The sequence below is a fragment of the Sciurus vulgaris genome, assembly GCF_902686455.1.
Source record: "Sciurus vulgaris genome assembly, chromosome: 11".
In the NCBI taxonomy this organism is placed as follows: Eukaryota; Metazoa; Chordata; class Mammalia; order Rodentia; family Sciuridae; genus Sciurus; species Sciurus vulgaris.
The window spans coordinates 8,721,960-8,787,926 of record NC_136472.1 but is presented as its reverse complement, the minus strand read 5'-3'; the positions used below and the strand labels follow the sequence as shown (position 1 = coordinate 8,787,926).

The following is a 65,967-nucleotide window of genomic DNA, read 5'->3' as shown; positions in this document are numbered from 1 at the left end:
TTATATGTGGTGCTGAGACTCCAACCATAGTGCCTCGCACGTGGCTAGGCAAGTGCTGTACCACTGAGCTACAAATCAACTGTTGACCCTGGGGGAGTCAAGAGGTTATAGAGAGAGGGGGAAGGGATAGGCGAATAAAGGGGAATGGGCTGAGAATTTCTGGGAATTCAGGTGCCACCTATTTTCAACTCCTCCCATGGTTCTTTCTAGCTGTAGCCTGTGCAGTTGTCCATTGTCCAATGCACAGACGGGTGTCCATTTAGCAGGCCCCTGGGATGATAATGTGGTTGTTGCTGGGGCAGCCATCTTGGATCCAACTGGTTCCAGCCAGCCCATCTGAAGAGGAACTTCTGGCCTACAGAAACAGTGCCTCAAAAATAAACAAAATTAGTACCCTGTAGAAATTCAGCTGGGTCATCCTAGGCAGTAGAAGATCAAGGCAGGGTAATATTTTCACAGTTTAAGTGGGGGGTGTTACCGTTTAGTGAGAGGCCACTGGATCTTGGGAGGGCACCTGGGGCTGGTGGTGTAGCTTAAGTTGGTAGAGCACTTGCCTAGTTTGTGCAAGGCCCTAGGTTTGATCCCCTGCACTACAAAATTAATTAATTAATTATAAAAGAGGGCATCTGCCATCCAGTTTCCCACTGAAGGAAAGCCTGGGGCAGGTGGCCCTTGTTCTTGTCAGATCTGACTTTTTAAGAGCTGCTGGAGGTGTAATTTTCATAGGAAATTTCCCAGTTTTAAAATGTTGGCAACTCCTGGAAAAGTGAGTGCACCTTGTGCCCTGAAGCTAATGCAGCTGTGGGCATGTGTAGCTCCTGGGCCTGACCTCGCCCGGCACAGAGTAAAAAGTTGCCCAAGTTGATAGGACTGGGGTTTCAGCACCGTGGCAGACTTCCAGCCGCTGTTGGTGATGTTCCCCTTGTATTCATCATGCCTGGGTGGGGTGGAGGCAACGCTGGGCGAGGGACTCGGGCTTCTGTGCCTGTGGGCTCACTTGCAATTGGGAGAAATGGGGAGCCTGGTGGTGCATTTTCGGAATGCAGTGTTTAGCACTTGAACGTCAGATTACTCGGGATGTAAGAAAAGCAGCAGCAGGAGAGACCCCAGAGTGGGAAGTCCAAGACGTTAACACCAGAGTGTGGGAATTCACCAGCCCTTGACAAACAGGAGTGACGGGGAAGGGGCTGGCCTGGCCCTCACCCCAAACGGCCTCCCCAACCACAGGAGAACAAAGGGAGGGTGCGACAACTGAGGGTACATTTCTTTAAGTAACCCTATAGGAGAGCAGCAAAGCCCCCCTTAGCACTCAGCAGCTGAGGAACCCGGGGAAGTGAAGCCGAGAATTGGGGACAGGTAATTAGTGTAGAAATAGGGGTTTGGGCCAAATCGAAGGAATGGAGGCCATGAAAGCCATCTGCCTCTGGAAGTTGGAGATGCCCTGGGAGAATAGAATGGCAAGGATCTCCAGAGCCCATTGGTTACCAAATTTACCTGCCCTTGTCAGGGACTACAGGCAGGGAGCTGCCTGTAGAGATGCCTCCTGGGCCCTTACCTGCCTGAATCACTTTGGGCCCTCCCCCTGCCATCTGCTGCTCACCTTTTTGCTGTGTCACCAGCAACTCCTGGGCCCAGTCACGTAGGCAGGAAGGAGAGACCATAAGAGGGGAGAGAACTGGAGAAACAAAAGAGACCCTGACCTATAAAAGTTGTAGGGCGTGCTCACTTTCTTAGGATTCTAGAACATCAGCCATGGCCCCCCTCTCCCTCCCAATAAAACCTGCTTAATATGTTGCCTTGGCATGCTTCTCTGATGTTATACTTCAACACCTGAGGAAGCAGAGCTCGTCACTGGTAAAAACGGCGGTAATCAGAAGAACCTTGCACACTGGGGAATAAAAATGCTGATTGTCGCTGCTCTGGGGGTGCCTGCTCACCCGGACATCCAATCTTTGCAAGACCATCATTAAAAGCCTCGTTTTTTTCTGGACCTTTCATCTCTCCATTCCATTCTTGGGATTGGACAGGTGAGCCTGTTTCTCACAGTCTGCCTACCTGGATGCCACTTGTGCCTCAGAGTATGAGGGGGAAAGACCGTGAGTCTTAAATAGCCACCTGTGTGATGCATATAACTTCTGTGGAGAAGTGGCCCCTGGCAGAAATGACCAGTGCTAACACCAACAGCCTTCAGTCTCACCAGCCTGGAGGGAACATAAACAGACGGGATTCTAACCAGAGAGCATTATTACAACCCAGAAGACCAAAATCCTTCTTTCTATCATCTACAAACTATGTGGTCTCAAGTGACGGAAAAGAAACACATCAACACTTAGATTGGAGCAAGATTGAACCAAAGTGCCTCCTAGCAGACACACACCCATACACCCTGCAGTCCAGCATGACGGCTGCACCCATGAGCCATGGCATCTTTTCAGTCCATGTGCCTTCCGCCATTTCTGTCCTGCTTGAGTGAGCCAGTCCCCAGCTGGCTTACCAGCCTTTGTCATGAGGCCCCAGTCCTGCTTCACTGGGGCTCTGGCTGAGGGCAATAACAGGGTTGCCACTAGAGGGAGGAATTCTCTCAGAAACAAAGGCACTCCGTGGGCCAGAGGAAGGGCCCAGGCAATACCTGAGCAGGAATATCTGGCTGGAGTCCCAGGTAGGGAATAAGAGCAAGTGAGAGGATTAAAGAAGGGAAGGGCTGAAGTGAATATTTAAGAGACTAGATTTCTGCAGTTTGGAGCCAGAGAGAGAAAGGGATAAACAGTACTTATTCCATCAACAGATATTTACTGAGTAACTACTACTTACATAGGCCCTGGGATACCATGGTGAGCAAGACAAAATCAACTGCCACCAAGAAGATGGACGTTGAGGTCAGACTGCGTGGGGAGTTTGGTGGTGTGCTCTGCCCTGTGATACTGCCTGGGCCATCAGCCAGACGTCGAACTTGATTTGTGGGCAACTCAGGAAGGGTATAAGGACTGGCTGACCCTGCTTAAGACTGGAGGTGGGACAGACGCTGGCCAACACAGACAGGACAGCGGAAGGGGCATCACTTCTGGCTCAGGGACTTGACTTGTCCCTTGGGATTCTTTTTTCTATAAACTAGCAGTAAATTTTTAAAATTTTATATACAGAAACAGGGTGGGGATGTAGCAGGGCACAGGGTTAGCATGCATGAGCCCTTGAGTTCAGTCCCCAGCAACACACACGCCACAGTGACATTCAGAAAAGTGCGCTGTTTCTGGTGTAATTTCTATGATTTTAAACATGCCAAATTTTGGCATATCCTATTCCAGGATGCATAAAGATAGAGGGCAGCTCCTCCCTCCAGGAAGTTCCTCAAGCTGTCTGTTTGCAGTCAAACACTCCTGCATCCTGGCACCCTGCAGATATCAATAGTCCATGCCTTTTTGTGGTACTCTGGTTCATGGCTATTCACCATTTGGTTGTCTATTTGCATATTTATAGACATTTGGGGTGTTTTCTGTTTTTGGCAATTTTGAATACAACTTCTCTCCACATACACTTACAGCTGAGTGTGATGGCACACACCTGTAATCCTAGTGACTCAGGCTGGGGCAGGAGGATCACAAATTTGAGACCAACCTCAGCAACTTAATGAGACACTATCAAAAATAAATACGGGCTGGGGTTGTGACTCAGTGGTAGTGTACTTGGCCTAGCACGTGTGAGGCACTGGGTTCAATTCTGAGCACCACATAAAATATAAAGATATTGAAATAAATGGGCTGAGGATGTAGCTCAGTGGCAAAGGCTTGGGGTTCAATCCCCATTACCCCGCCTCACACACAGACACAAGCACTTACAGATTGTTTGTGTGGACTTCTGTCTACATTTCTAGAGTAGAGCCTAGAAATGGGACACTGGATTAGGTGGCGAGTGTATGTTTCAGCTTTTTCCAGAGCAGCTGCAATCGTTCTGCAGTGGGCACCAGCGGAGTGCAAGGTTTCAGTCGCCCTGCATCCTGGATGGCGCTTGCTGTTTTCCATTGCCACTGTTATTATTTGCTGTTCTCGTGGATGTGTAATGCTATCCAGGGGTAGATTTCATTTGCGTTTCCCTACAGACTCACGACTTTGAGCATCTTTTCACATACCCTTGGGATTCCTGAAAATTAACAAATGGATACCCCAACTCAGAACAACTTACAGTACCGAAGAGACTTCCGGGGAGTCCAACCTAGCCCGACCCTGGAGCATTTTAACGGCCACACTCAGCAGATGACAACTCAGTGGAAAGCACCCTGCCAGATCTGGAGGGCTAGCAACCGGGCAAGAGGCTCCGCTGCCACCTCGGTTTCAGGTTTCACTTGGAGGAAAGCATTTGGTCCTCTGCCCACCATAACCGCCTATGTAAACATCCTCCCTTCTATTTTATTTTATTTTCGAGACAGGGTCTCACTAAGTTGCCGAGGCTGGCCTTGAACTTGTGATCCTACTGCCCCGGCCTTCTGAGTGACCGAGAAGACGGCGTGGGCTACGGAGCCCAGCTATTTTTTATTTCATTTTACGAGACAGGTCTCAGGCTGGTCTTGAGTCCCTGGACTCAGGCTCTCCTGAGTACTGGCACTACAGCACAGCACGTGGCCTGGCTTAATTCTTTGCTTGCTTGTTTCTGCACAGTGAGGGTTAGACCAGGCCTGCTCACCAGGCAAGTGCTCTCTCACTGCGCTCTGCCGGAGCCCTGAAGCAGGTTGGAAAATTCAGTGCATAAGGGCACAGAGGCACCTGTGCTCCGGGCCTTGGGGACCTTGAGGATGATACTTAGCCAGCCAGGAGGAGTCATCAGGCCTCCCTGGAAGAGAAAATGCCCACACTGGGTCCTGAGATGGGCAAGAGGCACGGGGAGGGTGGTCTAGGCAGGAGGGACGGCAGGAGCCCAGACCTTCTGCCTCTGTCTAGAATAAGCGCAGAACCTAAGAAGGAAGGGCTGAGGGTGTGGCTCAGTGGGAGAGCACTCACCTCGACTCACCCTGAGTTGCACCCCAGCACCACAAACAAAAGACTGAAGATGCAGGAAATGGGGCTCATGAGGGAGGCTGGGGCTACTTATGCTGAGGCACTTCAATTTATCCCCAAAGCAATCAAATGCTTTTAAATTTAGACTTTGGGGCTAGGGATATAGCTCGGTGGTAGGATTTTTGCTCAGCACATGCAAGGTCCTGAGGTCCATCCCCAGTGCTACACACACACACACACAAATAATAAATTAGCCAGGCACAGTGGCAAACGCCTGTAATCCCAGTGGCTTGGGAGGCAGGAGGGTCACGAGTTCAAAGTTAGCCTCAGCAAAAGTGAGCAACTCAGTGAGACCCTGTATCAAAATAAAATACAAAGTAGGGCTGGGGATGTGGCTCAGTGGTCGTGTGCCCCTGAGTTCAATCCCTACAACCCCAAAATTAATTAATTAAAGGAAGGAAGGAAGGAAGACTTAGAACAATATTCCTTCCTGGAACCTTCCTCCAGTCGGCCTTTATTTTTGGAGGTACTGGAGATTGAACCCAGGGGCGCTCTGCCACTGAGCTATACCCTCCATTCTTTTAATTTTTGTATTTTGGGGGTCAGGGACTCACTAAGTTACTGAGGCTGGTCTCAAATGTATGATCCTCCTGCTTCAGCCTCCTCATATCCACATAGGTGGAGTAGCAGGCACGTGCCACCACACCTGACTTCTTTCTTTCTTTCCTGCTTTTTGTCTTGGTTCTGGGGATTGAACCAAGAGCCCCCTTCATGTTCCCAGGGCTTTCCTCGCCTTGCCTGTACTCACTGATCAGTCTGCCCAGAGGGGTACTATATTTCACCCCGCTCTGGGCTTTTGTCTTGCCAGAGGGTCTAGCACATAGAAGGTGCTGATAAATGTTTGAAAATATAAATGAATATGCAATGGATGACGTTTACTGGGCAGCCCAGCTCTAGAGTCCTGTCAGACTATCCCAGTGGTTCTCGAACTTGAGGGTGCATCAGAAACACCTAGAGGTTGCTGGGCGCTGTTCAGTGTGATGTCGCCTGTATGGCAGTAATTCCATCAACTCGGGAGGCTAAGGCAGGAGGATTGCAAGTTCAAGACCAACCTGGACAATTTAGTGAGGCCCTGTCTCAAAATAACAAATAGGACTGGGGGTGTAGCTCAGTGGTAGAGCACCCCTGAGTTCAATCCCCAGTACCAAAACAAATCATCTAGAAAGCTTGCAGGTTGCTGGACTCAGCCCCAAGGTTCTGATCCAGGAGGTGGTGGGGTTGCTGAAAATGCTCCTGTTGAACGGGTGAGTTCCCAGGTCACCTTTGGGTGACCATTTTTGATGCATGCACGTGATTACAGGTCAGGGTACTTTCAGAGCCAAGGTCCTGGACTGGGGACTGTCTCTGGGCCCTCACTGGGTGTTAACTCTTTCTTGGGATCCCTTTCCCTCAGGACTCCCAGGAGGGTTCCCCATAAGTAAACTGGCTTTCCCTCCTGCTGAACAGTGTAGCCTGGGAACCCCACAGACAGGACAAATCCTGGCTGTGAAGCAGTGCTGCTTCGAGGGTCCCCTTTGCCCCGGCTCTTGGGACAGACGGCCTGGCCGAGTCCGTGATCTCTTCTGGGAGAGTCGGAACAGGTCATGTATGTCTCCTTTAAGAGCCAGGGCTCCCTGTCTCCAGGGCTGAGGGAAGGAGCCACTTAATCACCAGCTCCCCTTCCTGCAGCACCTGGGGCTCCCCTCCCTCCATCCCCCACCGCCTTCCCTTGGGCTTCCCAGGCCAATTACTGCTAGGCAACAGCCCTCAGCTCAGGAAACTGACAGGTCAGAGACTGGCCTGGCAGGGCCACAGGGAGTAGAGCTGACCCAGCTTGGAGACAGCCCGGGGCAGGGGGTCCCCAAGGGTGGCGACTGCGTTCAGTTGGTCTATTCATCCTCTCTCTATGTGTCTGGGTCACAGTGAGGCTGGAAAACCTGGTGGCCACTGGGTGTGAGTTGCAGCTTAGGAAGGAGATAGAGTGGGAGGGTTGCTCAGAGAGGTCTCCAAACCACTCCAGGCTCAGCCCAGACCTCGGAGGCCTTTGCACCTTGTTTAGCAATGGGAGCTGACTCCTTCAGACCGGGGGGCCTGCAGGGAACCCCAGGAAGGAGGCGGAGTTTCCAGGAGGGAGGTGCACCACTGACCCCGGAACCCCCTTCCCCTGGGGAGACCCCTTTTGAAGAGCACTCCTTGGAGAACTAACTCGGACCAAGTCTGTTGAGGCGCAGATGTATCCAGAAATCCTCCAGGAACCTTGGGTCCAGGCCCCTCCACCCCCAGTCCAAACAGAGGTCTGGGCAGGACCAAGAGAAGATCTCTGCTTTGTTCCCCATCATCAGGGGAACACAAGCCCGAGACAAACAGGGACAAGAGCCTGCAGGGGCCAGGCGAGCTGTTAGATATGCTGGATCCAGGGCGAGCATCCCTAGGGAGACTTGGCATTCACTGACTTAGAAAAACAAGAGACTGTAGACCCTTTAAAATGGAATGAAATTCCGCATGAATGCACGCTGAGACACCCACATTCCCTAAGGAATAGTCTCCAAGGCACTGAACCACTAATCCAAGAGGAAAGGTTTCGGATTCTCTCCTGCTCTGTCCCCTGAATGAGACCTGAAATCTCTTCCTCTCCCTCCAGCCGTCCTGTCCCGAGCACAGGCTCTGATCTTTCCATGGCTCTGATTGATAATGGATTCCACTTGGGGGCAAGGACTAGAGTTTCCCATTCATTTTTGTTTTAAAATATCTTTAGCTGTAGATGGACACAATACCTTTATTTTATTTATTTTTACTTGGTGCTGAGGACCAAACCCAGTGCCTCACCTTGCTAAGCAAGTGTCCTACCACTGAGCCTCAACCCCAGCCTCTCCCGTTCATTCTTAACAACTAACATTTATTGAGCACTTACTATGTGCCAGGGACTGTGACATACTCCTGACATGCAGCCCCTTTTACTGATGTACATCAGACACAGCAGAAAAGAGCACAGATCATCAATGTATAACTCAAGGAATTTTCAAACAGTGAATACTTTCACGTGACCACCACAAAGACTAAGAAGCAGAACGTTGTCAGCACCCTCAGTGCCCCCTGTACCTTATCAGAGACTGTCAGCCGTGACCCATCTTGACACCACAGATTAGTCTTTGTTTTTTATTTTGAGTTCTATACAAATAGATCATGCAAGCCATCTCCTCTTTTGTGTCTGACTTCTACAGTCCAACATCATGTTTTTGAGGTTGGTTCCTGTTGTTCCAAACTGTTCAGTTGTTTGTCTGCTTGCTTTGGTACTGGGGAATGAGTGAGTTCCCTCTACCACAGAGCCATATGCCTGGCCCTTTTTATTTTTCATTTTGACACAGGGTCTCACTAAGTTGCTGAGACTGGGGTCCTCCTTTCTCTTTCTCCTCATTGACCGAGTTCTGGGCTCCTTTCTATTTCTCAAACACACCTAGTTTTTTTCCAACCCTGGGGTCTTTGCACATGCTCTGTGCTCTGTCTGGGATGTTCTTACCCTACGTCTTTGCATGGCTGGCACCCTCTGATCATTCAGTTTTAGCCCTGCATGATGCCTCTCCAGAGGTCCCTTCTCTTAATTCTCTGGAGAAGCAGCCCCTCTCCCAGTCAATCCCTGTCAACTTTCCTGCCTTTATGTTCTGATAGCATTCTCTGAATTTCTGTGTGTGTGTGTGTGTTGCTGGGAATGGAACTCAGTGCCTCAAGTGCTCAGCAATGCCACTGCCCAGTCCTCTCCAGGTTTTTTATTTGTGGTTTATTATCTGTCTTTACTGGTTTGGTTTTCAGAACCTGAAGAGCAGGAATATTGACAGTCTTGTTCACACTGTGTCCCAGCACCTGCGAGCGCTTGGTATTCACTAGGTTCAGAAGGTATTCATGGCTCCGGAGGTCAGAGTCTGAAATCAAGGGGTTGGCAGGGGTAGGCCACCGCCAAAAGCCCTGGGGAAGAAGGCTTCCTTACCTCTTCCAGCCTCTGGCTCGAGGTGTTCCTTGTCTTGGGGCTGCAGCTCTGATCTCTGCCTCCATCTTTGCGTGGTCCTCTCCTTCTCTTATGTCTGACCCCCCCTCTTATTAAACATTGGATTTAGGGTCCACCAGGTATCCAGGATGATTTCTCGAAATCCTAAGTTTGAGCTGCAAAGATCCTTTTTCCAAATAAGGTCACATTCTTAGGTACATATCTTTTTAGGAGCCACCATCGAACCCATCACTAAGGTAAGTGACAGAAAAAGAATTCGCTTAGTTTCAATCGGGTTTCAACTTTAGTCCTCAATGAGCGACTGCTTTTCAAAGCATAAAGATCCACTTCTGGGAATGCAGCCATGTGTCACTTAAAGACGGGGACACATTCTGAAGAACACATTGTTAACGCAATCTTGTCACTGTGTGAACCTCAGAGTATTTACACACACTAAGACGGTCATGATGTTACCAGGTGGTGTGATCTTAGGGGACCACCACCAGGTCTGTCACCACCACTGACTAAATTGTCAAACTCGTAGAAGCAGAGATTACCATAGCAACTGGCAGGGGCCTGGGGGAAGGGAAATGGGAAGTTCAGTGGGTATAAAGTCCCAGTTACGCAAGATGAGTAAGATCTAGAGATCTGTTGTACAATACAGCTCCTATAATTAACCACAGGATTGAAGAGTGTAGATCTCATATAAAGTGTCCCTACCACACCACGAAAGGACTCAGGAAATGCTGGGAGATGTCAGATATGTCTGTTACCCTGATCATGGTTATGGTGTCACAGTTTCATATGTCCAAAGTCATCAGATTGAGCACATTAAACATGTGCAGTTTTTTTTTGTTTTTTTTTTTGTTTTTTTTTTTTTGGTACTGGGGATTGAACCCAGGGGTGCTTAACCACCAGCCCTTTCTTTATGAATTTTTTTAGATGTTGATAGACCTTTATTTCATTCATTTATTTATATGTGAGAATTGAACCCAGTGCCCACACATGCTAGGCAAGCCTCTACCACTGAGTTGCAACCCCAGCCCCCCAGCCCTTTTTATATTTTATTTAGAGATAAGATCTCACTGAGGACTTAAGGCCTCGCTAAGTTGCTGAGGCTGGCTCTGGACTTTTGATCCTCCTATCTGAGCCTCCTGAGCCACTGGGATTACAGATGTGCACCACTGCATCCAGCTAATGTGCAGTTTTTTTATGTGTCAATTATTCCTCAGTGAAGACTCGTGGAGCCAGGAGCAGTAACACAAGCCTGTAATCTCAGTGTCCCAGGCAGCTGAGGCAGGAGGATTGCAAGCTCAAGGCCAGCCTGAGAAACTTAGTTAGGCCCTGTCTCAAAATAGAATAAAAAGGGCTGAGGGGTATAGCTCAGTGATAGTGACCCTGGGTCCAATCCCCAGAATCACAGTAAATAAATAAGTAAATAAGTAAATACCCTCAGCCTGCAAGTACTTAAAATTCCGGTGCCTGTCGTCTAGCGTCCAGTATCACTTCAAAGGGTGTCTGAGGAAGGAGCACCAACACCGTCCTCATATTAGCTGCCAGGCTAATATGAGAGTCTGTGTCCAGTCCCGTGCCGGGCTGTATCCTAAAACCCCCGGTTCTCTTCTGCTCACTGCTGAGGTCTTGGCACCATTGTAAAGGGATCCAAACTGTCCCCTTCTGAAAAATGACCTCTCCAAAGAAAGTCATCAGCTTTTTCTGGTGATGGAAGGAAAAAGTAGGAATCCAAGAGAGGGCTGCTGCTTCCCCAGGGCGACGTCAGCTTCCAGGACCCCTCGCTGAGCCTGACTCCAGTTCTTATACCTTCCCTGGTGGCCTGTACCTGAGACTGATAGAATATGGCAAAAATGACAGATGGCCTTTGGGGTTTTTTGTTGTCTTTTTTTTTTTTCTTTTGGTCTGGAGATTGAACCCCACCTTTTTTTATATTTTATTTGGAGACAGGTTCTCACTGAGTTGATTAGGGTCTCGCTAAGTTGCCGAGGCTGGCTTTGAACTCTCAATCCTCCTGCCTCAGCCTCCTGAGCCCCTGGGATCACAGGCATGCACCACCCGCCCCGGCTCAAGGATGACCTTTCTGAAACTGCAGGAAGACCATCCTTGAGCTGGGAACGCAGCTAAGGATAGGACTCCTGCAGGCACCAGGCCCTGGGCTCCATCCTTAGCAGTGCTACAATGACATTAATTAATTCAGAAGACTGTGCCTTCCACATTCCCCCTGTTGCTCATCTTTTCTCGCTCTCTCACATGCTTGTCTGAGGGAAAGCAGCTGCCAGGTTGAGGTATCCTACGAAGATGCCAGCATGGTGAGGTACTGATATCTCCAACCAACGACCTGTAGCCATCAATGAATGACAAGCCTGGAGGTGGGCTGTTAGCCAGCTGTCTTGCTGCTGTGACTAAAAGGCCTTAGCTGAACAACTGTAATGGAGGAAAGGTTTATGTGGGGGCTCACAGTTTCAGAGGTATCAGTCCTTATGAGGCTGGCTCCATTCCTCTGGGCTCAAGGTGAGGCAGGACATCATGGCAGAAGAATGTCATGGGGGAAGCAGTTCACATGAGGATCAGGCAGCAAAGAGGGCTCCACTTGCCAAATACAAATATACACCCAGAGCAATGCCCCATGCCCCGCCTCCTCCAGCCACCCCTCACCCACCTCCAGTTGCCACTCAGTGAATCCCATCAGGGTTGACTCCACTGGTTGGGTTAAGGCCCTCACAACCCAATCATCTCTCCTCTGAACTTTCTCGCATCGCTTGATGAGCTTCTGAGGGACACCTCACACCCAAACCACGACGCAGGCCTTCCAGGTTCTGTGGAACCACCCGGGCAGCTCAGAAGCAGACCGTTCCCACATGGAGCCTCGAGGTAACTGTTGAAGCCCCTTGTGAGACCCTGAGCCAGTAGCACAGGCTGTGCCATGCCCGCCTCCTGACCCACGGAAACTGCCAAAATGAAGGCTGCTTACGCCACCAGGTTTGGGAGTGATTTGTTATGCAGCAACCCATCACCAGCACACCCCGACAGAGTTGTAGGGCATAGCCTCGCCGCTTCTGTGCTCCTGCGCTCTGTGTTTACAGATTTGGGAATTCACAGATACAGCACTTATCGCTCTCAAAAGTCTACAACATCTCCTCCCACTCCTTTTATTCTGTTTGTGTTTGGGAGTGAGCATAACATCAAACTATAGTGACAGTTCTATTCCTGTATTCCATTTTTCCTGCGTAATATGTTGCATTTGCTCATCTCAAATAATCTTTTGAGGATTCTTTATTCTGGGCAGCTCTGGGTAGTCCCCTGATGAGCATACTAACATTAGTTAAACCACTCCCCTCTTCTGTTTTGAGTTACAATTGGGTTTTGCCCCCTGGACCACACACTTGAGCATGTGCTGGCCCCTCTGTTGAGGATCTACAACAAAGTACACGGAAGACCCAACGTGGTGGTGCATGCCTGTAATCCCAGCGACTTGGGAGGCTGAGGCAGGAGGATCTCAGTTCAAAGCCAGCCTCAGCAACATAGGGAGGTCCTAAGCAACTTAGTGAGACCCCGTCTCTAAATAAAAAGTAAAAAGGACTGGAATGTGGCTCAGTGGTTAAGCATCCCTGGGTTCAATCCCTGGTACAAAAAAATAAAAAATAAAAAAGGAAGGTCAAAGCAAGATCTCCTGAGGCTAACTGCTCCTGATCATTGAGCCAAATCATACCATTTCCTAGCTGTGTGTTCTTGGTCTTATTACTTAACTCTCCTAAGCCTCAGTTTACCTTTCTGAACTGCAGAGATGTTAGCCACATTTTCTTCACAGAGTAATTAAAGGCACCATGAGTTAGCACAAGTAAAACATAGCACACTGCCTGACACATTTCAGGGTGTTTAGACACCAGCCAGGCCCCCGTACCCTCACCCCATCAAGTCCTGGTCCACAGTGCCTAATACTGTTCCTTGTCCCAGAGGCAAGCCCACCTCCAATCAACAGCATTTTGGCTTCCCTCCTGCCCATTTGTCCTCCCTGAACCTGCTCTGCTAACCCCAGCTCAGCTCCCTCCACCACTCTGCTACCCGCCTTTGCTATGTGACCCTGGTGTGATAATTAATTTTGTATCATCTTGGTTGGGCCATGGTGTCCAGAAATGTGCTCAAATATTATTCTATGCATTTCTATTGAGTGTGTGTTTGGATGAGATTGACATTATTTTCAGTAAAGCAGATTACCTCCTTGATGTGGACGGGCCTCAATCAGTCAAAGACCTGAATAGAACAAAATGACTGACTGTCCAAACGAGTGAATTCTGTAGCATATGACCCTTGAACTTGAACCACAACACCAGCTCTTTCTTGTGTCTCCAGCCTGTTAGCCCACCCTGCAGATTTGAATACCCCCCCCCCCCACATACATATGTACATGTACAGCCTGCCTGTTCTGTTCTGCTCCAAAACACCAACACGCTTGAGCAAGTCCATCTCATCTCTGGGCTTGTGCTTCCTCACCTGCAGTATGAGAGTGAGGTCAGACCGCGTGGTTCACGAGGGATTTCCCACCTCTAAGACTCCAGACCATTCATTCCCTTTGCTTCCAAAGACCCTTTAACTTCGAAAGTGTAGACCACAAGAGCCTTAAACAACCAGCCCAAGCGAAAAGGAGTGGACAACACTTTATTTGCCATCACATGTGCTGGTGCCCAGCACCGGAGTGTGAGTCTGACAGGTGTCTCAGCTGCATCCGAGAGTGTCTGGGTGAAGAGCACCTTGGGGCGCTCATCCTGGAGCGTGATGGCGCCGTCACTTGATCTAACCTCCCCTCTGAGGGCAGACACGCCCCCGAGCCCCGCTGGGTCCCAGGCCCTGTTCTTCAGCCCCACCAGCCCCTGCCCAAGAGCCAGGAGGGAGCTGCTTCAGGGGCTCTGAGGTAATGGGGGCCTGGGGAGGTGCAGGGTGCTGGTGCTGCCAGAGAGGACGCTGGCACCGGTACCTCCTCGGTCTCTCCTCCTGCCTTTGGTGTGTGGGATGAATGGATGCCGAGGTCCACCGGCCAGGCCTTGAGGAAGGGGAGGCGGGAGCTACCTGGGACTAGCCAGGAGGGCTGATCCTGCAGAATCTGCCCCAGGCCTTGGAATGGTTATGGGTACCAGCCTCGAAGTCCAAGAGGGGCCTGCCCAGGCCTCCTTGACTCCGACTCAGTGGTTTCTCGGCACTGGACACACTACTGGGGAAAAGCAAGTCTTCTCCTGGGCTTCTGCCTGGCTTCTCCTCACCCAGTATGAACTTTGGATTGTCCCCAGCCAGGGCAGTATTTCTGGGACAGCCAGACTCTTGCCCTGGGAATCAGAAAACAGAGGGGAGAGCCCTCTCTGCTCCCAGCAGTAAACCCTCCTTATACCACGCCTCAGTTTTGAGGACTTCAGACCCTCGGCCCAGGGCCCTGGGCCAGGATTTCGCTAGGATAGCAGGTGCTAGTATTTCGAGTCCCAAGAAAGGCTGTGTAAAAAACAAAAAAAAAAAAAAAAAAAAAATTAAGGCTGTGTGATATTCAACATGTCACTTGATTTCTCTGAGTCTCTGTTTCCTTATTTGAAAAAGTGGAATGGTAAATTCTGATTCATAGGGTGACTGTGGGGTTGGAGTAAGATATTGGTGGTGACGGGCTGCCACAATGGTGGGCACTCAGCAATGGCTTCCTTTTCCCCAGGGAAATCCTGGCCCCACTGGTCAGCTGACAAGGACAGCCTCCAGCAGCAGCAGAGGAGGCGCCTGGTTGCTGAGGCTGCTTCCTGAGCCAAGGAAGGGGCAGCTGTGCTCTGGGAGCAGGTTAGAAGTGGACTTGAGCAGAGGACAGCAGTGGGAAGGCCAGGAGAGGGTGAGGGCTGGGCTCCACAGCGGGCGCCGGCCAGTCTGCTGCCCAGTGAACAGGCTTCTGCTCCCTCCTCTGCAGAAACGCAGGCCCTGGAGCAGCTGAAGCGTTGTGGGAAGAGGACCCCAGGTCCCCCCTGGTGGGGTGCTCCAGCCCAAGGGGCTGTGGAGGGGCAGGTTGGGCTGGAGGGCTGGGCAGGATGGCACTGAGCTTGGAGGAAGTCTCCAGCAGGCCAGAGCCAGTGGGCGAGGCAGAGAGGTCAGGCCTGGGGGACGGCTGGGCAGGAGGTATGGTCACCACAGCAGGGCCAACGGGCAGCACAGGCAGAAGGGGTGGGAGAAGGCCCCGGGAATCCTGAGGGTGTGGACCTGGAGTGAGCGTATGAGCTGGGGGAGAGGCGGCGGGGCTCTGGAGCAGGCCCTGCTGCTTCCGGCAGTCATGTTGTCCGTGGGCCGCAGGCTGTCCGGGGGTCTGCGCAGCTTGGCCCCAGCAGCCAGCAGGCCTCGGCGCTGGGTGGGAGGCACAGTCCAGGCGGCACAGGCGCTGGTGCAGCTGCAGGGTCCGAGTCCACCACTCTAGCTCAGCCTGCAGGGCCTGGATCTCCTTCTGCAGGGTGCGGTTGTGTTTCTCCAGGGACTCGTGCTGCTAGGGGAGAAGCAGGTGGGCCGGGAGGGGATGTCAGCCTGGTCCCCCTCCAGGCTCCTCATGCCAAAGGAGGCTACCATGTTCTGCACACCAGGCTGGAGCCAGCCCTCCACCACCACCCACCAAGCCCCCGAGCTACGCCCTGCTCTCTGCCCCCTGCAAGTCCCCTGAGCAGGCGCCCTCTTACCTGGCCCTCCACTGGCTTCCTAATTGGTGTGCCCCCCAAACTACCCAATTCCCTTGGCTCCAAGGAGGCCCTGTCATTAACTAGGCCGAAACCCTCCGCAGGCCCGAGACTCCCAGGATCCAAACGCCAGTGCTGGGCCTAGACACCAGCGTGGCAGCCCCAGCTCAGACCACCAGCTCCGTCTGTCCTGCCTTCTCTCCTGCCCATCCAGTGGAATTTACTTCCTCAACATGTTTCCTGTCTCCTCCGCATGGATGCTCCTCGGCACCCCACCCTGTGTGAATCCTGATGTGGCCTTCAGGTGGCACCTTCCCTGTCGTTGTGTCCTAGGCAGCTCAGGTGACTTGAAGTCACCGCCAGGCCTTCCTGGGGCCCACAGCTTGCCAACTGAGGTGTTGTAGGATTCGGGGTGCCGTTTTACAGGCCGACAGCACAGGGGTGCTCTGCTGGACATCTCCAAATCGGCATCAGTTCTGCTCTGCCAGACCCTGGGCCCTGGGCCTCCATGGGACAACCATCCACTCCCACTTCTAAATGGCCACTCATGATGACGACGACAGCAGAAATGCTGGAAGGATTTTATTTCCAGGTTTCATAAGGCTGAATGACGTGAATGGCTTCCTTCAGTCCCCTTTTGGGGACACTTTCAAAGGGGAAGTTGTAAGGTTATTTTGCATAAAAACGTGCCTTAGGCCCCAGAGTCAGAGTTTCCAAAGACCTCAAAAACACCAGTGGCCCGCTCCCAGGCGGGTTCCTATACGAGGAATGGACATTTCTAGAACACATCACCAGGTCACCTAAGCTCTCCGAAGCCTTCACCTGACCTCCAGGAATTGAGCCACTCATTCATTTATTCATTTGCCATCTTCGGCCTGTTCTGGGGGTCCCCCTCGTTACTCTCCTTCACTCACTGCCCCTCCCTTCCATCTTATTTTTCCTCTTTCGACTTATCACCATCTGACATCTCCAATGCTCTATGGACCATCTACTATCCCCTGGCCTCTGCCTGAGAACAGAAGCTCCTTGGGGTTGGGGGAGGGGCTTGGTCTGCGGGGCTTATATCTGCACTCCAGAGTGTGGACTGCACGGGAGACACACAGTAGGTGTCTCCACAAGTAACACAAGAGGCGCGCATCTTGCATGCAGCATCCTGTGCACGGTGCTCACAGGTGCTGCAGGGGGCCTCGCCCCACCCTGGCCAGCACTGCTGCATCTGCCCCTGGCACGTATTCCACTGGGAAGCTCCTATGGACCCTCAGGTCTGGCTCATACTTCATCTCCTCGTTACACCCCATGTGCTGTGGACTGAATGGCATCCCTCCAAAATTAGGATGAGGTCAAAACACCCAGTGTGACTGTAGTTAGAGAGGGCTTTTAGGTGGCACACACCTGTAATCCCAGCAGCTCGGGGGGCTGAGGCAGGAGGATGGAAAGTTCAAAGCCAGCCTCAGCAACTTAGCAGAGTGAGACCCTGTCTCTAAATAAAATACAAAAAAGGGCTGGGGATGTGGCTCAGTGTTTTAGCAACCCTGGGTTCAATCCCTGGTACCCACTAAAAAAAAAAGAGATAGGTAATTTAGATTAAGTAAGGTCATAAGGGAGCTTGCAGGATTGGTGGCCTTATAAGAAGAGGAAGAAGAGCTGGGAATATGGCCCAGTGGGAGAGTGTTTCCCTGGCATGCGAGAGGTCTGGGGTGTGAATCCCAGCACCACCAAAAAAAAAAAAAGAGGAAGGGAGAGTGATAACTCCTCTCACACCCATGGACGAAGGGCCGCAAGCACCCAGGAAGAGAGCCCTCAGCAGAGAGCAACTCAACACGCACCTTGGTCTTGGACTTGGAAATAAATCTCAGCCGCGTAAACCTGCTGTTCTCTGGCAGCCCCGCAGATGGAGAAGTCGCCCTACCCATGCGTCCCCATCATTTGCTGTGGTGCCCTGAACCCAGGGCCTCTCACCTGCTAGGCAGGTTCTCTACCAGCTGAGCTGTGTCCTGTTCTAGGTGACGGGAAGGGGCACTGAGGACAGGGACAAGTCCCGCGGTGGGGATGTGGAGCAGAGGCCACTGCAAGGTGGAGTAATTAACTAGTGCGTCATAGGTTATGGTGAGAGCGGTTTTGCTATAAAAGTGAGCTGTCTCACTCTGCTCCACCTTGCTCTGGGATGCCCCTCGCCATGCCATGCTTGACCCAGACATAAACTGGAGCCATGCTCTTAGGTGTCCCAGACTCTAGAAGAATGCACTAAACCAACCTTTTTTTTTTTTTTTTCCAGTTCTGGGGATTGAACCCAGAGGCACTCTCCCGCTGAACTACATCCCCAGCCTGTCCCTCCCTCCTTCCTTCCTTCCTTCCCTCCCTCCTCTTCTCTTGAGACAGGGTTTGCCTGGCCTTAAACTTGCAGTCCTCCTGCTGTAGCCTTCCAGATTGCTGGGATTCCTGGTGTGCACCACCATGCACAGCACAAACTTCTTTTCTTTATAAATGACCCAGTCTGTGGTATTCACTTATAGTAATGAAAAGTTGTCTAAGATGGAGGGTGTCCCCACCTGGTGCAGGGCATCTGCCTTGTGTGTGTGCTTCTGCCGGCTGCGTTGGGCAGCCACCCGGTTTTTCTGTTTCTTCTTCAGCTGCTTCTGACAATCTGGTGGGTCCTGCTGGGAATGAGACAGAGGGCTCAGGGGTTCCAGCAAGGGCTGTGCCCTCTGCCCTGGCCAGCCATTTGTAAGGCCAAGTTGTTCCCTTGGGGACTTGACCTGTTCTCCTAGAAGCCCCTCTTGCTCTCTCGGCACCCATGCCTCCTTGCAGGCCCTGCACACCTGCTCACAGAATACTTTGGGGAGGGCAAGCAGAAGGCGGCGGCCTGGGGCTGAAACGCAGACAGAACCAACTTTGAGTGGCGCATTCTCACAAGCCAGGTCTCTCTGGGCTGGTCACTCACTCCTCTGAGCCCAGTCACCTCCTCTGCCCAAGGGAGGCATTTTGGTACCTTCCTCAGAGGCCACTGCAAGGTGTGGAGACAAGTCCACAGAGCAGGCAGCCCAGAGCCAGGCCAGGAGAGGTCAGCCCTGTTTCCTCCACGGGGAAGGTGTCACCGTTCCTAGGAAGCTCCCCAAGGCCAGGGCCAGGGCTGATTTGGTTCCATTTGTCCATGTCCTGCTCACATGCAAAGCTGATATCTACTCCACAAATAGTTATCAACTATCTACTGTGTGCTGGTCACTCAGCTAGGAGGACGCAGTGGTGAACGACACAGGAAACTCCCTGCCGTCACGTCCAGCCGAGAGTCGTCTAGAACCAATGAATGGAGAGTCCCTGTGACAGAACGATGGACCCCAGGTTGTCAGCCGTGACCACCTCCAACCCTGGGCACCTTGGAACTTAGATGGAATAGTGAATCCAAGTGTCCAGAGCTCTGGCAGGGCAGGGCAGGGCAAGAGGGGCTGTTGGAGACCCCGCGGCCCAAAGGCCCCCGTCATCTTTCGGGGTGCGTTTTGTGGGAAAGGACCTCAGGCGAGACCCTGGCCACCTGGCCGAGGACGCGACAGCCCCGCCCAGGCCACAGCCTCCTGTGCCTTCAGGGCCCGGGCTGCGGTCATTCCAGAGCCTAGAGCCAGGCAAGGACCCAGTGAGAGCAGGGCGAGGCCTCAAGGGAATCCACGGCTGCAGGGGTCCTGGGAGGGGAGAGGAAGCTTCTGGGGGCAACGGAGATGCAGGTGGGTCCAGAGAGAGCAGGAGTGTGAAGGCCAGGCCTCCCCGAGGCTAGGGATGCAACACGAGAACTGGGGCGGCCACATTCCAGATGCCCCTGTTCAGGGGAGGAGATTCGGACCCAGAGAGGGGCTGCAAGGAGCCTGCCAGGGTGCCACCGCCCAGGAGCACAGCGCTGGCACTAGGGCATCCCTCATGGCCTGGGCCTGGGACCCTCGTTGCCGTCATCCCAGCCTGGGGTCCTGTACTCACCGGCCTGGTCAGCAGCGCATCTCCCCGGCAGAGGTGCATGGCATAGGCAGGGAGCAGAGGCTCACAGAGATCCTGGAAGTCCCTCAGCGGCTGTGACCTCCCAGTGCCCTCTGAGGGCCCAAGGAAGTGGCGGCTTTTTAAATCTCTAGTGACCACTCCGCCCCCAGAGAGCCCAGTTTCAGTTTCTCCTAAAGCCACCGGCTGCTCAGAATCCCTGGCTCAGGGCTGCTCACGTGGCTGGAAGTTCCTGACGTGAACTGGCCTTCCGGTTGGGCCCCTTTTCTGGGAGGAGGCCTGTAGAGGGTGGAGATGTGGGAGAAGGAAGGCCAGGTGTGGGGAGGGTGTCCTGAGGAGGAAGGGCAGGCTGCCAGGGACAGAGCCAAGGAAGAAGCCAGTGGGGTCCCAGAACCAGGGAGGACCAGAGAGTCCCTGTGCTCACAGGAGAGCTGTGAACTGGGAGCAGCTGAGTCTCCCTCTCTGAGCCTCAGTTTCCTCATCTGTGAAGGGTGTGGGTGGGATGATACAAAGTCCTAGACCTGATGTAGGAACTATGGGGGAGTCTGACTCAGCCGCACCCTCTCAGGTGGATGTCTGTAAAATCAAGCGATGGCCCTTACTGTTTCCACAGAACAGAGCAGGCAGAGAGAGAGCCGTCTAGGGCTGAGGAGGCCAGGGTCCCAGCTATGTTGGCAAACCTGTAAAGTGAGGATGACGATTTTGTTGTGAAGATTGAATGAGTTAAGGCAGGTAAGTTGCCTGAACCCACGCGTGGTGCAGACAGGGTAAGGTTACATTTGCATTCATGAGACCCTGGGAGATTCGGAACTGTGTTGACCACCAGACCTAAAATCCAAGGCATCCAGTTCTGGGAAAATAGCAAACCACCACAGGATCAGAACAGTGGGATGAAACCGCTATAAGGGTCAACAATACGGATACGTAAACAGGTCACAAAAGTATAAAATAAGCACCAGAATGAGAAACAAAAATCAGAGTGGTGGCAGGGGAGAGGAGAGAGGACAGAAGAGGACAGGGGACTTCAGTTGTCTGAGGTGTTTAATTGCTAGTTTAGTGGGAGCACAGTTGAGGGTGGATTATCATCTATATTTGGGGGAATATTTTAAATGTTTCCTAAGGAAAACCTCTTTGGAAGGCCCAGGCACACCTGCATGGTGGTGTCTCCCTGAGAGAGCCTGTGCTTGGGTGGGTCATGTGTTAGGGGCACAGAGGAGCCAAGCAACCCCTGTTCAGAACAGCACACAGCTGTAGGGTTGGATGGTTGGGAAGCTAGCATCTTGGGGTGTCTGAGTCATGAGGGCTCCAGGCCGATGATGGGGGACCACGGGGGTGGGAAGCACTGCAGACAGCATCTTCTGAGGGGAGAGGGGGTGTTGGGTGAGAATCCACAGCTGCTGTGAGCTCATTAGAAGAGAACACTCCCCTTGATTAGCCATGTGCCATGCTGTGATTGATTCGTGATGTCTGTCACCACGGCCATCCTCTGCCTTCCCTGGACCAGGCCTAAACCTGCCTGGGCTCTGGAGCTGGAGGAACTCAGCCTGGCCCTCTCTGCTCACAGCGTTACTGCCTGGAGCCTCAGTCTTCTCATATATAAGCTTGGGATAGCAAAGAAGTCACACCCGTGTCACAGCATTGTGAAGAGGGAGAGAATGACAGGAAGGCTCTTCGCGTACTGTAAGGTAGGATCCAGGTAGGATGGATTCCCCTGCTGAGATCTGTGGTGACACATTCTGGATTGTGGCTCATAATTAGGACCTGCTGGGTGGGAGGGCTGGTGCATCACAGCTGGGCCTTGCCTCCTGGCTTCTGAGGGCCGGAGGCAGAGGCTGAGGTGGGACACCCCCGCACAATGAGGCTGCCGGGTTTCTCAGAATTATTTTTGTTTCCCAGACACTGGGAGAGCTGGGATTCCTGCCTGAGGCGGGCACCTGAGGGGCTCATTAAACCAGCCCGGAGCTCCGCAGGGAGCGATCTGCAGGAGGCTGTGCATGATGTAACCCAAAACAGCTGTGGGGGAGGGCTCAGGCCAAGAGCCCCCTCCCCCAAACCTGGACCCCAGGCCCAGGCTTCAGGTAGGAGGGCAGGTGTCCTCAGCCCTGGAGGGGCAGCAAAGCAGGCAGGGTTTATGGCTTCTTCTCCCCAGAAGGTGGCTGGGAGGAAGGGCTGGTTAATATTTAACCTCAAATGGCCTTGTGAGGCTTCTGCCAGAGGTGGACTCCCCTGCTGGCTGGCAGGGCCCTCCAGTCCCAGCCGTCACTCGGGTGGCATCTGGTCTGCTCTGGATGCCCTAACACCACCATAGGCAGGTGGCTTCAACAACGAACACTTATTTCTCAGTTCTGGAGGCTGGGAAGGGCAAGATCAAGGTGTGGGCAGATTTGGTTCCTGGCAATGGCCTCTGGCTAGCAGATGGCTGCCTTCTTGCTGTGTCCTCACATGGTAGAAAAAGTTCTCGTCACTCTTTGTCATCTTACAGGGACATGAATCCCACCCTCATGACCCCATCTGGACCTCATCACCTCCTACAGGCCCTGCACCCTGCCTCCAAACACTGTCACATTGAAGACTGAGGGCTGCACTTGAACATGTGAATTTGGGCGAACAAAAACATTCAGTCCACAAAAGAGTGAGAGGAAACTAAAACTCAGAGTCAATGTCGCACCACAGGGCACCAGAGCTGGAGGGAGAACACCTTTGTCTAAGCCCTCAGTTCCTCTCCATGTCCTGCTTGGAGAAGCCTGTCCATGAGTCCAGCAGCCCTGGCTGGAGGCCAGGAGGCTTAGAGGCCTCCTGAATACCAGAACTACACAGTGAGCTCCAGGTGGCAGGATCTTTGCCTGCTTTGCTCTCTGAAGTGTTCCCCGTGCCTCAAACACTCCCTTCACATAGTAGTTGCTCAGTTAGTGAATAAAGGAATTAAAGCCCAGGCAGCTTGTCATACTGGGACCTCAAAACCTTCCTGAGTAAAGACACCTCTGCTTTACTCATTCCCAGAGGATCTGCCTTGGGTGCCTGGGGGATTCTCCCTCGCCCAGCTCCTCATTTTACCAACAAGGAAACTGAGGCAGGAGGGGACCAATTGGCAGAAGCTACAATACATAGAAGGCCTTGTCGCAAGTCCTTCCCATACCTCCTGGGGTTGGTTAGAAGCTTGGCCAGTCTCCAGATGCCCAGGGATGAGGACCTCTGTGTGGGTCCTCCCACCCCATGCATCCCTAGTTTTAGGCCTGGCCTCCTCAGGGCACCTGAAGGAGCTACAGATGATGAATAAGAGATAAAGGACTTAGGTAGCTGCTGGTGGGCTGAGGCTGGCACCGACTTTCCATCCAGAACTGTGAATGAGCCTCCTGGGAGGTAAGTCTCAGCAGGGTGTGGAACATACCTGGAGGGGAGGTCACTTCCTTTTGAGGAGGTCACTTCCTGTCAGGGGAGCTCAAAGAGTTTCCAGAGGTGTGGCTCTTTGGGAGGGACATTGAAAGATAGGAGGGCTCTATCACAGGGCCCTCCCTGTGTTCTGGAGCAAGTGACTTAACCTCTTTGAGCTTCCTCTGTATAATGGGGATAATAATACAAGGATTCGATGAAGTAATAAATGTAAAAGGCTTAGAACAATAAGTCACATAAATTTGTGTTGAACTTTTAACAAGGTTAATCAGTAGATATCTGATGAATTTTTTGTTCACATAGCACAAGCCTGTATTGTGTTTCATTATTAAGAAGAAAAATTGTGGGGTGCAAGAACAGAAATGAGATTAGGGGTCCCAGAGAAATGCTTTAATGGAAGAAAACTCCAAAGCACCTGGGATCTGGCTACAGCCTCCGGCTGGCTCATGGTGGGATGGCCCCTAAGAGGTCAGCTTAGCTTAACAGGAGAGGGGCATCCCTCCCCTCCCGCCACGCCCCTAGTAGTTCCCACAAAGGTCCCAGGCCTGGCTGTCCTTGGTGTGACTTGGGTCTTGTGTCTATTCCTGACACCAGTCCCTGTGGTCACAGGAAAAGAGGAGATCGGCAGACCTGGGGTCCCAGGCTCCTGCTGCAGTGGGGATGGGGTCAGCCCCATCCAGGCCGGGGGTGGGAAGGGGCACCTTCCTAAGGGCATGGGGTGCCAGGCGGATGCCCCTGGGGCTCAGATTCATGAGGAGCTTAACCCTCAGCAGGACACTTGGTCCTGAGGCGCGTTCCCGGTTGAGATGGGCCCTCATCCCCACGTGACAAGCCTGGTCAAGGACTTCAGGCAGGAAAGCACTGGCTTGCCGAGGGGATGATCCAGAGGACCTGAATGCTGGGCTGGGACCGAGGCGGCCACATCCTGGCCACTCCTCTAGGAACGGCGCAGGCAGACTGCCTTTCGCTTTCAGCACAGCGCTTGGTGGGCGCCCTGTAGAGCTGGAGTCTGCAAAGAGATGGGTCTCCCAGGAACTGGGCCGCTTGGCCTGGGGTTCTCCGAAGTCACCGCCGTCTTCCCCAGCCGAGCGGAAAGGGGAGCTGGCACCCACCCCAAGGCTCAGTGCCACCCCCGCCCCGCACGCCCTGCCCGCCTTCAAAGCGCCGCCTGCCCCTGGCAGCTCTTCAGCACGTGCATCTCCCCGGGAAACATGCCGCTGCTGGAGATGCGCGAGAGCGTAGGTATCAACAGCTGCGCTCTGAAGAGCCAGGGCCACCCTGGGTGTGTGCCATGTGGCAGCCGTGACCACAGCTCCTGCAGTTTCCCAGGAGTCCAGTCCCAGAGAGACCTGGGGTCAACCCCTGTGCCACCTCTGCTAACTGTGTGACCTTGGCCAAGGCCTTGTTCTCTAGGCCCCAGTTTCCCTGTGCAAATGATAATACCCTTGCTTTTTCAAGGCCGTCATGAACCGAGAGTCACACATGGAAAGTGGTCCCTAATGGTCACTAACGAGCTTGGAAAGGGTGAGTCCCCCCTCTTGTTCCAGTGACCTTTAGTGACAGGAGGACCTCATGCGGAGGCTGGTGTGAGGGACTGGCCAGGCAGGGTCATGGAGCAAGGACCGGCAGGGGGGCTAAGTTGCAGCAAGGTGAAGAAAGCCCTGCCCAGCGTGGCCAGTGACTCGCAAGACTGGGACGTGACAGTGCTGCTGTTAAGCAGAGTCTTCTCTTCTACATTTTTTTTTTTTTCTCTTGGTTCCAGAATAAAAATTCTTGTTATCTTTCCATATGATTATAAAGGTGATAGATGGAGTAAAACAGTAGACTAAAGTGATAAAACCTTTTAAATTACTTATTTATATTTCTTTTTTCTTTAACTTTTTTTATTTTATTGTAAACAAATGGGATACATGTTGTTTCTCTGTACATGGCGTAAAGGCATACCATTTGTGTATTCATAAATTTACATAATGTTGTTTGATTCATTCTGTTATTTTTTCCCTTCCCCCACCCCTCCCACCCCTCTTTTCCCTCTATACAGTGCTTCCTTCCTCCATACTTGCCCCCCTCCCTAACCCTAACTCTAACCCTAATACTAACCCTTCCCTCCCCCCATTATGTGTCATCATTCACTTATTAGCGATATCATTCGTCCTTTGGCTTTTTGAGATTGGCTTATCTCACTTAGCATGATATTCTCCAATTTCATCCATTTGCCTGCAAATGCCATAATTTTATCATTCTTTATGGCTGAGTAATATTCCATTGTATATATATACCACAGTTTCTTTATCCATTCATCAATTGAAGGGCATCTAGGTTGATTCCACAGTCTGGCTATGGTGAATTGAGCAGCTATGAACATTGATGTGGCTGTATCTCTGTAGTATGCTGATTTTAAGTCCTTTGGGTATAGGCCAAGGAGTGGGATAGCTGGGTCAAATGGAGGGTCCATTCCAAGTTTTCTAAGGAATCTCCACACTGCTTTCCAGAGTGGCTGCACTAATTTGCAGCCCCACCAGCAATGTATGAGTGTACCTTTCTCCCCACATCCTCGCCAATACCTTTTGTTGCTCGTATTCTTGATAATCGCCATTCTAATTGGGGTGAGATGGAATCTTAGGGTAGTTTTGATTTGCATTTCTCTTATTACTAGAGATGTTGAACATTTTTCCATACGTTTGTTGATTGCTTGTAGATCTTCTTCTGTGAAGTGTCTATTCATTTCCTTAGCCCATTTGTCGACTGGATTATTTGTATTCTTGGAGTAGAGTTTTTTGAGTTCTTTATAGATTCTGGAGATTAGTGCTCTATCTGAAGTATGATTGGCAAAGATCTTCTCCCACTCTGTAGGCTCTTTCTTCGCATTGCTGATAGTTTCCTTTGCTGAGAGAAAGCTTTTTAGTTTGAATCTATCCCAGTTATTGATTCTTGCCTTTATTTCTTGTGCTATGGGAGTCCTGTTAAGGAAGTCTTGTCCTAAGCCGACATGTTGAAGATCTGGACCTACTTTTTCTTCTATAATCTGCAGGGTCTCTGGTCTGATTCTGAGGTCCTTAATCCATTTTGAGTTTAGTTTCGTGCATGGTGAGAGATATGGGTTTAGTTTCATTCTGTTGCATATGGATTTCCAATTCTCCCAGCACCATTTGTTGAAGAGGCTATCTTTTCTCCATTGCATATTTTTGGCACCTTTTTCTAGTATGAGAAAATTGTATTTATTTGGGTTTGTGTCCGTGTCCTCTATTCTGTACCATTGATCTACCTTTCTATTTTGGTACCAATACCATGCCGTTTTGGTTACTATTGCTTTGTAATAGAGTTGAAGATCTGGTATTGCAATACCCCTGTTTCACTCTTCCTGCTAAGGATTGCTTTAGCTATTCTGGGTTTCTTATTCTTCCAGATGAATTTCATAATTGCTTACTCTATTTCTGTAAGGTACATCATTGGGATTACTTATTTATATTTCTGAAACAGAGTCTTGCTATGTTGCCTAGGCTGACCTCGACCTCCTGGCCTCAAGTGATCCTCTTGCTTCAGCCTCCTGAGTAGGTGAGACCACAAGTAGAGGCCACTGTGCCCAATAAAATTAAAACTATAATGCCACATAGTTTACATTGGGTGAATATGCCTCTTCACAGGGCATCTTGAACTCTACCAAGTTTCAATCCACTAGGTCCTAAGAAGTCCTCCCTTCAAAAGCAGGGTTCAAGGGAGGCTGAGGGGGGAGGATCACAAATTCAAGGCTAACCTGGGCAACTTTGAGAGACTCTGTCTCAAAATAAAAAATAGAAAGGATTGGGGATGTAACTCTGAGGTAGAGCACTTGCCTAGCAGGTGCCAGGCCAAGATTCAATCCCCAGTTGCTGGGATTGTTGGTGGCAGTGGGGGTGGGGGGAATGGCACACCCTGTAATCCCAGAGACTCAGGAGGCTGAGGCAGGAGGATCTCAAGCCCAAGGCTACTTCAGCAATTTAGCAAGACCCTAAAAATTAAAAATAAAAAAGGTTTGTCATTGTAGCTCAGTGGTCAAGGGCCCTTGGGTTCCCCAGCATGGGGTTGGGGGGTGTGGGAAACAGGGTCCACAGCTCTCAGGATTTGAGCATTTTAATTTCATGGTCATTCTTGTGGGGAAGATAATTATATTTTTTCTCCCCCGTCCCCAAACTGGCAATCGAGCCTAAGGGAATCTCGCACTGAGCTACATTCTCATCCTTTGTATTTTAAACTTTGAAATAATCTCACTAAATTGCCACAGGCTGGCCTCAAACTTGAGGTCCGCCTGCCTCAGCCTCCAGCTAAACTGGGATTACAGGTATTTTGGGGTGGTTACATATAACTACAGCTCTACCTCTTCTTCCCAGTTCTCTTCTAAAGGTATTTCCCAGGGGCTTTGAACGCTCTCTTTCTTTCCACAAGGCAAATAAAAATAGCCTGAATAGGCCCCTGCCCTTATCTGAAAGCCCCTCACCCCCCTCAGTTTCTGGCTCAGGAAATTATTCAAAAGTTAAACAGAGTTGCTCCCTGGTCACCTCCTCTTCAAAGATGCGAGGTGGTTTGTTTGGCTGACATTAATCGAAATCCTACCATTTGGCCCCTAGGAAGTGGGACAGCTTGGAAAGGAAGGACTTGCGAGCATGACATTTAAGTAAGTATTTCAATGCAAGGGCAGTAGGAAAGTAGAACAATCCAGAAGTATTGAAGGTGGTAAATTTAAGTTCCCCAGAACGTAGTCCTAGAGTTAAGAGTTGAATTGCAGGGGTTTTTAGTACACACATCTAAATGGCTCTCTGCTCTACCCAGATCTACCCAGCACTATCCCGATGAAGGAGTTTTCTCTTCTGCTCCTTGTGTTTCATTGCTGTTAACGCTGCTAGTGTGAACTGCGTGAAACAGATATCTTTGTAGTCAAAATGGTCAGGAATGGCAATTCGAACGATTCAGTCCATTCGTGACACTAATTTCACAATCCACTTTACGGGCTGCATCCCTTTCTTTAAAAACAGTTTAACTGAGAATATCCAACAATGGTAATGATATAGAGCAAAGTGGGCACGCACCCTACCCCAACTTGACCTTACCCGCTTGCTCCTATTAGGAATGTAAACCAGAAAAGCATTTTGGACAGTAATTCAGCAGATCTGTCAAAGTTTTTAATGTGTATTCATTTGACACAGTACTCTCATGTCAAAGAATCTATCCTTCAGATTTATTTGTATGTTTGCAAAGATCTAAGATATTACTAATGCAAAACTCACAGTAATATTATGAAACATATATTTTGTCTTCATTGTCTGAGGTTCTGTCTTCCAAGTGGTCTAGTCTTTTGGTGATGCTTTCCATCGAGTTTTTTATTTGGTTTATTGTTTCCTTTATTTCAAGGATTTCCATTTGTTTTTTGTTTTATTTATTTATTTATTTATTTTTATTTTTTTTTTTTTGAGAATCTCTATCTCTTTGTTGAAATGATCTTTTGCTTCCTGCAGGTGCTCTTTCAGCTTATTGGTATTATCATTCATTGCCTGCATTTGCTCTCTTATCTCATCCTTTGCTTCGCAAATCACCTTAATCATGTATAATCTGAAGTCCTTTTCTGACATTTCTTCTAACATACTGTCACTGGATTCTATTAATATAGAATCTAGATTTGTTTGGATCATTTTCTTCCCTTGTTTTTTCATGTTGTTCATGTATCTTCCCCTCTAGCAGTGCAGATCTGGGATATTGCAGATTTCCCTCTATAGGCTTATAGTGGCCCTATAGGTTTCCAAAACCCTTTCTTTAAGGGGAGATCAATATTAGCAGTGCCCAATTCAGACACTATGCAACCCTAGACCAAATAGCCCCTATAAGGACAATAACAAAATTGTCATAATAAACAGAGTGAGTTCAAATATTATCTTCAGTAAAACAGATTTTCAATAAGGTCTGCAGTTTCTAATAGAGGACAAAGAGGATGCAGAGGGATGTAGTTTGTGGCTGTTAATGGGATAAGAAAAGAATATACAGAAGTTCTAGATAATAGTAAGGGTGAGAGTGTAATTAAAAGAAATTGGATGTTAGCATGCAAAAAAGGGAGAGACTCTGAGAGAACAGGTAAACAAAAGGAAAAGAGAGCAAGAAAAGTAAAGAAATAAAAACTTACAATTTTTCAATAAGAAGAAAAAAGAAAATCTACAGTATAACAGTCATGTACTAATGAAACCTCCCAGTGTTCAGTAGCCTGATGCATGAGAGGTACCTGACAATGAGCTTCAAGTCTCCAGCAGGCATATCAGGATGGAATTTGCCCCACCTAAAGATCGGAGCTATGGTTTCCAGGATTATCCAAGGTGGCCATTCTGGCTTCAAAATGTGTTGGCAAATGGGGAGCTGCAGCTCAGGGTGTGGACGTGGCCAACTGGAGGCGGGGTGCGGTTGGTCAGGCAGGGGTCCTGGAGGTCGGGTGTGTTTGGTATGGTTGTGGGATCCTGGAGGCCGGGTGCAATCAGTTGGTCTGGGATCCCGGTGATAGGGCACAGTCAGTTGGACTGGGGGTCCTGGCGGCAAGGAGCAGTAAGTTGATGTGAGGGTCCCAGGGGCAGGGAGTGATCGGTTGGGCTGAGGGTTCCTGGAGACGGGGCTCAGTCAGTCTGACCAGGGGTCCTATGGGGCCTGGCTGTTGTCTCAAAATGGCGGCAGCCACGTGTAATCAAACCTGCAGGTACTGTAACAGTGAACTTCCAGGCAACAGCAGGCAGCTGGTGCTCCACTGGCAGTGGGCAATCAGTTTCCTGACGGTGAACCTTGTGCGTTGGGTGATGGATAGGTGTAAGGCAGGCGATGGACAGGCGAGAGGCAGGCAAATGGTGGATGGTAGGCGCCTGACAGTGAGCAATCTGCACTCAAAAAAGGCGCTGATATGCTGGCAGACTGCAGGTGATCTCAGTAGACAAATGGGGTAAACAGCAGGGGATCGATAAGCAGCAAAAACTGCCTCACCAAGAAACAGATATCCTCTGCTTGAAACCGGAGTTACGGAGCGACAAGGAACGCAGCCTCCCTCTAGTCCACCATCTTGGATCTCAACAAAACATATCAGAAAAATTGTTATGTCCATATTATGAAATATGAAGTCCTTAGAAGAATAAGATTTATACATATTTACCCAGAAAGATGTTTAAGATAAACAGTATTTATAGTGCACTGAAGAACAATAAAAAAAATTGTTCAGTGGTATGCTTCCAGGTGTGTTATTTCTAAAATCAACATGGATTGAAGTTCACCTTTTCACTTGTTGTAGCATGGCACCCGTCCACACTGCTATTACAGCTCCGCCTCACTCTTCTTAAGGATTTGATGGAATCTATCACAGGCACGTGCCCCGGTCTAGTTAACTTGCCCTTACTGAGGGCACTTAGGCTTTTTCCAGTTTCTTTCTTTTTTGGGACAGTGCTTGGGATTGAACCCAGGGCCTCAGCAAGCTAGGCAAACACTCTACCCACTGAGCTTCACCCCCAGCCCTCAAGTTTCTTGTTGTTCCAAACCATAATATAATGAATTTCCAGGACACTGATGTTCACAAACAGGGCTAGAATTTCTGTAGACGATTCCTTGAGGCACTATGGCAGGCTCCTCTGGTCTGGGCATTTCCCATTTTGGTCTTAGTTGTGTGTCAAAGCCTTTGAGTAGGAGTTATGCTCGTTTTCTTCTCTGTGTGTGCTTGACAGAGGGTAACTAGTGTCCACCCGAAGGGCTCATTCAGGCACCCTGTCTGTCCAGCTCTCCCTTCCCACAGCCTTCTTCTGCAAGATGGGAAACTCCAGCTCCTTCCAGTACCTCTTTAGGCAAACTCCGGGGAAGCACCTGGGAAGACTGTTGGCCAGACCTGAGTTTGAATCTTACCCAAGCTCCTTAAACGATCTAGACTCATTATCACATCCACAAAAAGCAAAGAAACTTCTCAGGGTCAGAGGGCAATGAAGGAGAACCACCAGAGTGGGTTGTAAATGGTCACCCAGGAATTAGCCATTATCTTCAGCAGCTGCTGACATTCTTTCACAAGCATTAGACAGGGGCTACTCCATATTAATTACTCACATTTACCTTCTCATGGGCTGGCGAAAAGGTTAAAAATAAGACAAGGCTCTCACTTCTGAGTTTACAACCTGCTTGGTCCCTAGTCTCAGTTTCCTTACTTTCTCTGAACCTGTTGGGCACTAAGGTAGAGAACGAAACATTAGGCCCGGCGCTGTGGTGCAAGCCTGTAATCCCAGAGGCTGGGGAGGCTGAGGCAGGAGGATCACAAGTTCAAAGCCAGCCTCTCCAACTTAGAGAGGCCCTACGCAACTTAGTGAGACCCTGTCTCCCCTGTCTCCCGTCTCAAAATAAAATATTGCGGGGGGGGGGGGGCGGGGAAGGGCTGGGGATGTGGCTCAGTGGTTGAGCATACCTGGGTTTGATCCCCGGTACAAAGAAAAGAAAAAAGGAAAGAAACTCTAAACAAAGCCATTCTTTCAACAACAAACATTTATTGAGCACCTACTACATACTGGTCACTGTGCTAAGTAGCATATGGGCCTCAGTTTTCTCAACACGAAGCATCTTAGGTGAGACAATTCTTTGTAAGGATCTGTTCCCCGCATTGCGGAGCGCTTACTCCTCTAAACGACAGGAACTCTACCGTCATTGGAACAACTCCAAGATGCCCTTGTACACTTCGAAATGGCCCCTAGGGGGCAGTACAGCCCTCGATTGAGAAACCCCGGCCCACTTCCTACAGGAGCCTGGGACGGGGAGGCCCATTCCCTACTGGCACTAGCAAATTCAAGATGATGCCAAGGCCCAAGACGAGCAGGATGTGGCCCCCGTATCCGGGGAGCAGGGTCACACACTAGCTCCCGGATGAGCTCGTCATCAGCCTTCGGGCTCTTGGTTCTGACTCCCGGGTCAGGACCTCTTCGCAAGTACTCCCTACTGTGTCAAGATACAACTCAGCAACGTCACGATCCGTTCCCGGGCGAGTGCTCGGGTCCTGGGGAGAAAGGAATGGGGTTTTGCTCCTGTCCCCAAATGCGCAGTCTTCGGGAGGTGCAGGGTTAATGCAGGGAGCCGCGCAGACGCCTAAGCGCCACTAGAGGGACCACTGCAGCTGCTCAGGCGGGCAACCTCGCGGTCACGTGGTGCGAGGGCCGGACCAAACAAGGGGCCTGGCCAATAGGCGGTGCTGTCGGTGGGCGTGACAGCCAATAGGAACAGGGAGCGGGGTCCCGGACTAGAAGAAACGGCGACTGGGAGGGGGCTAGGGGACCATGGGGCTTCTGACCATTCTGAAGAAGATGAAGCAGAAGGAGCGGGAGCTGCGGCTGCTCATGCTGTATCCTCCCGGACGCCGCGGCCGCGAGGGTAGCGGGGGCCCCGCCGGGTGGGCGCTGCCAGGCGCCCCCTGCCGGGCGCGGGTGCGCGGCCGTCGGCGCCAACAGCTGCCCATTGTGCGTCACGCACGTGGGCCCTACCAATCGCCGGCGGCGGGGGCCGGGTGGAGGCCGTACCACCGGCTCGGGCCGGGGGGGGGCAGCTCCGTTTCAACGCCGAAGGTGTGGGCCTAGCGGCGCAGCGCGGGGCCGAGTGTCCGTATTGTAAGGAGGAGGTGGCGCTTGGAGGTGACTCGGACGTCACCGTCCGTCTCCGGCTGGCCTGAGCGTGGGCCCGTCCTCTCCGGCCCTGACCTCCTCCCCCGTGTCCAAGGGTGCCGGGTCCTGGCCCCGCCCCCGAGGCCGGAATCCCGGGGGCGCGTGGGATCCTGGGCTCTGCGCCCGCGGGTGTGGACTCCCTGGACCGCGGTCCAACCGTCACCGCTCCTGCCACACCGCGCGTCAGTGTCCCCGCGGCCGGCGGCTTGTAGGTCCGAGGGCCCAGCCGGCCTTCCGAGCCCCGTTAGCGGGCGTTTGCACTCTCGGCCCTGCCTGCCGGGCCGTGGGGAATCGGCCGTCCCGAGCTAGGCCCGGCAGGGGAGTACTTTGAGCTTGTAGCTCAGTGAGATTCACGTCGCATTTCATTTAAGGAGCTCTGAGACGGGCACAGGGAACCCACGCATTCAATAAATATTTATTGAGCGCCTACTATGTGCTAGGTACTGGCCTAGGGGCTGGGGTAAAACAACCAAACAAAATCCTGCCCTCACGAAAATTCTGTAACGGGGGAGAGAAATACGAGACAGCCAATAAGTGAAATATGTAGTATGAATGGAGAAGAAAGTAGTTCAGGGAGGCCAAGGAAGGCCACAGCAAAAAAGTGACCGCTGGATAGACATGGAGATGAGGAATGAGCCATATCTGGGGGGAAGCAGCTTAAAGCAGAGGAGCAGCCAGCCAGTGCAAAGCCCTGACACACAATTGGTGTGTTCAAGGGATGCTGAGGAGGGTGGCTGGCTGGAGAGGGTGAGGACATGCAGCACAGCACTTAGGATCTTAAGTTCTTGGCTCTGCCTTTAAGTGAGTACCAGACGCGAGGCCATGAACTGAGCCCAGTTAGGCAGCCTTACTAATGCAGGTGATATAGAATGGTGGCTTGGACTAGGATGGAAGTAGTGAGGTCACGGAAGTAAGGGGAAACTGTGACAGTAGGGCCAGCGAAAATTAAGCCTGACACCTGGGTTTCTGGACTGAGCCATTAGAAGAGAGAAGAGCCACTGGCTGAAATGGGGAAGACCAGACTAGGGGAGGAGCAGGTTCCCAGGGAGATGAGCTCTGAGCTCTGTTGGCCACATGTGCCTCTGAGATGCCTTGGAGTGCCAGGTAGGTTGGTGGATACAGGGATTACTAGAGGGCCCTGGGTGGGGGGCATCAGCATAGAGATGGTATTTGAAGCCATGACCCTGGAGGGACTCACCTAGGGAACATGTGTGCACAGAGAATTGAGCTGTATAAATACAGATAAGGGATGAGGGAGAGTAAGCCAAGGAGGAGGAGATGCAGGTGAGCTGGTTGCCAGGTGCTGCAGATGAGGCCACTGTACACTAGAGAGCAGTGGGAGAGGCCTTGAGGACCACCAACCTTAGCAAGAGCAGGTCTGGGAAGCAGTGGGAACCACAGCCTGCTGGGCAGTGTTTAAGAAAGAGCAGTGCAACAGAAATAGGCTTGGTGAGAGTGAACAACTGCTTTGAGGAGGCATGCTGTAAAAGGAAAGGTAGGAATGAATCACTGGGCAGGCCAGAGGTATCCAGGGGGGTTTGTTTGCTACATCTGAGGGGGAGAAACAATAGCGAATTTGTCAGCTGGCAGGGATGATGTCAGGGAGAAGATGGATGATAGCATTAGGGGGATGGGGAGAATCTGCAGCCAGTTTTTTGGGGCCAAGGCCTGGAGGTATTCTTGCCCCCGTTTTACAGGTTGAAGTCACTGGGTCCAGGTCCTTTAAGCAGAAAGGACTTCCCTACCCCCCAACTCCACCCCAGCTGTAAGTGCCTTAAGTGTTGTTAGAAGAGGCTGGTTCTCTCCTACTGGTGAGCTCACCCATTCGGCTTTCTGCACCAGAGGTTGTGGAACATCCAGAAACAGAGATGGAGGTTTCTAACTCTAAATATTTGTTCTTCCTTAAGCCTTTCAAAAAAGCTGACTCCCTATATTTCAGGCGTCTGCTCAAGATGCCTCTGGGAGCCTTCCCTGGCACAGGAGCTGAAAGGCCTCCTCTGACAGGGGCCCCTCAAGGAGTCTCCCCGGGGCTTGCCACACTCGTTTGTTTGCACTTTATCACAGTCTCCCCACTGAGTGTAAGCTTCATAAGGGCAGAGACTTTGTCCCTTAGCACCCAGAGAGGGCCTGGCACATAGTAGGTGTTCAACCAATATTTATTGTAAGAATTAAGGAGCTTTTGGTTGGCAGAGATGATAAAATTATACCTTTTTGTTTTTGTTTTTTGGTACTGAGAAATGAACCCAGGGTGCTTAACCACTGAGCCACATACCCAACCCTTTCAATTTTTTATTTTAAGACTAAGTTGCCTACAGCCTCACTAAGTTGCAGAGGCTGGCCTCAAAATTGTGATCCTCCTGCCCTTGGAGTTGCTGCGTCCAGCTAAAATTATATCTTGATAGTTCCTTGTTTTTCCCGGGCCAGTGATGGGCCAGGCATGTGCTCAATTCTTTTTGATACATGATGGGAAATTGTCAGTCCCTAAGGGAGTGACATCACCCTGGCAGAGCACAGGGACTTCTCCTTAACCTGTGTGCCCCAGCGGCCTGGACAATGCCGGCAAGACAACTATCCTCAAGAAGTTCAACGGGGAAGATGTGGACACCATCTCCCCGACTCTGGGCTTCAACATCAAGACACTGGAACACCGGGGGTGAGCGGGTCCCTGTGGGCCTGTCCTGGGAGGGGTGGGCAGGATGGGGAGGACCAGCTGACCGCCAGCCGTTGCTCTGTGCCCAGATTCAAGCTGAACGTCTGGGATGTCGGTGGCCAGAAGTCCCTACGCTCCTACTGGCGCAACTACTTTGAAAGCACTGATGGCCTCATCTGGGTGGTGGACAGCGCCGACCGCCAGCGCATGCAGGACTGTCAGCGCGAGCTCCAGAGCCTGCTGGTGGAGGAGGTGGGCCGGGTGGGGCAGGGCCCTTGTGCTCCCAGAGGGACACCTAGGGGCCTGCACTGCCACAGGCAGAAAGCATGCTGCGGATGGAGACCAGGGTGTATGTAAAATTGGTCTTACTGTGTCACTCGCTGAGCCTCAGGTTCCATACCTTGAAATGGGAATGACAACACTCCCACCACAGGGCCTTCGGGCGTCCTCAAGGTCAGGCTGTGCCTCTGGGAGGCAGGGAAGCCTGGCTCAGGAGTCTGCCTCTGCTGTGTGACTTCAGGAAGGCACTGAACCTCTCGGAGCCTCCCCTTCCACATCCCTAAAATGGGATTACAGTCAGGCTGGTCTTGTAACTTATCATGTGGGCCCAAACACTTCTTTAAGTAAGGTCTTAGGTTTACAGAAGAGTTGCAAACAGTACAGAGGTGCCCCCTGCCTTCACCCCGCTCCCCAGCGCCAGCCTCTCGGACAACGGCAGTGTGCCTGCTGAACCAGGGGACCAGCGCTGGGAGGTCCTGCTGCTTTCACTGTGGGTCTTAGGGATCTCACTTTTCCACGTGCTTCATCTGTTCTGGGACTTGACTCGGGTCCCACTCTGCACTTAGTAGAAGCCAGAGCACTCTGAAGAGTGATAGAGAAGGGGTTAATAACTGCAGGAACCGCAGCAACACGTGGTCTTGGGCGGGCGGGCGTAACAGTAGCCCCTCCTGGGGGTGTCGGGCTGTCAAATGCTGAGCCCAGGCCTGGCAGGTCGAGGCCCAGAGGGTCTTGTCCACCCACCTACGCGGAGGGGCTTCCTGTTTAAACACGTGGAAATGACAGAGGGACAGTGAACCCTTTTGGGAATAGGACAATCAAGGCTACGAACACTTGGAATAGGGAAGGTGGCCACTTGTAGCAGACTCCCTGGGACCCGGATGCTCGTGTTCTGTGCACACCAGGTCACAGTTGCGAGCAGTCCAGGACTGCGGAGGGCCCAGGTCCGTCTTGATACCCTCTCCCGGCTTGTAAAGGAGGAAACAGGCATGAAGGAGAGAGCACCCCTCGGGGTGGTCAGCTGGAACCAGAACCCAGCCCCAGCCCAGGGCCCCTCCTCAGTGGCCCTGTCCACTCTGCCCCCTCTCCTGGGCCTCTCCTGAAACCCACAGGCCTGGTCTGATCGTCCAGGTTGGTCTCTGACCCCGGCTGCTCTGGCTGGTGGAGGGGGGTCAGGCCATCGTCCGAGCCCCCACCCTCCCTCTCTCCCCAGCGCCTGGCTGGAGCAACCCTTCTCATCTTCGCCAACAAGCAGGACCTGCCGGGAGCACTGTCCTCCAGCGCCATTCGGGAGGTGAGTCCAGGCCCCAGGGCAGTCTCAGAGGAACTGGGGCACGCATTTCTATGTTAATTTACTTAAAAAGCACTTTGGACCCCTGCTGTGGCAGGACCTCTGGGGCATCAGAGGCTCAGTGGTTCATGAGGTTCAATGGTGGCCTGTGGCCTTGGGCAGAGCAAATCTACAGGGACGATTCTGCAGCGCACAGTAGCCGACACGGGGAGTGCGTCCACTGTAGTGCTATGCGTTCTCATCACCACCTCAGCAGGAAGCACTACCACTGTCATTTTGGAGATGGTGACGCAGACTTAGAGAGGTCCGACAGCTCGCCTGGTATTGCCCAGCTAGAAGGTGGACAAGCGGGCTTTACAAGCAGGCCCGTGTGACCCTGGTAACTCAGTCTTGACTCTAGTGCCCAAGCACCAGAACGAGAAAGAGCCAGGTGAGCAGGTTGGTCCTGCTACTTACTAGCTGCGTGACCTTAGGCAGGTTACATAGCTGAGCTTTGGCTTCCTCCTTGGAAAATGATAAACACAATCCCAGGTTCATGAGGCCTTGGGAGGGGCAGATGCGACGTCCTGTGTAGAGTCCCTGGCACGGTGCCTGGCACAGGGGCTCCTGTTGCTCTTTTCACTATTTCACTTCAGAGAGCCTACGTGCCCGAGGGGGTGACAAACCCTCATAAGGACAGAGGAGGCTGCCCGGACGGGGTGACCCTTGGACAGGGCCCTGAGGGACATGGCTCTCCCCTGGGCCAGGAGAGGGAGGGGGCCGGGTTCTCTGGCCGCCAACCCACCAGCACCTCCCGCTCGCAGGCCCTGGAGCTGGACTCCATCCGCAGCCACCACTGGTGCATCCAGGGCTGCAGTGCCGTCACTGGGGAGAACCTGCTGCCGGGCATCGACTGGCTCCTGGATGACATCTCCAGTCGCATCTTCACAGCTGACTGAACCACTTGGCTGTCCCCACTCGCAGTCCAGGCCCCCAGCCCTCCCAGACACCACCGTGGGGAGTGGGAGTCAGCCCACCAGACTAACACGCCCGCCCTGCCGTAACCTGCTGCTGCTACTGCTGCCCGCTGCTGCTGTCCCATGGCAGGAGGGCTGCACCTGGCTGTCACCCTGGCTCCTGACCCAGCCTGCAGCTGCCACACCAAGAAGAGGGGGCTGGGCTGGAAGGGGCAGCCTCTGCTGCTCTAGAGGCTCTGGGCCTCATCTTCCACTCAGCTGTGGGAATAAAGCGCTCCTGTCCAACTGCTGGCTGAGCCACTTGTGATTCGCCCACTTTAGAGACCACCTGGGGTCCGAGTCCAGCAGGTCATGTACAGGAGCAGAGGGTCTTCTGTGTCAGGGATGTGCAGAGTTGCCAAAGCTCAAGTTGGGGCTGCACCTGATTCCATCTGGAAGAGTCCAGGTGAGCTTCTCAGAGGAGGCGGCATTAGAGTTGGGAATGGAGGAGGAGGAAGGGTCCTAGGTAGAGAGAGTGGGCAGTTCACCAGGGCAACTGCACCCCTCCTAGGTGGGAATCAGAAGAAGGCATAGCCAAAGACCAGGGCTCACGGCGCACAGGTCATTGAATAGAATGTAGGCTGAAAATCGGCTCCCAACTTGCTGTTGTAGCCAGAACCCCTTGTGCAGTGGACATCCTGCACAGCCACACGTGGCAGTGCTGCTCAGGCAGAATCAAAGCAGAGGCAGGAAGAGCAAAGGCTCTTAGGAATGGAGAGGGCACGGACTTGGGCACAAGTGGGCATGAGGGAGAGGGGGGAGGGAGGGGGCTGCATGGGCCAGGGGTAGTTAGGGCCTTCCCTGAAGGCCACTTTGAAGCAGGGCCCCTCGGACCTCAGTCTAGGCAGCAGGGCTGGCGGATGTCTTCACAGCTCCTGCCAACAGTCATCAACAGCCACCGCTTGCTCCTCAGGGTCAGGGCACTGTTCTCAGGGAACAGCCTAGGGGCACAGACATCAGTGTCCCCTTTGATACTGGAAGCTGAGCCCCCAGGAGGTTAAGTGCTAGCTGAAGCCCCCAGCGAGGTGGGGGGAGTCGTGCGCTGACGCTGCACCCTCACCACTACGCCTGCTGCCTCCTGCGATAGCGCAGGTCTATCTTCACCTCTTTGCTCTACATTCAAATGCCAAGGGCAGTAAATGAGCTCTTGCCCACCTCTTAATGAGGACCTGCTGCCCCCAAGCCCATGGGCTTGTCCAAGGGAGGAAGGACGTTTTCATGAGAGTCGGGTGCTACTAGTAAAGGCGAGGAAGAGACCGGGGTTTCCACTGAACTGGCACTGGGATCCCTTCCCCGAGGGGTGGAGTTCTACCAGTGCCACATCAGGCTCCTTTAGGATGGACAGAAGGAAGCAGATTTTGTGTGGCCAATCTTAGAACATCCTCGAAATCAGGAGCCCCTGCCCTGTCCTTCCTGAGGGACAGATGCTGAGGGCTACACGCTCTAAACCCTGTGGCCAGCAAACATGGAGTCCCCACAGCCAAACCCAGCTCTGCCACTTGCTCGTTAATGCTGAGCAAGTTGTTTCTCAACTTGCTGTGCCTCAGTTTCCCCATTTGGGGAAAGATTCTGGCACCTACCTCCTGGGGTCGGGATGAGGACCAAACGGGTTGGTGTCTTGTGTGTCATTAGCACCAGGCGTCAGCTACAATTATGAACGGTGTGCACTTAAGCAAATTGAAGCACTATGACTCAGTTTTCCCCACAGGAGTGAGTCATCCCCTGTGCAATCCTCCTGGGGCCCTTGGTAAGCAACACCCTGGGTAGAAAAGGTGAATTACACACAGTGAGGGACAAGCAAGAAAATGGCAAGGCTGTGCTGTCACAAAGGTCTGGGCGCAGAGTACCTGCCCTGCCGAGGCAGGAGGGATCTGCAGCCCTGCTGTCTTCAGCTTGAGAAAAGGGCCCAGGGAGTGGGGGGAGGGGAGGCCAGGAGCTACGCGCTGCCCAGCAAGCTTCAAAGGAGGAGCCCGGTTGTGCTGTGCCAGGGGACAGCGCCCCATCCCAGCCTCCTGATGAACTATTCACTTTCAGAGCCTCCAGGGTCCAATTCTGGAGTCAGTTACTTCCTGGAGCCTGCAGTTCAGGGTTCGTACCTCTGAGTTCCAGTAAGAAAAGTCCCTGTCCTGCCAGTGCTTCACCCACGCCTTGGACTCAGAACTATGGAGCATTTCAAGATTTTGACTTCAGTTGTAACACTGACCAGAGCAGAGGTGATCACGGTGCCAGGTTTGAGAACACAGTTCTCCACGTGGCCCCCAAGGACAACCGTACCAATATATATCATCAACTTGACCTCTGGAAAGGCCGACCGGAGAGCCTGTCAGCATCAGGCATTGTGGCTCCTCCGGCACTGCTGCCTTTACTGGTGACTTTTCATCCCTTGAACCAAGGCATGGCAGCCACTGCTTCATATGTTGGCACCTTTCTGACCAGAAACTTGCACCGATGCTCCAGTGTCCGGGTTGTAGGGGAATTTTCCCAATGTAGGCACTGACTTCTGTGAGAGCCCCTTTCGCCTCTGTAGGATGGCTCAGTGGAAGCCACTGTATTAACACTGACGATCGGCTGTTTCACACCTAGTGCATAAGAGGCCAGTTTCAAATTCAACTCCTGCAGCAATAATCGGGAGAGGGCAGTCAGCTTGGGGTCTTAATTATATATATATTTGGTGGGGGGTGCTAGAAACCGAACCCAGTCCCTCCAAATGCTAACCACAAGTTCTACCACTGAGCTGCACCCAGGGCCCCACCCCCATGGGGGTTTTTGATAAAGACTCTGTATCCTGGCCTTTCCATAATGGTCATGAAATATTTGCTGGTCTCAAATTTTCGCAGGGGCATATCAATGATACCAGGCTCACACTCAGGTTTCAGTTTCTCCAGGACCCAGGAACACTTGAAGGAGCCTTTTCCCATCTCACCAACCTTCTTCTCAAAGTTTTCCATGATTATTTGTCTCCCAAATTTGTAGAAGGGGTTGCTGGTAGTGGTGGAGTTGCCCAAACCTACATGTTCACTGAGGACAGTAAGCCTTTTCCCTTTCCTACTTTGATGTGGTGATTTCCACCATATCTGTTTCTGGCTGCAAACCCATAACCAAAAAAAAAACCTTCATTACAGCAGATTCTATTCTATATATACCCCCCCCCCCTTTTTTTCTAGATATGAGAAATTGGGTCTCAAGCAGTTAAAAGAAATTCAAACCGTCAGAGTTGTGACTTTAGGTTTAGGGTCCCCAAAGAGCGTCCTGCTTCTCTGGCATTCTTTTTGCTTCCCCCATGCTTAAAGAAAACATGAGTTTTCCCTCCTGCAGAGGGAGACAGGAATTTGGCTATGTCTGGCACAGATTGGACACAATGAAAATTGGGTGGATGAGCTGGGCGCAGCGGTGCCTGTAGTCCCATCCCCTCGGAGGCCGAGGCAGGATCAGCTTGGGCAACAGAGCAAGATCCCCAACTCAAAACATTAAGATAAAATACAAATAAAAGTTGGGTGGCTGGATGAAAGAAGGGAAGCAGGGGAGACGTCGTTTGGAGGTCTGAGAGGAGGTTTTCCGCCCTGATAGGATGCGCTTGGTTCCGCAGATAAGACTAGAAGAGCCTGGAACCTCCCCAACCAATCCTTACTCTCAAATTACCAAGGTTTGCGCTTTACCAATAACTGGGAACTTTTCTGACGCTCCCTTAGCCGCTCGATACGGCCAAGAACAGCGTTGTCACTTGCGACCAGCTCCCTGGGCCGGAAGGAGAAGGGCGCAGGCCCGGGCTAGGCTGCAGCAGGCGGAGGCAGAGCGCGAGGGGCGGGGGTGGCGTGGAGGGGGCGCCGGCCGCCGGTCAGTCCCGCTCTAGCCGGGTTGTCATGTCTCGCCAGGCGAAGGATGACTTCCTACGGCACTACACGGTCTCCGACCCCAGGACCCATCCCAAGGGCTACACCGAATACAAAGTAACCGCGCAGGTGAGGTGGGACCCTGCGGGGACGTTTCCCTTTTAAGTAGCCAGGGGGTTGTGTTTTACCTTAAGGGAAGGCGCTGCAGGAAGCTCCTTTTTTAGACGACAGAAATGGATATCCCCTTTAAGGGGAACCTGTGGTAGGCGCCTTCGTTGATTTCTTACACCAGGGGGCGGGGCCATGGGAGGGCGTGGTCCTTTTTAAAAGGGCGTGGACAACAATTCCCGGACCTGCTAGGTGCGTGTACCCACGCCCGAAGCGTGCCGTCTGGGCATCGGTCTGTGAAATCCTCAGACGTGAAAACTCGCGTAACCCAAACATTAATTGGTTTCCCAATTTTGGAGTAAGTTTTGTTTATTGGCTTTTTGGATACCTAAAAGCCTCCTTAAAGAGTTTATTTTTAAAAAATACAGGTCTGTGTTTTAAAAAATTCACAGTTCAAAAGGACTTGAATATTCACGGTCATCGCAGGAAGTCAATAGGTAAAGGCTATAGTTGATGTTTGAAACAATAATATAAGCACATTTAATTTTTTTTTAAGTTGGCAGTAGACCTTCATTTTACTTATTTATATTCGGTGCTGAGAATTGAACCCAGTACCTAGCATGCTACTGAGCCACAACTCCATCTCTATAAGCACATTTTATAGAAAGACATGGAGAAAACCCTGAAAAGAATTTAAAACATTGAAAAGGTTGTCTGTAGAATGATATGCAAGAACTGGTAATGATGGAGGTCTCCGGGGAGAGGAAACAAGTCGCTGGGGACAGGGGTTGGGGGAGGACTTTTTAGTGTCTTTTTATCTTTTTCTTTCTATTTTTTTTTTTTTTTTTTTTTTTTTTTTGGTGCTGAGGATTGAACCCAGAGACGCTCTACCACTAGCTACATCTCCAGCCCTCTTCATTTTTTATTTTGAGACAGGGCCTTGTTAAATTGCTGAAGCTGGCCTTGAACTTGTGATCCTCCTCAGCCTCCCCAAGCGCTGGGATTACAAGTGCACACCACCACGTCTGGTTTAGTGTACATATTTTATATTTTTTGAATTTGGGGGTAAGCAATAAGCAACTACTATTGGTGCCATAGTAATTATTAAAGTGAATAAAAAACATAAAGTCACATATGAAGTGATCAACATACAGAATCCTAGATGCTTTCGAAATGTGCTTTTCCCAATTCTTTTATAATGCCATCCCCATGCCAAAAAATTACAAATAAAAATATTGCCCCTGGGAGATGGGCAGGAGGGTAGGAAGGATGTGGCCTTCTTCTGTAACCTTTTCCTACATGTCTTCCTGCTGACTTTTTAAACCAAATAGCATCCATTATTTTGATGATAGATGGGTAGATAGTTTTTGTTGTTTGGGTTTTTTTTTTTGTTTTCATGTTTGTGCTTTGCACTTTTGCAGATTGACCCCAGGGCCTTGTGCGTGCTAGGCAAGCCCTCTATCACTGAACTACATCCCCAGCCCTACTTTGACATATTTCTATAAATTATAAAAATAAATTTTGCCCACTTGCCATCCCCATTCCTCTTTTTAGGAACTGTCGCTGCCAGTTTGTTGATCCTTGCAAATAAAGCACATATACAAGCAAATATAGTATCCACTTTGTTATAATTATCTGCACATGGTGACATTGTGCTTATTTTTTTCACTTACTGGTCTTCCTAAGTGAGTTTCAGGGTTTTATTTCACTTTAAATTTTTTTTGATTGAGATACAATTTGTATGAATATGCTCAGGTCTTAAACTTATAGCCTAATAAAATTTCACATAAAGTATTGTGTGTGCAAACACCACTCAGATCAAGAAAGACATTTTCATCACCCCAGAAAATTTCTTTTCATCTTTCCAATCACTGGTCACCCTCCACCCCAGAGTCTACTACTCCTCGGATTTCGGTTACCATAGATAAATTTGGTTTGTTCTTGAACCTCATAAGAATGAAGCAATACAACAAATACTCTTTTATGTTTGACTTTTTAACTCAACATAATATTTTTGGAATTCCTCCCAGGCTTTGCACATGCTGATCAAGTGCTCTACCAAGCTAAATTCCCAGCCCTTTTTTTCTTTTTTGGTAACTGGGAATGAACCCAGGGGCACCTGACCACTGAGCCACATCCCCAGCCCTTTTTATTTTTTTATTTTGAGACATAGCTGGCCTTGAGCTTATGAGCCTTCTGCCTCAGCCTCCCGAGTCACTGGAATTACAGGCATATGCCACAACACCTGGCCCCAGCTATTTTTATATTTTATTTTGAGACAGTGTCTCCCAAAATTGCTGAGGCTGACTTCAAATTTTCCTCAGGATTTTAGTCTCATTATTCCCTTCCTCAGGGTGCCCAGGCCTGCCTGCCTGTTTGTCTTTTAAATGGCATGTTAATCTGCCTCACTGCCATCTAGGACAAGTGCTAGGACACTTGTAGGACATTGTTTTTAAATGATTATGAATATAACTTAATAAAAACTGAATCTTTTCAGCTCAGACCCAACTCTGCACTTCCAGGGTCTTCAGCCCCAGAGGGGGCTTCTTTTGTGACCAGGGATGTTTGAACACAGGGCTTCCTCCCCTAAGGAAGGCCCAGCTCGGCACACTGGGAATCGAACCCAGGCCCTCATGCTCGCCAGGCAGGCACTCTTACCACTCACCCAGCCTTTTTTAAGATTTTTGTATTTCAGAGGCAGGGTCTCACTAGGTTGCCCAGGCTGGCCTTGAACTTGCGATCTTCCTGTTTCCGCTGCCCCAGTAGCTGGGATTATAGGAACAGGCCACCACACTCAGCACAACCTCCTTTCTTCAGAGGTTCAGGGTTCTTTGGTTTCAGGAGATGTAAAGACTTGGCCCTCTGAAGGGACAGTTTAAGAGCTGAACAGAGAACAGAGCAGTCTGGAGGGGCCTTTAAGTATCCTCCCATTTGACAGATGAAGAAACTAAGGCATACGGTAGAAAAATTGCTCAGAGTTACTCCTGAAACCTTAACTTCAGGATGCCTTGGTGGCTAAAGGGCACCATCCCTGGGAGGGGGACCGAGAGGTCCCTGGGCCTGCCTCGCTGTTAGAGTTGGTGGCGTCAGGTGTCTTTCTCTGACCTCACCTGGCTCTTGCCTTTTCTTTCTCAGTTCATCTCCAAGAAGGACCCAGAGGATGTCAAAGAGGTAAGAATTAGGGGTGGCCGGGGGACCATTCCCCAATTCCCCAACTCCACATCTGGAAGCAGCAAGAATGATAGTGGGCCCCTTCCCCCTGGCCCTCTGGGGTCTTCTCCTCACAGGCCCTGGGGCAGACCAGGTGTGGGGAGGGCCGCGCCCACCCTTGCCGGCCCAGATCATCTCGTGCCCCTCGTAGGTGGTGGTCTGGAAGCGGTACAGTGACTTCCGCAAGCTGCATGGGGACCTGGCCTACACCCACCGCAACCTCTTCCGCCGCCTGGAGGAGTTCCCGGCTTTCCCCCGTGCTCAGGTGTTTGGTGAGTGTCCCATCCGAGCTCTCAGGCCCAAGACAGAGGAGAGTGGGCAAAGGGGGCCTTTGGCCCTTGGCTGGGCCATGGGCTAGAGAGAGGGGGGCCCGGGACCACAGGCAAAGGGATCCTCAGAGATGATGGCCTCACTTGATTCCTGGGGAAACGGGCTCAGGGAGGTGGGAGGCCGATCCTTACTGTGCTCCGGGCCCTTTAACATTCCCATCTGTTTTTTTTTTTTTTTGGTACTGGGTATTAAACCCCAGGGAGCCTTACCATGGAGCCGCATCCCCAGCCCTTTGTACTTTTTATTTTGAGACAGAGTTTCTCTAAGTTGCCAAGACTGTCCTCAAATTTGTGATCCTCCTGCCTCAGCCTCCCATGTCACTAGGATTGAAGGTGTGTGCCACCATGCCAGCACATTCCCATCCTTATTAGCCCTATTTTCAAGATGAGGAAACTGAGGTTCAGTGAGGCAAAGTGTTTTGGTCTGTGTCTTTGTTTGTGTCTGTTTTCTGTTGCTAATGGACACAATACCATAGACGGGGTAAGTTATTAAGAGAAGAGGTTTATGTGTCAGGTGTGGTGGGCAATGCCTATAATACAGCAACTCAGTAGGCTGAGGCAGGAGGATCACAAGTTCAGGCAGCCTGGGCAACTCAGGGAGACCCTAAGCAACTTAGCAAGACCCTGTCTCAAAATTAAAAAAAAAAAAAAATTTGAAAGGGCTGGGGATATAGCTCAGTGGTAAAGCACCCCAGGTTCAATTGCCAGTACAAAAATGGAAGGGAAAAAAGAAAAGAAAAGAAGTTTACTTTGGCTCATGGTTATGGTGTAAGGTGTAGAGGCCACATCCAGTGTTGGACTTCTTGCTGGCAGAGTCCCCAGGAAGCACAAGGCATCACATGGCAAGAGACAGGGACCATGTCAGCTACTAGCCAAACTGGCTTTTATAGCAGACCAACTCTTGAGATGACCATTTACCCGTTAGTCCAGGAATCACACGAGTCCCTGACTCACATGAGGTATTCTTTCGCAGCAAGGTGAAGGATGCTGTTACTTGCAGGTTATGGCAGGCCAGTGGGGAGTACATCAGGCTGTCCCGCCCCCCCGTGACAGAGTTAAGGCAGCGGAGCTGTGCTTGCTCTGTGACCTTGGGCGCATCACTTCTCTCCTCTGAGCCTCACTTTCCTCTTTATTACATCAAACCCATCTGGAATGACTTTGTTTCTTGTTGATTTCCTCCCATCTACAATGTCACATCCTTGAGAGCAGAGACCTTTTTTCTCTCATTCATCTCTGAACCCAGCACATAGCAGGTGTTTAGTTACCATCTGGGGTGTGGTGGTGCACCCCTGTGATGCCGGCTACTTGGGCGCCTGAGGCAGGAGGGATGGCACGTTTGAAGACTTTCATTGTTGGTGGTGGACAAGCGCTTTACCACTGACCTGCATCCCCAGCCCAGGATCGCAAGTTTGTGGCCAACCTGGGCAACTCAGCAAGACCATCTCTCAAAGTAAAATTTTTTTAAAAGGCCTGGGATGGGGCTGGGGTTGAGCTCAGTGGTGAAGCACTTGCCTTGCACGTGCGAGGCACTGGGTTCGATCCTCAGCACCACGTAAAAATAAAGAAATAAAACAAAGGTATCATGTCCATCTACAACTAAAAATAAATAAGTAAATAAATAAAAAGGGCTGGGATGTAGCTCAGTGGTAGAACGCACAAGTCTCTGCCCAGAACGTACAAGTCTCTGGAATAGATCCCCAGTACTGACAGAAAAAAAGAAAGAATGCATAGGGCTGGGTGTGGTGGCGCACGCCTGTAATCCCAGCAGCTCAGGAGGCTGAGGCAGGAGGATCGAGATTCAAAGCCAGCCTCAGCAACTGAGGGAGGCCCTAAGCAACTCAGTGAGACCCTGTCTCTAATAAAATATAAAAATGGTCTGAGAATGTGGCTCAGTGGGTTCAATTCCTGGTACCAATGATAATTAATAATAATAATAACAATAAATAAAGAATGAGTAGGGAGATTGATCCCTATAGGAGGCATCTGGGAAGGTTGGGGAGGAGGCCAGCAGGCTGCCCAGAGCCAGGAAAAGGGGGCCTTGGTGCTAGAAGCCCCTGTGGTCACTGCTCTCCCTGCTGCCTTGTCCTGGGGTCTCAGGCCGGTTTGAAGCCTCTGTGATCGAGGAGCGGAGAAAGGGGGCCGAAGACCTGCTTCGATTCACGGTGCACATCCCTGCGCTCAACAACAGCCCCCAGCTCAAGGGGTTCTTCCGGGTATGTGCCCCTGCCTCCTACCACCCCAGCTCCTGGGACACTTACCTGCCCACCAGGCTGCACTCCCTCTGCTGGTCTTTCTCTCCTGCAGGGTGGGGAGGTGACACGGCCCTCCGAGGTGCCCAGAGATCTGCACATCCTGCCACCCCCTCTGATCCCTACACCACCCCCTGACGAGCCCCAGTTGCCCCAGCCACTTCCTGCAGAAAGGAGGGGCCTAGAGGAGTTGGAGGTGTCAGGTACATGAAGAATGGGGGGAGGAAGCCAGAATTGGGGGGTGCAGGTGGGGAGGCAGGGCTCCACACCCCTCCCCACACTGTGATCTTAGTGACAAACCTGGCCCCAGGCACCTGCTGAGATCTTTGGATAGGTCATTTCCTGTCTTTGGTTTCAGTTTCTCCATCTGTAAAATGGGCACAAACCCCAACAATAGGCTCATCTATGCCTATTCCTGCAAGGATTTAGTGAGCCAATCACTCGATCACTCCATTTTGAACTCTGGCAAGCAGTTTAAGTGCAGGTGTTAATATCCCCAATGGTCTGTCCTCAGCGGACCCCCCGCCATCCAGCCCTGCCCAGGACGCCCTGGATCTTCTCTTTAACTGTGGCAGCATGGAGGCGTCCAGCTCCCCTGCCCAAGGCCCTCTCTCTGAGGCTGAGCTTGCCCTCTTCGACCCCTTCTCCAAGGAAGGTAAGGAACAGGGGCAGGCACAGCAAGGGCTGCAGTAGCAGGTCCTTAGGGGTGAAGAAGGAGACGGGTCCAGCCAGCCTGTTGGCAACCGCGTAAATCTGGGCAGGTTGTCCTTGGCCAAGCGGTAGCCTTCTGGAGCATTAGCAGCAGGGGCTGGTGGCTTAGTGAACCAGATGCCCCTGTATAGTGAGTAACCGGGGGGGAAGGAGATGAGCCATCTTCCACCATGGTCTCCTTGAGAAGGAACTCAGGGCAGAGTCACATTTCTCTGGGAGGTTTTAGCTTCTCCCCTTGGAAGTCCAAGGAGGGGCTTCCTGGCTGGCTCGGGGTCCCCTGCAGATCCTGAAAGCTTGAGAAGCCTGTCAGTCTGGGCTCAAAGAGCAGCAGCCAAGGGAAGCTCCTCTGGGTCTGGAGCTGCTGCCGCCTGCAGGCCACTCTGGTGGACAGGGTCCTGAGCACCTTCCTGCTCTGAGACAGGAACACGGTATTCCCCACAGGAGACGCTGGGTTTGTCATTCATAAATTCTCAAGTTCATGCTATAACTGCAACCTAGGTGTTAAAGTGGTCAGTCTCACTTTGGATGACCAGGAAGTAGTTCCTCTTCTTAAGCCTTAAGTGTTTTTAAGTGTTCTTAAGTGTTTTTAAGCCAGTTTTGTTGGCCCTCCTTGTTTGCCCTTTGGTGGTCTCGAGGCCTGGCCCTTCACCTTCTGGTCAGTTTCAGGTGTCTGAGGCCCACCCTCGGAGATGGAGGGCCAAGGCCAGCCTGTGTCGGTCTCCCAGCTGGTCATGAGCCTCACCTTCACCTGGCTCAGGCCAGCCCACAGCCACACCAGCGTGGTGACAAGGGTGTGAATAGCTTCCTTTTGCTTTTCTTGTTCTGCTCCCACCCGCCACGGTTGGGGAGAGGGAAGAGTGGATCAGAAGGGCAGAAGAGGTGGTGTTGCCAGTGCACTGACCAGCCTCTGAGTGGCAGGCACCCACGTACTCTGGCCCAGCTGAGCTCCCTGGGGTTCCCTGGCTAGGACAGCCACTGATAGTTGCTTTTTTTGTTGTTTTTTTTTTTTGTTACCAGGGACTGAACCAGAGGTGCTTAACCACAGAGCCATCTCCCCAGCCCTTTTTAGTTTTTATTTAGAGACAGGTCTCATGGGTTGCTTAGGGCTTCACTAAGTTGCTGAGGCTGGACTCGAACTTGCTATCCTCTGAGATGCTGGGATTACAGGCCTAGCTTGGCAGTTGCTTTGAAAAGCCCTTCACAGGCAGCACCCGTGAGACATTTACTCTGTCCATAGGAAAACCCCCAAATCTTTGTCCCCCTGCTGCTGACATGCAGTGTGCTCAGGAGCTTCCTTCCCTCCCTGCCTGCCATCCTGGGCAGCTCCTCCAGCCTCCTGTCAGTTCTGCAGGCCAAGAGCCAGCGCCCCTGTCCTGAGCTCAAGTACCTGCGTGCCCTGCTACCTCTTCCACTCCCCACTTCCTGAGTAACACAGGGAGGGCTTTAGGCCCAACTGGAAGGGGAAACATCTCCTGCCTTCCTGCAGGAGCCCCCCCACCTGTCTCTTCATGGGATCTCATGGGACTCCCCACTTGGATGGGGCTGGAGAGATGCCTAAGCTTTCCCTGTCCAGGACAGGGATGCCACAGTGCTCGCTGCTCCTGCACCTTCTTGTCAAAGGCCTCTTCTCCAAAGACTCACTGAATCTCTAGCCACCTCATGTGAAAGCTACAGGGAGGATCTCTGACCACCTCTGGGGCTGTAATGAACGCTTCACCCTGGAACACAAAGATGTCTGTTGCCCACTGCCTTCACATTTGGGGTCCTCAGCTGAGATTTCATGATTTTTTTTTTTTTTTTCACATAAGGGAATTTATTAAGCGAACAGAGTGTCTCCCTGCAGGGTAAGAGAGAAAATGAGAGGAAAAGAGAAAGGAAAAGGAAGGACGCATGCTAGGAAGAGTGGAAAGCCAGGAGGATAGAGAAAAGTGAGGAGGACAGACAGAAGAATGGAAAAGATGGCGGGGAAGCTACAGTAAACAGTTGAATTCCGCTGAGCTAACGGGACCAATATTGGAGAAGGACACTTGCAAGCTGACTGATGAACCAATAGCTAGCCAGGATGTTCACAGATTGACAAGTGGTTGGGAGGCGGGCAAAATGGCTGTACCTGATGGGCGGGGGAGTAGCTTTATACATTACATTCCCCTATTTCTTTTTTTATAAGAAAATCTTTTGCTTTCCAGTTCTTTTTGAAGCTTTCTGTCTCCTTCCTGCCTAGGTGACTGGGACTGGTTTTGCAAGTGAGATGTAAAAAGTCCATTCTCCTAACAGACTTCCAAAGGCAGATGGTTTTCATGGACTTCATTTCCTCGATTTGACTGATCCCCTATTTCTACACTAACTGCCTGTCCCCCGTTCTGACTTCATTAGCCCCTCTAATTCTAGGAACTCCTTCACTGCTGTAGGGAAAGAGGGTGATGACCAATCTGGCTTCTTTGAGCTGGAAGAGGGCAGTGTGGGGCAAGCAGTTTAGAGTTCCCTTTTTAGAAATCGGGTCAATTGAGGGGTTCGTGGTAGAAGTCCAGTTGAAAAGAGCAGGTTGTAAAGGCATCTGGGGATGGGTGCTTCATTACAGATAAGTTTAATTTGGAAAACAGCAGCTTGATAAATTTTCTGCTTTAAAGGCTTGTATTCCTAAAGTCCGGTGATGAATGCAGAGCAGAGCAACCCAGCAGAATGGAAGGTGGAGCCGTGTCCAGGGGCACTGAGGTGTCAGATGGGGTTCCACTCTCTTAAGAGACAGTGGAAGATCCCATCCTGAGTCACGGCACCCATGTAAGGGAATTTCCATGAAACCACACCGGACACGGGAAATCACATAAGGGAATTTATTAAGCAAACAGTGTCTCCCTGCAGGGTAAGAGAAAATGAGAGGAAAAGAGAAAGGAAAAGAAAGGGCGCGCGTTAGAGAGAGTGGAAAGCCAGGAGGATAGAGAAAAGTGAGAAGGACAGAAGAATCGAGATTTCATGATCTTGAGAAAGCCCTGGAGGGTGTAGCTTGCCTAGCATGTGCAACACCCTGGGTTCAATCCCCAGCTCTACAAAAAAAAAAAAAAAAAAAAAAAAAAAAAAGAAAGAAGGAAGGGGGAGGAAAGCAGCATTTCTACCTTTAGGCTGTGTGGTTGGTCTACCATCCTATAATTGAACTTGGTGGAGGAAATTCTTGCATATCTGGGCCAACTGCAGTCAGGAAGGAATTAGGACCAGTGACCCAGAGCTCAAAAATGAAAATCAGTGCATACCTAAAGAATTAGGAAGGTAAGACTCTTTTTGCTATACTCAGTGGCTTCTAGACTATCCAGGCACTGCACCCCTCACTGAGAACAGACTGGTACCCAGATGGGTCAGAGAGGTCAGGGGGTGGTCAAGAGGCCCTGGGAAGTGAAGGGCCAGATGGCTTGCATGCTCTTTGTCTGATTGCAGAAGTTGCCGGCCCCAGCCCCACCCACCTAGGTGAGCTGGCAGCCATGAAAGTAGAGTCCACACAGCTGGACCAGGAGCCCTGGGAGCCAGGAGGGCAGGAGGAAGGAGAGGAGGAAGGAGAGGACGAAGGCGGGCCTCGCCCTGCCTATCTCAGCCAGGCCACAGAGCTCATCACCCAGGCCCTGCGGGACGAGCAGGCAGGCGCCTACCCTGCTGCACTCCAGGGCTACCGAGACGGTGTGCACATCCTGCTCCAGGGAGTGCCCAGTGAGTAGGGGCTGGAGGGTGGAGGGTCAGGCCTGGGTCCTGGAGGGGACAGTAAGGAGGGAAAGTGGAAGGCAAGCCAGCAAGGACCAGGAGTCCTTCTTCTCACTGACGGACCATGTCACCCGGGGCACATTCTTTTTCTTTTTCTTCCTCTTATGGCTTCAGTTTTTTTTTTTTGTTTTTTTTTGTTTTTTTTGGTAAACTGGGGAGAAGAGACACTGAGGCCCAGGGAAAGGAGAAGGGCATATGATGCTGCTGTGTGAACCGTAAGGGGCTAGACCAGGGGTTCCGAAGGGAGCTGGGCCCAAGTACCTCAGCTGAGCCAGTCTCTCCACAGGTGACCCGTCCCCTGCCCGCCGGGAAGGTGTGAAGAAGAAGGCAGCCGAGTACCTAAGACGGGCTGAAGAGATCCTACACCTGCACCTGCCTCAGCTGCCGCCCTGAAAGGGAGTGGACCCTTCCCTAGGACTCCAGCTCCAGCACTGCCAGCCTCCCCATCCCTCTCTGCCCCGGAACCCCAGGGGCCATTTCTGTATGTAACTGGACCAAGAACGAGGAACACAATGGCTCCCTGCCTGCCTGCCTGCCTTCTTGGAATCAGGACTCTGTAACTGCCAGCATCTATCACGACGCGGCAGCAGAGGTCTCATCATTAAGTTGTCAGTTTACCCTTCTGGAACCAGGGTCTGCACACTGCACTCTACAGCCAGATCTGGCCTGTCACCGTTTTTTGTAAGACCCATAAGCTAAAATGGTTTCTACATCTTTTTAATGGTTGTGTGGGGGGGATCAAATGAGTAAGATTCTGTGACCAATGAAAATTAAATCAGGGCTGGGTTGTAGCTCAGTAGTGGAGCACTTGCCTGGCACGCATGAGGTACTGGGTAGGCTCCTCAGCACCACATAAAAATAAATAAAATAAAGGTATTGTTTCCATCCACAACTAAAAAATTAAGAAGAAAAAGGTGTCTGGGTAGGCTCCTCAGCACCACATAAAAATAAATAAAATAAAGGTATTGTTTCCATCTACAACTAAAAAATTAAGAAGAAAAAGGTGTCTGTGAATAGAAATTGTTGGGACACGACCAGGCTCAACCACATCAATGGCTGCAACCAGCAGTGTTGAGTAAATCTCAAAACATTTTTGAGACCAGTAAATCCCAAAACATTTTTCTTTCTTTCTTTCTTTTTTTTTTTTTTTTTTTTGAACCCAGGGCCTTGTGCTTGCAAGGCAAGCACTCTACCAACTGAGCTATCTCCCCAGCCCCATTTTTCTTTTTTTTCCTCATCGTTCTGGGGATTGAATCCTGGGTTTCGGGTTTGCTAGGCAAACCCACCCTCTCCAGCTCTTTTTTAAATGTTGTTTTGCGACAGGGTCTGGCTAAGTTGCCCAAGTTGGCCTGGAACTGGTGGTCCTCATGCCTCAGGCTCCCTCCACAGGATTACAGCCGTGGACCACTGCACCTGTGCCAAAACATTTTCTACCTGACTCTTTGCAAAAAAAATAGTTCGCAGACTCCTGATATGTAGAGTATCTCCCGGGAAACAGTGGAGAAACACCGGTCGGTAGAGCCAGTTTGCTGGGTGAAAGGGATGAGAGACAGGAACCAAAAACCGGGACGCTGATTTTGGGACCGCCCAAAGCCACACGGTGACGGGTTAGAGGGCAGAAGCCCCGAAAGGCTGAGGAGGCGTGGCCCCGCGCTGCCCCGCCCCTGCCGCTCGGCGATTGGTTGCGGAGAGGACTACAAACCGGTGCATTATGGGAGTGCCCGGTCTACAATTTTAAGGCAGAGGAGGCCGAGCGCGGCTCATTGGGAAGGAACTCAGTGCAGCCTCAGTTCGCGGAATAGTGCTGGTATCACCGGACTACAAAGCAGTGCATCTCGGGAGGACGACTTAAGGGATCCGGTGAGGGCGGCGGTGACCGGGCGGGAGGGCGGGGAGGCGGGCCTAGCGAGGTTCGGCCCCGCCCCGCCTGCCCTGAGCCTCACCCTAGCCTCCGCGGGCCCCGGCTTGCAGTCCCGCAGAATGGGGAGACTAACCGTCGCGGACCCTGTCCCCGCAGCCCACCCATGTCCGGCAGCAAGCTGCCTGTGGGCGTTTGCCCAGACATGTGCCCGGCCGCCGAGCGCGCCCAGCGCGAAAGGGAGCGCCGCCTTCATCGCTTCGAGGTGGCGAAGGGGTGGCCCGGGGACCCGCCCCGCGCGGACCCGCAGCGCACGGTAAAGGAGTACAATCGCCCGGCCGCAGGCAAGCCCCGCCCGCCGCCGAGCCAGCTGCGTCCGCCCTCGGTGCTGCTGGCCACCGTGCGCTACCTGGCCAGCGAGGTGGCCGAGAGCCCCGACGCACCCCTCGCGGAAGTGGCCAGCTTCGTGGCTGATCGTTTGCGCGCGGTGCGGCTGGATCTGGCCCTACAGAGCGCGGGCGACGCCGAGGCTGCAGTGGTACTAGAGGCTGCGCTGGCCACGCTGTTGGCCGTGGTGGCTCGGCTCCCGCCGGTCGAGGCGCATGGGCCAGTGGACCCCGTGCTGCTGCAGACCCAGGTACAGGAGAGCTTCGGCTCGCTGCGGCGCTGCTACGCGAAGAGCACAGGGCCGCACCCGCGACAGGCCGCCTTCCAGGGACTCTTTCTGCTCTATAACTTGGGTGAGTTGGGGTCCTGGTCCGGTAGGGCGTAGGGACGGGGTGCCCTCCCTGAGGACAGTGGAGTCCGAGGAAGGAAGTTTTAAAATCTCACCATTGGGGGCTGGGGTCGTGTGCTTAGCATACTTGCCCTAGATTCCATTCCCAACAGTAGCAAAGAAAGAAACATTAGTTTCAACATTAGTTTCCGCCCAAAAAAGTCAGTGTACAGGTCCCAACGTGAGACCCCAGACCCGGCTTTCTTATTTTGGGTCTCAGGTTTCTCAATGATAAAATCGAGCAGGGAGCCGTGGCACACGCGTGTAATCCCAGCGACTCAGAGGGCTGAGGCAGGAGGATCGCAAATTCGAGACCAGCCTCAGCAATTTAGCGAGGCCCTAAGCAACTTGATGAAACTCTGCCTCTAAATAAGAAACAAAAAGGGCTGAGGATGTGGCTTAGTGGTTAAACGCCCCTGGGTTCAATGTCCAGTACCAATAAATAAATATAATAAACTAAAATGGAAGGCCCAGAGTTGGGAGCTTTGGCCTAGATAGTGATTCTGAAACCTTTTTTAATCTGCGTGCCTCCCCAGTGTTGCAAAGATTACACGTGCCCAGGAACATATCTGACAGACATTTCAAGGCTGGATCCTTTATATGGATAGTGCATTTTAGCAAAGTCAATTGTAATGAGATGCTGTTGACTTCACAGCTCACTAATGGGTCAGAGGCCTCAGTTTACCAAAGTGGCCCAAGTTTCCAGTGTCCCATAATTTCCTGAAAGGGAAGCAAGAGCAGGGGCTCCTCCGAGAAATTGCCTTCCCAGATGGGGATGGTTTAGGATCAGGCTCCCAAAATTGTGGGTTCAGGGCAGCCAGGGCAGTGGGAAAACCCAGTCACAAAACTTCAATTTGGATCAGGCCCTACCACATACTAGCTCTAAGACTCTCAGGCAAGCCATTAATTTATTTGGTTCATTGTTCCTCATCCGTAAACACTGCCCACTTCCTCTCTGTAAGTACCTCAGCTGACACTGGCATTTTTTAAATATTATTTTAGATGTTGATAGACCTTTATTTTATTCATTTATTTATATGTGGTGCTGAGAATTGAACCCAGTGCCTCACGCATGCTAGGCAAGCATTCTACCACTGAGCCACAACCCCAGCCCCTGACATTGGCATTTGACCTTTGGATCAGGGAAAGGCCTGACTGCAGGATCTTATTTGGGAAGCAGGGGAAGATGGGCTCAGCCAGAGGAAAGGTCAAGGTGGGGTGAGCGGGACCAAGAACGTGAGAGGGCAAGCCCTGTCTGGCCAGAGGAGTGAGCGTAGCTGAGTCCTGGAGCTGGTGGAGAGGAGATGGGGAGGGCCTAAGCGGATGGGATGGGAGGTGGCCTGCTGCTCGAAGACCAGGCCACCTCATCCTGGCCTCCCAACCTCTCAGGCTCTGTGGAGGCACTGCACGAAGTCCTGCAGTTGCCCGCTGCCCTTCGTGCCTGCCCACCCCTGCGCACGGCCTTGGCCATTGACTCCGCCTTCCGGGAGGGCAACACGGCTCGCCTTTTCCGCCTGCTTCGGACCCTGCCCTACCTGCAGAGCTGTGCGGTGCAGGGCCACGTGGGCCACGCCCGTCGTGTAGCCCTGGCCCGCCTGGCTCGTGCCCTGAGTACCCCCAAGGGACAGACTTTGCCTTTGGACTTCATGGTTCATCTGCTGGCCTTGGATGGACCCCACGAAGCACAGGACCTGTGCCAGGCCCACGGGCTGCCCTTGGATGGAGAGGAGAGAGTTGTGTTCCTGAGGGGTTGCTATACTGAGAAAGGGCTACCACCTGCGGGTTCCTGCAACGTGTTAGTGGGGAGTAAGCTCCAAGGGCGCACCCTGGAGGAGGTGGTCATGGCAGAGGAGGATGAAGCTGTGCTCGGACCTTCCTAGTCCTTCATCAGGACCCAGCATTAGGGGAAATGCCATTTCCAGAACCTCAGGACCAGGTCAGAGCACGTAGGTGACTTTTCTCATGATTCCCAAACAATAAAAAGAACTTTCTTTTTGGGACCAATTGCTGGACTTCATTTATTTGGGGTTGCATAGAGAGGAGACTCTAAGGGTGTGACAGAAAGGAAAACAGATTGGGCATAGCCCTGTCTACCTGGACCTGTGTGTGCCTACGAGTCCCTGAGGGGTGGCCTTGCTGATCTGAATTGGCCTCTAAGATTGACACTATGCGCCCCGCACTCACCAACCCACCAAAGCCAATAGTTGGTGATTTTTCCATCCCCTGTCAGCACTGCTGGCCATTCTGCTGACCAGATCCAGGAAGGAGATTGTCATTGGGACTCGCCACTCCCCTCAAGTGACCACACTGGAGGAACCAACTGTTGCCTCAAGCGTGAGAGGGTACCTTTTTTATACCTACTCCTGACCTCGGGGAAGACTGAGACACCCCCCAGGAAGACAGGTGGGAGAGGGTTAGGAGAAGGGAGAGCAGAGGAGTACAGGCTGGGGTTAGAGGTCAGCCACAGGCCTCAGGGTGGCTGCTGCGCCCTCCAAAGCTGCCACTATGATGCTGAGCTGTCTCTGCACCTCAGCCCAAGCTTCAGATCCGGCGTTTGCGTCATTGGCCTGGTAGCAGGCATTGGCCAGGCCAGGGAATGTGGCAACAGAGCTGGAGCGGGGGGCCCAGAGCACATGGCTGATGGGAAATGGCAGGTTCGGGGTCAGCGGAGGGCTCAGCCTGGAGCTCACCCATTGCTCTACACAGCCAGCACAAAGCCTCCACCCTATCCTGTCTGAAAGCTGGAATGTACAGCTATCATGGTGGGAAGACGGGTAGGTTCAAGTCCCTGGTGAGACTGATTTGCCTCCCCTCCCTGAGACTCACTTCCCCCCTGCCTTGGACTGGATTGTGCTCCAAAGCAGCAAAGCTGTCATTCTCCTCTGGCAAGCAGCCTCTGCCTGGCACGTGCCAGGAGCTTTGGAACCAGCTCACCTGTAGTAGCGTTCCTCTGGGAAGGCTCTGGAGTTCAGGAAGGCCCTCTCCAAAAGCATCAGCTGGTCGTTGAACATCCGGACCTGCAGGGGGCTGGTAGAGGCAGCACCTGTGGCTCCAGCCTGGCTGCCAGCTGGGCAGCCTGCCCTGGGCACACCTTCCCAGACACCTGCCCTCTCCCTTGCTCACTCAGGGCTGCCTTTTTTCAATTCTGATATACGTTGGTCCAAGGCTAAAGCTGCTGCCTCAAACTTCTCCACTGCTGCCACCAGTGGCCCTGTGGGAAACACCCAGTGGCTTAGCCTGGGGGTGCAGAGCTCCCCACGTCTCAGTGTCAGGGGGTGTCCATACCCAGGCTGATGCTGTGCTGCTGCAACAGGTCCCCAAGTTCCCACTGGGCAGCCTGCAGGAAGCTCTGGAGGACGTCGCTGTAGTCACTGACATTGAGGGGCAGGAATAAGCTGTCGCTGAGCCGAAGAAGCACGTTTCCAGCTGACCGGGCCACAGCCTGGTGGCTGTTGAAGCCTACAGGGAGAACAAGACCAGGCTGTCTTCAGCCTACCCGGATAGCCTGTGGGTGGTCTCGGGATGCTCCTTGCCCCACTCCTCACCCGGGTCCAGAAACTTTTCCACATAATCAAAGGTATCAAAGGCTGTGTGGTAGGCAGGGTAGATCCGGGCTGAGGTCTTGCTCTGGGGGGACAAGGCAGAGGCGATGGGCTTGGGATGGGAAGTGGAAGGTCCACCTACAGCAAGCCCCAGTGTGTGGACGTGGTCACAGTTGAATCCTTGGCACCTCCGTGAGATCGATTCTACAATTCCCTCTTTACAGAGGAGGAAACAGGCTTCGTAATGACCGTGCCACACGTCCCATGACTAATAGGCCCAGCTGGCTGGTGCCAAATTGCGGTTTCACATGAAGGAGAAGAGCCTGGGGCTGCACAGTCAGATAAGGAGACCTGAATCCCAGCTCCACTGCCCAGTACCCAGTACCAGGGTGGCCATGAGATGGAAAGGCCTTTATGGGACATCAAACAGGGAGACAGGCTGGGTGCTCTGCAACCACACGCAACTCTGTGAATCCTCCCTCTTTCATAACATTTAATCCATGTTTAGATAAACTCCCCCCACGCACATTTTAAGATTTCAGTGCTTTCTATAACTAATGTTATTATACAACCGATTGGCTTCTTCCCCCTTCTGAATAATGCATAACACAAGGCTGCATCTTATAATCCGTAGTATCTCATATTTGACAAAGTAACATGACTGTAAACAGATGTTCAGAGAGGTTAAGAAACTTAGCGTTAAGTAGCACAGCTACTAAGTGAAGGCGCCAGATACAGTCTGCACTAGAGCAGCCCGCAGACTTAGAGCAGGGCATGGGCTGCCTGCTCACCGTGTCGTAGGTGTAGGTCATGTCCATGGAGGAGATGCCCAGGAAGTGGATGAAGGGGGCGTAGTCGCTGCCAGCACCCAGAGAGCCCAGACTGTGGGAAAGAAGGGTTGGCTGGAGGGCGCCGGGCCGACCTGCTGCGCTCGCTCCCCACGTCCGGTCCCTGGTCTCACCTGGGGACCGTGCCGTACACCGGGCTGCTGCGGTTGAAGTGCCGTTTCCAGTTGTCGTAGATACTGAGGCCGCTGGCGCCTGGCGAGTCGATCTGGCCCAAAAGGGAATCTAGTCCGGGGGCGGGCCCCCTCCCCAGCCCCAACAACAAGGATGGCCCTCAGCTGGGGACCCTGGTCTCCAGACCACCTGCGGTCCCACAGGTCTTAACTAGGCCCGCCCCGCCCCCTCCCATGTGGCCCCGCCCTGCTCGCCTTACGCCCCGCCCCAGCCCGGGCACCTCCTTGGTTGCAGAGAAGACCACACCCTGGACAGGGGGTGTTCCCAGCACCCTAAGGGTAGCGTTGGCTGTGGGAGGAACAGAAAGACCACTCAGACCAGCCCCTTCATTACCTAGCCACCCCGTCAGGCCCGCGCGCCGCAGCCCGGCCCGTACCCATCACCGAGATGTCCACGTTGATGTAGGCCACCGCGCGCTCCTGCAGCTTGCTGAAGAACTCCTGCGCGGCGGGGAAGACTGAGTCAGCGCCATCCCGTCCCAGGAGCCCCTTTCCATCCCCTCCCCTGTGGGGCTCACCTCTGTGAATTCCGTGGAGCCAATGAGCCCGAACTCTTCTGCCCCCCAACTGGCAAACACGATTGATCTGCGGGGACGCCAGGTGCCTGAGGATGGGGTATAAAGGGTTGGAGGGCAGCCAGCCCTGATCCGGAGGTGGCTAAGGGGAAAGGTGACAGAACGCTGACACCTTCAACCAGACCTTCCAGGAGGCTCTGTCCTTCTCCCAGTCTTTTCCTCTGTGACAACCCACCCCTGTAGGTCTGCTACAGAGGAACTGGGGCGAGGCCGTCTCGCCTCCACCCTCCAGCCTCACCTCCGGGCATCCCATGCAACAGTTGCTGATAATGAAGGTCCCTCAGGGGCTTTCTTCGCACTGAATCAGGTCTCGCAATAGTATTTTGCAGGAGGTACTAGTTTTATTTCATGTTGAAGAAACTGAGCCACAAAGAAGTTAAATCACTTGCCTAGGGTCACACAGCTGGTAGGCAGCACAGCCGGGTTCAGATCCAGGAGGGTGACTGCAGAGACCCCGGGTTTACCCACTGCCCCACGCTGTCTCCCAGGCACCCCACAGCCTGACTCCCATCTTCAGTCTGTGCCCACCGCATTCTTGCCAATTTCCATCTACCTGCCCCAAGACCATGGTGGGTCTCACTTGCCCTTCCAGCTCAACTTCCCCTGCTTGCCTGGTGCCGTGTGCTCCCAGTTTTGCTCCCACCTCTGGCTGCAACTCAGTCCCTTTGATCACTCACCTTCTTGTTTTAAAATAAAACTTTTTTTTTTGGTACAGGGAATTGAACCCAGGGGCACTTAACCCCTGAGCCATATCCTCAGCCCTTTTTATATTTTATTTTGAAGCAGGGTCTCACTAAGTTGCTCAGAGCCTCTCTAAATTGCTGAGGCTTGCTTTGAACTCAATCCTCCTGCCTCAGCCTGAGCCTGGGATTACTGGCATGCACCACCACGCCCAACTTAAATAAAAACATTTAAAGTATATCACAATTATATGCTTGCAAGTACACACTTTTTCCTGCCAAAAATTCATAACCTGAATTGAATCAGACAACCCCAAATTGAGGGAAAGATGGCAAACCCATGCCCAGTCGTGAAAGATGAAGCATGAGGAGCTAGTACAGATGAAGGGAGCCTGCGAGACACACGCTCGATTCCCCAGCTGGATCTTGAGCCAGAAAATTCTTTTGCCGGAAAGGTCATTATAGGGAAAAGTGACAAAACTGTTCATTTCCTGATTCCAATCTTCATACTGTGGTTATGAAAGACAATGTCCTGGGCTAGCAATGTAGCCCACTAATAGATTCTGTCTCAAAAAAAAAAAAAAGGCTGGGGATGTAGCTCAATGGTAAAGCACCCCTGGGTTCAATCCCCAGCATTTAAAAAATAAAGAAGAAGAAATCCTGAAACAGCCACGTGTGAAGAGTAGTGCTCACCTCTCCGGTTTCGTGCTTCCTAAGAAGCGCCCCCAACTCAGGGCGAGCCTCCCCTGTGCCCTCCCCCTCCCTCCAGGCCAGCAGACCACCCCGTGCCCCACCCTGGGCCAGCCTCGGTCCCTGCTCCACAGTGGCACGCCAAGTGCTGCTCCCCTGATGAAACTCATGCCCCAGCTTCCCATGACCCTCGGACCAAACCACTGCCCAGCCGTGACCTAGCACTGCCCACTCAGCCGCCTGGTCCAGCCCCAGCAATCTCCTCCCCGGTGCTGTGCCCTTGCTCTGTCCCTGGTCTGCCTCTCCTGCTCCGAAGGGCTCAAGCGCCGCGCAGATAGGCCCCTCACACTCCTCCTGGTGGCAGGAGGCCCAGCTCCACCCAGGCCACCAAGGCTCTCAGTGAGAGCCAATCAACGCAGCTTCAGTGAACCTCACCGGGCTCCTGGAGGCCAAGGCCCGTGCCCATTTGCCTCTGCACCAGGGCCCTAGTCCTGGCGCAGTGGGCGTGGAACGTGGGGGAGAGGAGGTGGGACGGACGTCACTCGCTCAGGAAGGAGTGGGCTGAGGGTCCCCCGGGTGGAGAGTCCCTGACTGGGGGAGGAGGACCTCCTCACCCTTCTTCAGCAGGGTCCCCAGGACACGAGAGATCTCCAGGAGGACAGCGGTGCCACTGCTGGGGTCCACAGCCCCATGGACCCAGCTGTCCCGGTGGTTTCCATACAGCACGTAGCGGTCTGGCGGAGGAACAGTGTCAGAGAAGTGGAGAAGAGGGAGCGGCGGGCGGGGATGGCCAGGCTGGGCTGAGGCCAGGTCAGTGCCCAGTAAGGCTGGAGGGAGGGGCAGGGGCCCCCGGGGCAGGGCGGGGTCCTGGCACACGGTGAGCGTGCGCAGGGGCTCACCAGGCTCCACGGCCCCGCGGATGATCCCCAGGACGTTGGAGGAGTTCCTCAGTTCCAGGAGATTGTGGACACTCACTTTCACCTGGCTGGGGAGGTGACGGGTGTGACAAGGGTCTCCACCCAGTCCACCACCGTGTGCCCTGTCCCAGTGCAGGAGAAACAGGTCCAGAGAGGGAAGGGGACATGGCCACATGGGACATGTCCCGAAGGGCCGAAAGAGGCCAGAGGGGCCCTTCTTGCTGACGGCTCCTCTGGGTTCTTCGTTCCCTCAGTGAGTACTTGTTGGGCCCTTGGTTATGCCTGGCACCTTACTAGGCTCTGCACGATGACCCAGAAGAGGGTCCTGGCTCTCGTGGGGCGCCCTCTTCTGAGTGAGACAGAACGGAGGACCTGAGCAGCTGACCATAGGAGGGGAGGGCCTGGGAGAGGGAGTCCGGGAGTCCTTACTTGGGGCCCCTCTTGGCATGTTCGAGGCAGGAAGAGGAGAGGTGGGGAGAGAGGAAGCCAGGGAAGGCCCCCTTACCTGCCATCAGAGAAGCTTCCATCAGGCCGGAAGCCCGGCCCCAATCTGTACGCACAGCCCAGAGCTCCCTGCCAGGCGGATGGGGCCAAGGTGCCACTGAGGTTACTGGGAAGAGAGAGGCCCTTGGAGTGACTGTGGGTGTGAACGCAAGGTCGCCCGGCCCTGGGGTGGGCAGGGGAACTGGGGCACAGGCTCACCAGAGCAGGTCTTTGGCATCCTGGAAACCAATGGGCTGTGCGGGAATTGGGGGGAAGCCGGAGACGTTGTCACGGTCCACACGGAAGGAAGAGTGGTGGGCTGGCAGGTAGGGAGTCAGAGGATCCCCAAAATACTTAAAGTAGGATCCTCTTTCCACACCTGAGGGAGGCAGGCCCCAGGAGTTTGGGAAGGTCTGGCTTGGCAAACTCTGCCCATCATTGACGTCCATGGGGTCTGTATATACCAGCACCCCGGCCACCCCGTACTTGGCCGCATTCACAGCCTGCAGGAGGCAGAGGAAGCTGTGTGTCAGGGAAGGATGAAGACAGGCACATATTGCTCTTATGAAAAAGGTCTGGGGGTGTAACTCAGTGGTTAAGTACCCCTGGGTTCAATTCTGGGTACAAAAAAAGGAAAGAGAGAGAGAGAGAGAGAGAGAGAGGGGAGAAGGGAAGGAGGGAGGACAGGACCGGGGGCAGCCCAGTGGCAGAGTGTGTGCTTAACATACTCAACATGAGGCCCAGGTTCCATCCCAGCCTCAAAAGAAGAAAGCAAATGGCCGTGGGGGCAACAGGGAACCTGAATTCAGCATTCAGAACTATCCCAGGGAGACCTGAACTCCTGGAAGGCCTGGCCTGAGTGTCTTGCCCACCCCTTTGCTTCCTAAGGCTCAGGAGGTTGAAGAAGGCACCTGAGGCCACAGCCGGTCAGCGGCACCCGAACACCTCTCACCTTCCTGCCCCACGCCCAGGCCCTACCGCCCGTTTTCCCCGCTGCCCGCCTTCCCCCTCGGTCTACCCGCCCCCGCCGGCACAGCTGCTCTCACCTTGGCCCCGCGCCCCGCGCCCCCGTAGCGGGTCAGGGCAATGGTGCCCTGGAGGTTGACGCCCTGCTCCTGCAGCTCCTTGAAGTCCTCCTCCCTGCCCTGGTAAGCGTAGACCAGGAGGCCCTGTCCCCAGAGGAGGTGAGCCTCAGAGCGGCTCAGCCAGGGCAGGTGGGGAAGGGCAGGCGGGGAAACTGGAGGAAGGGTTTAGACCATCTCCTGCCTCTCCAGAAACGTGAGCACCCAGGGATGGTGTCCTGCAGTGGGCCTGGCCTTGAGCAGGGGCCACTGGGGTTTGTTGACTGACTAAGTGACAGAGCAAGTGTGAATTCAATGGAGGGGGATGCTGGGTCCCTGGATCAGAGTCCTGAGGAGAAGCCAGGCTGGGAACCAGGGGGAGCTGGGCAGCGGGGGTCCCAGTCCCACCTGCGGGGCTCCAGGGGGAGCATAGGCTGCATAGGGTTGCACCACATCAGGCGCCCCCTGCTCCCCGGTCACGTTCTCCTCATTGGGACGGAAGGAGTGGAGGACGTCCCCGGTGGGGCCCACTGCGGAGGGGAGCAGAGTCAGGCCGGCAGCACCCCTGGCCCAGCCCGCAGCCCCATGCCGGGCAGGACCTCACCGACTTCCACGAGGTTGGGCTGCTCCTGGTTGGGGAAGGACAGCAGCACCTCGTACTCGGTGCTCTCTGCAGAGTCCAGGCCGGACGCCGAGTCCCTCCAGCGGCTCAGCAGCAGCTGCACCAGCGCCTCATCGCCGGGGCTGGAGGCCACGTGCGGCTGCCTGGAGAGTTCCCTGCGGGTGGGAGAGGAAGGGCCGTCAGGGAGGGGCTGTGACTGCAGAGGGACTGGCAGACCTGCCTCTCACCGGAGGTTCTCGCGGATCCTGCTGGCATCCAGCTGCCCCATGACAGCCTTGAGGGTCTCCAGGTCCAGGTCCTGCAGGACTGAGGTGCTGGGGGCCGGAGGGTCAGCGTCTTTGGGGATGGCAAAGTGGCCTAGGATGATCCCCAGCGCCAAGAGGGCGGCGGCCCCCACCCCCAGCCCTAGTGCCTTCACCCACTGCATCCTGTGGGACCTCAGCCAGCTGGGGTAGCCCTGGTGAGGGCCTCCTTATAGATGGTGTGTCGGGCCTAGTTAACCATTACCCCATGGGTGGCATTGCCCTTTTGACCCTGGATGGCCATGGAGTGAGGGTACATCTCATGGTGAGAACCAGGAGATGTCACATAGACCACATTCTGCATTGTTCATCTGGAGGGCACCTCTGAGGGCACCAAGGCAACACAGGGACACTGGGGGCCAGCAATGGGAGAGTCTCACCCAGGTGACCCTCTAAAACAGACACTGACTGGGACCGGAACTCAGAGCCCGTGTACTCAGAGTAGGTTCCTGCTTGCTGCCACAATCACTGCCTGTTTTCCTTGGTGTCCCTTGGTCTCTGGCACAGCCTGCCCTGCAACCTTGAGAATACCTGACTTAAAATTTCATCTTTGATCAACATAGACTGTGTGAGATTGGACCAGTCACTAAGCTTCTCTGAGCCATTTTCTTAGCTGTAAAATGGGGGCCATTAGGACCTACTTCACAAGGCTGTGGTGCTGTCTTCATTAAGCAAGACCAAATCTATAGAAATATCCAGTCCAACAGGGTGTGGTGGTGCACACCTGCAATCCCAGCAACTTGGGAGGTTGAGGGAGAAGGATTGCAAACTCAAGGCCAGCCTCAGCAATATAGCGAGACCCTAAGCAGTAGGAAGATCTAGCCCAGTGTCTGGCATGTAGTGGGAGCTCAGTAGATTTGAGTCACTCCTCCCTAAAACATAAAGCCTAGAGCTAAAGGAAGAAGGGGACCTGGAAGAACATTCTGAATCTACCCAGGAGGCCTAGCTGTGGAAGAAGGTGGGGCTCTTGGAAAGAGAGGCAGTTCTGGAGGGATAGCAGAAGCCCCGCCTGCTTGGCAAAGTGTCTCCCTCCTCTATCTCTCGACCCATCCGCCCCCTCCCTCCACTCCTCATTGGCCTGGGCCTTCGCTGGCAGGTGCAGACATTGCTCATCTCTTCAGTTGGAAACTAGGCCTATCCTGGGCCCTGGGGAAGCAAAGTCCAGACAGACAGGCTTGATGACTATCGCGCCCAGAATACAGCCTTGAGTCTTATCACCAGCCCATCAGTGTGAGGAGCACACACCCTCCTTACGAGGACACGGGACGGACACCACCAGGCAGCCAACCAGCAGCCAAGGTCAGCTGATCA

The 65,967-nt window shown here is 52.7% G+C and overlaps 5 protein-coding genes and 1 long non-coding RNA gene across 10 annotated transcripts; 3 read left to right on the top strand and 3 right to left on the bottom strand.

Annotated features, from left to right (window-relative positions):
• Positions 1 to 13,601: 13,601 nt before the first annotated feature.
• Positions 13,602 to 19,900, bottom strand: BATF2 (basic leucine zipper ATF-like transcription factor 2). Of its 4 annotated transcripts, none has more exons than XM_079102949.1 (3): positions 19,662 to 19,900; positions 18,248 to 18,355; positions 13,602 to 15,511 (listed from the first exon to the last, which is right to left on the bottom strand). In XM_079102949.1, exons 1-3 carry the CDS (start codon positions 19,698 to 19,700, stop codon positions 14,828 to 14,830), a joined length of 831 nt encoding a protein of 276 aa, XP_078959075.1. In that variant the 5' UTR covers positions 19,701 to 19,900; the 3' UTR covers positions 13,602 to 14,827. The 4 variants fall into 4 exon arrangements, with proteins under 4 accessions (XP_078959075.1, XP_078959076.1, XP_078959073.1 ...); XM_079102950.1 differs by having other exon boundaries at positions 18,248 to 18,352; XM_079102947.1 differs by having other exon boundaries at positions 13,604 to 15,514; positions 19,662 to 19,897.
• An 11,657-nt stretch (positions 19,901 to 31,557) lies between these two features.
• LOC306640802 lies at positions 31,558 to 35,276 on the bottom strand. Its single transcript, XR_013757916.1, has 2 exons — positions 32,374 to 35,276; positions 31,558 to 32,082 (listed from the first exon to the last, which is right to left on the bottom strand). It is a non-coding gene; the product is annotated as an uncharacterized lncRNA (long non-coding RNA).
• ARL2 (ARF like GTPase 2) lies at positions 32,131 to 38,202 on the top strand. Its single transcript, XM_079105384.1, has 5 exons — positions 32,131 to 32,424; positions 35,283 to 35,393; positions 35,480 to 35,642; positions 36,880 to 36,960; positions 37,761 to 38,202. The coding sequence occupies exons 1-5, from the start codon at positions 32,360 to 32,362 to the stop codon at positions 37,893 to 37,895; spliced, it is 555 nt and encodes a 184-aa protein (XP_078961510.1). The 5' UTR covers positions 32,131 to 32,359; the 3' UTR covers positions 37,896 to 38,202.
• A 3,496-nt stretch (positions 38,203 to 41,698) lies between these two features.
• SNX15 (sorting nexin 15) lies at positions 41,699 to 53,040 on the top strand. The gene is made up of 8 exons (XM_079105383.1): positions 41,699 to 41,911; positions 45,026 to 45,061; positions 45,252 to 45,372; positions 47,527 to 47,642; positions 47,734 to 47,881; positions 48,193 to 48,333; positions 51,816 to 52,082; positions 52,420 to 53,040. Exons 1-8 carry the CDS (start codon positions 41,813 to 41,815, stop codon positions 52,524 to 52,526), a joined length of 1,035 nt encoding a protein of 344 aa, XP_078961509.1. The 5' UTR covers positions 41,699 to 41,812; the 3' UTR covers positions 52,527 to 53,040.
• An 805-nt stretch (positions 53,041 to 53,845) lies between these two features.
• On the top strand, positions 53,846 to 56,770 carry SAC3D1 (SAC3 domain containing 1). Of its 2 annotated transcripts, XM_079103226.1 has the most exons (3): positions 53,846 to 53,993; positions 54,151 to 54,731; positions 56,156 to 56,770. In XM_079103226.1, the coding sequence occupies exons 2-3, from the start codon at positions 54,158 to 54,160 to the stop codon at positions 56,644 to 56,646; spliced, it is 1,065 nt and encodes a 354-aa protein (XP_078959352.1). In that variant the 5' UTR covers positions 53,846 to 53,993; positions 54,151 to 54,157; the 3' UTR covers positions 56,647 to 56,770. The 2 variants fall into 2 exon arrangements, with proteins under 2 accessions (XP_078959352.1, XP_078959353.1); XM_079103227.1 differs by lacking the exon at positions 53,846 to 53,993 and having other exon boundaries at positions 54,004 to 54,731.
• Positions 56,771 to 56,911: 141 nt separating this feature from the next.
• Positions 56,912 to 64,781, bottom strand: NAALADL1 (N-acetylated alpha-linked acidic dipeptidase like 1; the record flags this gene model as incomplete). The annotated part of the gene is made up of 17 exons (XM_079103228.1): positions 56,912 to 57,403; positions 57,701 to 57,793; positions 57,890 to 57,977; positions 58,052 to 58,225; positions 58,312 to 58,393; positions 59,100 to 59,190; positions 59,270 to 59,361; positions 59,548 to 59,615; positions 59,704 to 59,767; positions 59,845 to 59,930; positions 61,886 to 62,256; positions 62,694 to 62,798; positions 62,891 to 63,174; positions 63,718 to 63,840; positions 64,141 to 64,262; positions 64,337 to 64,509; positions 64,582 to 64,781. The coding sequence occupies 17 exons, from the start codon at positions 64,779 to 64,781 to the stop codon at positions 57,217 to 57,219; spliced, it is 2,403 nt and encodes an 800-aa protein (XP_078959354.1). The 3' UTR covers positions 56,912 to 57,216.
• Positions 64,782 to 65,967: the final 1,186 nt, after the last annotated feature.

What these genes read in the sequence shown, in the direction of transcription:
- BATF2 (XM_079102947.1), bottom strand. Translation starts at nt 19,700, where the DNA reads ATGCACCTCTGCCGGGGAGATGCGCTGCTGACCAGGCCG. An exon ending in ATGCGCTGCTGACCAGGCCG is followed by an intron (nt 18,356 to 19,661) that starts GTGAGTACAGGA and finishes TCTCATTCCCAG; the next exon opens with CAGGACCCACCAGATTGTCA. An exon ending in AGGCAGATGCCCTGCACCAG is followed by an intron (nt 15,515 to 18,247) that starts GTGGGGACACCC and finishes CTTCTCCCCTAG; the next exon opens with CAGCACGAGTCCCTGGAGAA.
- ARL2 (XM_079105384.1), top strand. Translation starts at nt 32,360, where the DNA reads ATGGGGCTTCTGACCATTCTGAAGAAGATGAAGCAGAAGGAGCGGGAG. An exon ending in GAGCTGCGGCTGCTCATGCT is followed by an intron (nt 32,425 to 35,282) that starts GTATCCTCCCGG and finishes TGTGTGCCCCAG; the next exon opens with CGGCCTGGACAATGCCGGCA. An exon ending in CCTCCAGCGCCATTCGGGAG is followed by an intron (nt 36,961 to 37,760) that starts GTGAGTCCAGGC and finishes TCCCGCTCGCAG; the next exon opens with GCCCTGGAGCTGGACTCCAT.
- SNX15 (XM_079105383.1), top strand. Translation starts at nt 41,813, where the DNA reads ATGTCTCGCCAGGCGAAGGATGACTTCCTACGGCACTACACGGTCTCC. An exon ending in CCCCCGTGCTCAGGTGTTTG is followed by an intron (nt 45,373 to 47,526) that starts GTGAGTGTCCCA and finishes CTGGGGTCTCAG; the next exon opens with GCCGGTTTGAAGCCTCTGTG. An exon ending in CCTGCTCCAGGGAGTGCCCA is followed by an intron (nt 52,083 to 52,419) that starts GTGAGTAGGGGC and finishes GTCTCTCCACAG; the next exon opens with GTGACCCGTCCCCTGCCCGC.
- SAC3D1 (XM_079103226.1), top strand. Translation starts at nt 54,158, where the DNA reads ATGTCCGGCAGCAAGCTGCCTGTGGGCGTTTGCCCAGACATGTGCCCG. An exon ending in CTTTCTGCTCTATAACTTGG is followed by an intron (nt 54,732 to 56,155) that starts GTGAGTTGGGGT and finishes CCAACCTCTCAG; the next exon opens with GCTCTGTGGAGGCACTGCAC.